This window comes from Mya arenaria, chromosome 2 (genome assembly GCF_026914265.1).
Source record: "Mya arenaria isolate MELC-2E11 chromosome 2, ASM2691426v1".
Taxonomy (NCBI): domain Eukaryota; kingdom Metazoa; phylum Mollusca; class Bivalvia; order Myida; family Myidae; genus Mya; species Mya arenaria.
The window spans coordinates 6,515,953-6,588,041 of record NC_069123.1 but is presented as its reverse complement, the minus strand read 5'-3'; the positions used below and the strand labels follow the sequence as shown (position 1 = coordinate 6,588,041).

Sequence of the window (72,089 nt, the reverse complement as noted above, 5' to 3'; positions counted from 1 at the left end):
TTTGTTTGGCTCTGAATGTACTTTATTGTAGGCATAGTGAAAATAATGGAGAACTGGACTGGCTTACGTTTAGACCCTCTGAAGTTTGTTTATCTATGAAAATGCTTGACTGTATCTACAAAAGGGTTCGTGTAGAAGCCTTATGTGGTTAAGAATACCGATTGTTATGCTACTTAGGTGTTTGCTTGACACATGATGGACTTAAATGTAGCTGCATTTGTGATTATTTTGAACTGAGTTGTATATAGAAGAGCCTTACTGTGGTATGTTTGACACTAGATAAACTTCATTGCAACATAATTAAGATTTACATGGCACTGAATTGACTTGATTTCTTTACACTTAATGGTTTTTTGGGGTTTTACCGCCATCTTAACTCGTTTTGAGTCCAAAGAAAAATGTGTGTCCAGTAAACCAGCAAGCTGATAGTGTTAACGTAGTGGTAGGTCTCGTTTCAATTCCTTGATTAAGAGGTTATAGTGTATACATAATCAACCGACACACTTTGTATGTGTTTTTTTTTAAATTGCGACCAATGGTTTATTGTGAACTTGACATTGGGGATACATTCAAAGTAAGTGTACCTTTTTATAAAAAAGGTAACGCATCTTACCGTTCAAAGATTGAAAGAAAAGATAGCTAATGAAACGCAGTTACCAGTGTTACTTTTAAAGGCCTAGTTTAAGGAATGTTTGGCATGACAATCCCCTGCTGTGCATTTCATGCTAATTGCACTGATGTCACTGTAGGGGCCAATATCCTGTTTATTTGTGTATTGGCTCAGGGTCATTAAGGGTCCAATTCTATAATAAAACCTCCAAATTGCACAACAGGATATTCAGATCAGATATCTGATAAGACAATTAGGCATTTAGATAAGATCAATACACAGACATTGTTTTTTTTGTGTGTGAGTGTGTTGTTGTTGTTGTTTTTTTTTTTTTTTTTTTTTTTTTTTTTTGGGGGGGGGGGGGGGTCACTTATAGAAGGATGAAACCAGGCCTTTAAACAATACTTTCCTAAATCACTTTGATATCCATGCATTGTATTTGCATAAACAATAACGCATATTATTTCCATGTAAATATTTATTTACCCATTTGCTTTCTTTTGTCAAAAAAACGTAATCAGAAGTTAATAGTTGACTGATCCAAATCGTACATATGAAGTCTGCAATAATGTTGCCTTTCTTATTCATAACAACAGCAAACCATTTAAAAAAAATAACACAAGGTGAATGTTCTCATATGAAGAGCGTTGATTTCAAGTTGACTTGTACAAACTAATTTTGACGAACTTTTGCGCATCAATACAGTTGAACCCTGTTGGCTCGAACTCGGTTGGCTCGAATTCCACGTTGGCTCGAATTGAATGTTAAGGACCGATCTCTTTACACTGAGCGTAAGTTTTCCCGCTTGTCTCGAATTTTCCGAGGCTCGAGGTACTTTCGCCGGTATACCGTTTTTAAAATCACCGTGATCATGTGGGATTTGGGCCAAGCAGCAATGCTATATCTTTTCACAACGTTTAGTCTCACGTACTAGTATTACAAAAACCAATTTGGGCAATTTATATATAGAGCCTCATAGAGCCCCTTTATTGTTTGTTTGGCACAAAATGATTATTCGACACACAGTGGACTTGAGAACAATCTGTCTGTGTAGACTGTGATGGGTTGATGGTAGCCATAATGGGGATAAATGAGCCCTGGCTTGACTTTTTAGAGCCCGTCTGGGGCTTGTTTGATAATGAGTCAGCTTGTCTGTAACCACAATAAGGATGCAGAGTGCTGCTGGAGACCTGTTTTGTCTACAAGACACAATTTGAAATTGCGTCCTAATGGGGTTTGAGGAATTCAGTGGACTTATAGAAATACGTTTCTGCTTTCTAAATACTGTTTCGACCTGGGGAAAGATGTTTATTGGGTTGTTTGGTACTAGAATATTAACATATGTAGCTTGTTTTGCACTGGATGCATGGTTGACTTCACTTTTAATATGGGAAAAGAGATAAAATATATTTATTAGCTGTTTTGTGATTGTATTTATGTTATGACTTCAAATAAAACGAAGATTTTATCAAAACAGCGCTGTCTATATTGATCATATTTGCATTTTCACATTCAAATGATGATTTTGATCTGCATTTTGAAACGCGTAGTATTTTATGTCCGTATGAAGTACATCAAGAAACAGTTATGTCATCTATTCGTTACGATATGTTGCGTTTTTATGCCACCCGTTGTATGTTTTGAACGCCTTTATACGGTAATTGATAACATTGACTTGTTAATAAAATGCCATTAGCTTGTGTTGAAAAGAACATGAGACATAATGATGAAGCTCATTTTAATCAAGTCATATACTAATATCAATATTCATTACACAAATATTATGTTGCAGTAATTCAAGAGAAATAAAAAATGTTATCTTGTCAGAAAACATTTAAACTGCACGTATTTACGATTTTTTTCCAAAGTATCAGCTGAAATAAGAGTGTGCGGGCTTTTCATGATAATTTAATGTATTTGAAATTTTAGCAATCCATGATGATAGCATATGAGTCTCAAACAAGGTACAAATTATTAACTAAACTTAAAAAGAAAAAACGAATATTGAAAAAATGGGGTATTTTTCATGCTCTGGCCTTGAAATGATCATTCCATGTACTTTCAAGTGTTCAATGTTGTATTTTAAGTGTCTTATTATAAAGAAATGCATTAAAATAAATTATTCAATATTAAAAAATATACTTAATCGGTTTGGAAATGTTCTGAACGACAAAAACATGTCAAGTGAAAATACGATGTACAGCTCGGTTCTCAGAAACATGTGTTAGAAATTTAATACCAGCTGGGCTGTCAGTATTTATAACTCTGTGGCTTGCTTTAGATCATTATCACAGAGGTGTTAATAAACACTGACCCTGGGTAACCTTTATCAAAATGATAAGTTTTGAGGGCAAAAGCTCTGGGCTGGATAATTGAAGGGTTACATGTCGGAATATATGTCATTTATTTCCGGAGCAGGGAGCGACCGGTTGATGAACACCGAATCAATACAGACTGAATTCTTCCGTTGGCTTCTTTTAAATCTCCGACTGAAGGAAATAAAGTTTTATTGACAACAAGCGAATTTTGAATAACAGAATATTTATGAAAACGTATGTTATGCAAAGCAAGTTTTTATGGAAATCGAGGAGACTTAACGGACCAACTCGGAGAAGTTTGTCATTTGTTCAGGAATAAGGTCTCACTTTTCCGCCGTTTCTTAGTTTGATACCTCACACAATTTTAGAGAGAGTGTTTTGAATGTCAATTCAGGTTTCTACAGAAATGGAAAATGTCATCCTTGCAATAATTTACTGTATTGATATTTTATTAGAAGTTTTCATCAAGCTTGTACATAATAATATGTTCTTTGCCAACTTGGGGCTGAGAGTTTATTTCCGATAATAACGTTTCGGGAGAAAAGTCTCATACTTTAATGTACATTGCAGTATTGAATATGTATTTCAATAGTAAAGAACATTATGAAAGCCTAAACTTGGAGACATGTTTAACAGTTTGAAGAATATGTCCCTGGTCGCAAATTTATTATTTTAGTATTTGATAAAAGAGTAGTTTCATTTTTAAACTATGTGTTTTCAACTTTGAAATTGGATATGTGGAACCAAATATACGTTTCCATTTATTGTGATTCAGTACAGGCATATCGGTTCAATCAGATAAGATAGGAAAAAAGTGAAATCAAATATAAACCAATATTAAAATACACCTGTTTTTAGTAAATATTTATCCAATATGAACTACTTAGCAAACAGATCGTTTAAATGAGTTTTCTAGCCAAAAGAAAACCTGTTGACAACTTTTGAAGTTTTGAATAAGTGGTTGCATGGATTGTGTTAAGGTAACTTCCTATGAGTAAACGGCTGGCCATAAGGGCTGCTTCGTTTGAGTTTAAGCAACACCATTGCCCAGAGGCACTTTTGTTTCGACTTCGCACAATGACGATCTTCTTACCATTTAAAACATAACTATCATCCTTTCTCAAATATCTGCAACTGTGTTTCAGGTATATACTTCAAAATGGTGCAGTTATTTTACTACGAGACACGAGGGAAATGTTGCAAGAAGTTTTTGAACCATGAAGGGGTTCCGACAAAGATTCATTTGTTCCCATATGAAGGTAAGTGTTTTGGTTTATACACATGAGAATCTGTCTTAATTACTACCTCTGTGTTCCCAATCATATTTTTGTGTTTCGCTTACAATTCTAATCCAAAAATTCTAACATCACGGATATTTGTCCAAAAGTTTAAAGCGTTGATTTGAAAAAGAAAATCCATTGGCCATTCGCTAAAAACCTGCGGTTTAAGGTTATGAAAATCGTTAAAATTCATATCTGTTTTACAACAGCGTGATGCAACAAATGCTGCTGTTCAAATTTTTACATTATTGCAAATGAATTTAAAAATATTTCAATAACTTTGATATTATAGTATGGAAATGTTATAATCTTAATATAGTCAGACCATTTGCTTTATCGATATATTAAAATAAACGATGATAACAACAAGGAAACGCGTCCAATACAAACCTATTACACTGATCTGTAGACCGTATTTTCTAGAACAATCTAAAATACCGTAAAAAAGGTTCGATCTTGAAAATGTTTAATGTATATCAGGGTGTTCAAACACTAAACGAATGACACCCAACGCAACAAAACAAATTACACATTGAACAAATATTGAGATATCATTATTGGAAAATGATGGGGTAAAATCTTGGCACAAGCACTGAACAGGAAACGCTGAGGGATAAAGCAGTTTATCAGCACTCTTACTCTTACTTGTTGGAACATTTATCAATATAGTAAAAACTCACGACGAAGCCAAAACAACTGCTTTATTGTATTATAGGGTTTAGGCGCCTTACTAGGTCATTAAATACTTTAAGAAAGTTATTTTAGGGGTTAAACTTGTTACTGCACGGTTTATTATTCAATGAACATACACCTTTCATATTAAAACAATACAAACAAATCCGGTGCATATCATGATCCCCGGTTTTTCATTTTGACATTTAAGATATATTTCAGAAATGCACACGTCTTCAAAATATAGTTGATCATGGCAAAGACAATATCAATCTAGTTGAATGAAATTAATAAATTGGATTTGAAATCCATTTCTTAAAGTGATAGAGCCGACAACAACAAATCAGTGTCTAGGAAATATGTTCATAATTCACTTTGTAATCGAATTGCTTTTGCAATGCAAATGTTCGTGCAAAAAGTTAGTAAAAAATTCAAATATAAAATTGCAGTACTAGGCAAAATCATCCATTAAGCATGCATTAAGACAATTATGAATAATGGATTGGCATAGCATTCCATCTTTACGGAATCGTTCCACGCATATATGCTGTGGCAGAAATAAAATAATGTGATAACTAAATAAAGTCTCTTTTGTCATCCTTCTTGGCATTTGATCTAAAGCATTGATATCAGTTGTTTTTCAAGTTGAAGCAATTTAGAAAAAAAATATGTTTCTAGTTTCAATCTCGAATACCCACACATGATACTTATGTTTAACCTCACGACATTTAGTTAAGATATTTATTAATTTATGCGTAAAATTGATTGCTTGTTTCCGTTAACGCAAATTACCCAGATTCCATGATATCATCTTTGTTTTTTTATATAGAGTTTAGCTCAGGAATGTGAATGGAGGTGGTCGGTTTTGTTTAAGGGGACTTCTATTTCCATACACACTATGTTTTGAACAGGAGTATTTTTTAGCAATTGATCATGCTCATGTAAGAACGTTTGTTCAATACACATATATTAAGATTTGTTTTATTTCAGGGACATTATATATGGAACTGAAAAGCGTTGAAAATTGTCGTTTTGAAATGTACAACTTTCGAGTATTTTGCAAGTGACGTCAAATGACCATTTGGTTTTAAGTACATCACGTGATAAGTTATGTATATGTTCAGGATATATTTAATATACTGTGCATGAACCAATCTACAAAACCTCCTTATGCTGCGGTTTAAGACACGAAATGACAACAGCAGTATGCATAATGATGGTTCATCGTATTTAACCCAACCCTGTGAAGTGTTATAGTACATTAAAAGGGTATATTATGACGCTCTAAGTTATGCCGAAACAAACCAATGATATCATATAACAAGCAATAATTTAACAAGTCTCTAAACATACCCATAATATTAATATTTTCTATAAGGTAATAACTACATGTAGATCTTCTAATCATTCTCGTTTACGTATATTTTTCCCTAATAAATGTCTCTCTATATTTTGGCCTGAACTATTCATGTATACATTTGTAACTTGAAAATACTATCCAGGGGATATATCAGACATCAAAATATCACATTTTGTGTATTTAATACGTGATAACCTTACCCTGGCCATTTTTCCTTTGGTTTATACAGAAATGTGACTATATGTTGCTGTAATGAATATATATTGATGACTTTGACTGCAGTTTTATTATCTATATACAGTAGTTAAATATTGATGAAGTTAATATGATCTTGCACCAAATGAAGGCATCGTACGAAGAGCGTTTATACAAGTTTATATTATAGTTATATTCTTAAATGTAAATAACTTGCCTAAATATATAGAATAAAAGCATGTGCTCCTAAGGAATACTAAATGTATTCGATACATTTATATTTTGAGACTAAATTTGTCTTTTTCAGGTTGGGCACAACCAGCAATGACGTCATATTGGTTGCTGAAAACCTATTGGTGGAGTAGGTCACGTGTAAAAATTACAGAAGTCACTGGCTCGCAAAGGCATGAAGTAAAGGGCAAGGTTCAGTGTATCAAAAATGGTTCTATCGTTATTTCTGGTAAAATAAAAGACAGAACGAACAGCGATTACAGAATGTATCTCACATCGAATGTTGATAGTGCTGATTTCCAACTTGGCTATTGTGTGACAGGAACGCTTGAAAGGGGACGTAAGAAGTCAGAAAAGGGACTTAGTCTGACACATTATGCCATGATTAAACGAAGAGGGTACTAAATTTGTAACCCAAATGGTGTATGACTATGTCAGAATATTTGCTTGAATGTTTTAAATTGGCATAATTGTTGAAATTGGTAAATGCCATATATGTAACAATCGAATGTTACACATTATATATATGTAAATATTTATAAGTGTGTTAATTGTTGATGGTAAATGTTAATACTATTTGTTATCAATATTGTACGTTGAAAACTGCCATATATTGAGATTGCTTTCAAATTTCTGTGAATAGTTGTTGGTTTTGTTATCGATAAATATATTTATGTTTGTTTGGAAATTTATTGATGCCATAACAGGTTAACATTTGTTTAAAACTATTGCTGTTCATACATTGTTTTGTTTTGATATGACAGTTTGTTTTGTTGGTTCATACTGGGATTATATAGTATTACTTAAGAATTATCTTTTTTAAATCTTAATTAACTTGTTTGTTAAAACAGAAATTAGGAACTAACTTTCAATGGAAGTAAACTATTTCAATCCCTCTAAACCACGTATAGCTACTTAATTCAAACAAGCCCTTACAAATTTGGTTAAAAAAGCCATATTTTCAAAAACTAAAATAACACAGATGCATTCAAAGACAAACTTTCGATAGATAAGAAATGGATTCTTTAGAGTGTAGAATATGGCCATTTATTTATAAATCAATGAAAATGATTTTTGACCTACTGGTCAGATTTCGCAAATTTGCTCTTTCCAAGACAAAAATAAAAAATGTGAAAATGGTATATCTCTGAGAGTGCAGATTAAAGGGTGAAAGTTAGAGTGGTTACGAAGTAATTAAGGACGACAAACATAAAGCGATCAGGAAAGTTCACGGGTTGACAACTTCGTGGTCAAGTGTGTTACACAACGAACGTGAGTTGGCATTTTCTGAGCTCTCATATTTGAAACAAAACACATTTTTCTTGGTCCAAAACATGTCAGTAAGCTCTGTTTAAAATTCATATATGTTGGTTTAATATAACCGCTTGAGCTTACAGACTCTTTATTGGATAATACACAACGTGAACTGGACTCGCAAATGTTTTGAACACAGGCCGAAATATCTTCGAAAAAAAGAGAAGATGAGGTTTTATATAAAGTAATCAGCGAATGTACTCTGTAGCCAGTAAAACACTGTGGAAGTGAGCTAAACCGGTTTACCAGGATCATATCGCATATAAATCTCGAAGTGGGCTAAACCGGTTTACCAGGATCATATCGCATATAAATCTCAACATTTGTAACGCACAAATATAAATTTAAAAAATAGTCCTGTACATAACTTTACAATATAAAAATAAATATATAAAATGATGATTCGAAGCTGAAATATCCGGTGCCAAGATGTTTTCGTTTGGGATTATTCAAGTTAAGCATATGTCTGCAAATCATGGTCAAACAAGCAAATGAAATTCTGTATATTCAAAGGATGAATATTTCAATACACCTGTATTTGACATTGCAGTGTTTGGGAAATTAGTCATCCAGTCTACGTGAATTAAATTAATTATCAACGGTCTTAAAATCGATCTTTTAAATAGTTATCACACACATGATTTTGCAGAATGGATATCATTATTTTTGCATGGATTGCTTCTACGCGCTCGCCGTCTGTCTTGTCCTTTGATCCTAAACATTTATATAAAATATTTATGTTGTTTGAGCGTTAGCATTCACTAGACACAACACTAAAACTCGGATGTCCACGCACGATAGTTACGTTTCAATGAACGAAAAGTATCAGCATGGCATAGGTGATGTTTTGATAACAGCAGCATTACCAAATGAACCCAGTAAATTTTAGATCAAAACGCGTTTGTTCGTCAAATTTTATCTTGGGGATTGTGTTGGGATAGGTATTTAAAGCATCAACCGCATGAAACGCTATGCGGCTTTCGTCTGATTAACAAGCTCTTTATTCATCCTTTGATTTCGGTGTGGGGTTATCATTTCACCATGGAAATGACAAACATTGGATATAAAATGCTTGAAATATGCAGTAAACAGTGACGACTTTAAACCGGGATAACTTTTGCAGTATCTGCTGTTTTTTATGATGGATAAGCAAAACTATCATTCTAACCTGGTGCAAAAAAGAAGTAAATTTGAGTGACAGTCTCTATTTTGAAACACAATATTCTGTTGTTGTACGCAAGATTATATCTAAAATATATAGAAAGTAGCCTCATGTAACCCCATGTTTCGCTAAGTAATTGAATCGATTTCCCGATGCAAATGCGCATGCAAAAAATATAAAATTGCAACGGAAGGGAAACAGTCACGCAGCATGCAGCATGCTTAAAGTATCGTCACACAATTCGATCTTTATGCAAACGTTACACGTTGATATGCTGTCAAAGAAATTAAGATAGGAATCATTAACTTTGCCTATTTTGTTACAAGCGTTCATATTTCTTGCACACCGTATAAGCGTTTCCGGTGAATATTTACATACTGGAAAAATCCGTCTGGCACCTATTCCCAGTATAAACTCGTGCTTATCAGAATTATCATTGTGTGAAGGGTAGCATTAGCTATAATATATGGTAATTAATTATTTGGATAAATTGCTCATCACTTCAACTGCTACAAAAACCAGATCACTTCAAAATTGTCTTTTAGTTACAATGCATTTTGAAAACGAGAGCACGTTACAAATCAAACTAAAATAAACAAAAGACCATCTAGTGAAGACCATCTACTGAAAACAAATCCAAATAACTGTTCATATTGTACTCCAATTTTAACGTCAATCCTTTACCTAATACGAGTTGTAAATATTGTTCAAGTGATGTAGTGAATGCCAAGAATGTATATAATTTTTTAAAACCAAAACCGATTTTTCCACCAGCAGCCAATTGTATAAAAATGGTAAATAATTACCTCGGTAAGTAAAACCACCGGTAAATTCCGTGGTAATATAACCATGGCGGAAAATACGTTGTATAAAAGAAATTACTAAGGCGGTAAATTTACCAGGGTAAATTTTACCAAAATGTCCCATAATGCAATAGAGTGACGTCATTTTCCCGCACAACTGTCAGATTGGAGGTATCTCATTTATAAAAAAAAGTACGTCCACATTCCATTTTTATAAAAACAAATCTAAAAGGCAGGTTTAATGACAAAATCCATTAAATCGGTCCAACAAGTTACATGGTAATTATTCAACAAAACAGTACAAAGTATTTAAAAGCTACCCCCGTGTCTGATTAATAAAACACATACAACACTTCAAGGGGTAGGTTTATTCTGAATTCAGGGGTGTTACTCTTTACTTAATAAAAAACGGTCAACGAATAACGCAGGAAAATGCGAATATTATTGCAATGATATACAATTCATAATGACACAATGTATCTGAAAAATTTAAAAACAGAAATTAACTGACAAGAAATTATACATGCTTGCTTACACAAAATACAAAAAATATCTTTGAATAAAATTTAATGGTATCGTCCGTTTTTCTCACGCTGACACTTTTATGGTGTTTATAGAATTTATGGTCAGTTTCAACTTACCATAGAAATGATGCACAGAGTTTCATAGAATTTATTCTCCTTTAAGAATAATTCATATTTTTAATCTAATATGTACCATTGATTCAGTATTCCATGTATTTGTTAATTAAAGCTTGGGATCCATTGTTATATTTTTAACTGAATTATTGCTGAAATTAAAAATATATGTAAGCAAACACCACTGATTCTTTAAGTGTCAATACAGACACATATTATAAGTGTACTTGATTTTATATTTCCTATGTGAAATGTCATTTCTTGAAGAATTCCATTTAATTGTTGCATGCAACCACTTTGCAAATTCATAAGATTATTAAACTACAAGCGACATTTGTAAAATATATCAGTTATGTTTATTATTACCAAATGATCTTTTTCTTTGATCTTGTTTGTAACATATATATATCTTTATATAATTATGTTACTACCCATAGGTTTGCATTAACCTCAACATGTATAATTAACTTAATGGAATTATTTTTAGTGTCTGCTTATTTATGTCATCATTGAAACATGATCTCTTCAGTTATTGTCACCACTATTTAAGAATATTATAAACTATGTAAAAACTAAGCTGTCCCATTGTGGATGTCAAATTTAAGTGTTAGAAGTACTTACTCATATTGTCACCATATTTCCATTTTACAGGAGCATAAAGTCAATATACATGGAGTGTAACATTCATTTTATATTTTCATTAAACTATAAATGGTCTTAAATTCAAATTCAAAGTCAAGTCTTATGTAGATACCAATAACCAGAATCAGCAATGATAGCATATAAAACAGCTCCATGAAGTTCATTTTGTGATGTTTTCTTGAAGGAACATTTGTCATATAACCTTGGTCCTCCACTGGTAGCAATCGAAAGAAAAGTAAAATTATTTTGTAATTATTAAAATTATATGTTGTCTGTAAAAATCAGCTTCATATCTTAAATGGCTGATTAATGAATATTGGGCGCGTTTATGGAAATATGCCTTTGGGGGTGGGGGGACGTCGTTCTCTAGAGGCCAAGGTTTCTATAAATTTGAAAGATAAGTTAACAAGAGCGTCGGGTAAGAGATGATGGCTTTCCAAATAAACAAACCAGTTATTAATATCTTGCTTTCACTCAAATGACAGTATACTGTTAATTTACAGAAGAAAAAAACATATTATTATTACCTCACTGCTCTTGGTAGTGTCTTTAATCATGTGTCTGTTATATGTTCTAACATCACACTGGCTCTGCTGGCTTTTGCTGATGAAAAGCCTAAAATGATTATTTATATTCATTTTCACAATAATGAAATGGTTGTGTACAATTGAACATAAATGTGTTTATCACAAAACTGTACTGTATATGTAACAGTATAATTTATAAACTTTTTAACAAACCAAAAAATCATACTTGGGTATGTTGTCATACTACAGCTGTTGTTTTTATCGAATACTCAACTGTACACTGAACTTTTATATTATTAAGGCACTCTACAATATTTGTTAACAATCACCCCATTGTGTGCCTCTATATAAAAGAATACTGTAGAAATAGACTATAGACTGAGGTTTTTGTCATAGAAAATGACGTCACAGCTGTCATTAATATATATTGTTCAATGTTCACAGGCGGTTCAATTTATTTGTAAATATTTATGTGCAAAATACTCAAAATATGTGCAAAGTGGGATACATTTCAACAAAGTAAGGTCGAAACCTGCAATCAAGTGTTGGTTTCGAACCATTGCATTGAATTTTGAAAGATTTTGGAATTATTTAAACGCGAAACAAGGTAAATACATTCTTAAACTTCAGATTTCTTGTGTCACTGTTTCTGTACATGAAATTTATTCGTGGGAATATTTTTAATGCATTAATTTGTTCACACAGTAGTTATTGGCGATTTCTTACCTCTGAATTCCTGTCTTCTATTGATATGGATGTAATGGAATAGTTTTCTATTCACGAAGTTTCAATAAGTTTTTAAAATCGTTAAAAAAGTTGTTAGACGATCCGACTTAGTTGGTAACATATTTAGATAAATTGATAAAACAATAACAAATAGAGGTTATTTCAAACTATACATACATTGTCTGACATATCTATTTGAAAGCATAACATACATACAGAATGCGACAATGGCGATTCCGTTTTGATTAAGATTGTTTATCGACGCCAATGGTAGCTGAGACCATCCATGCAATGCTGAGTTACGTACAGTTGTAAATATATGAAACGGTGTAAATGAGAAACGTCTTCACATCACTCTACAGAAAAGAACCTCCTGTAGACCATATTTTTTATCAACATACCAATGGTAAGTATCACATTCATGGTCATTTTTCAAGACCAGTCTTCTAAGAAAAATACAATGAAGGATAACTTAATTAATTTGCTGGTGGGTTATTGCAGTCGAGGTTTCATATTGCAGGATTGACAGAACAGTAAGGTGGGCTCGCTAATTGATTTGCCATTGTCATCATAGCGTCTTTTTTTTGAATTGACAGCACTGCTCTTTTTACTATAATTAGGGTCGACATTGACTTTTTCTTATAATATTCATGATTACTTTTATCTCTGAATATATGATTATAAAGACGGCCAAAGGATATTTTTGTGAGAAGCTTTGTTGTTAATGACGTGATTGAAACTAATAAACGCTTGATCTCAAAAACCCTAATATGATATTGTTAAGTTAATAAACAATACAAACAAAACGACCGGAAAGTCGAAGGCAATAATTAGAAAAAGTTCCAATTATAATCGCAAGTTGTTTTTTTCATAATAGCTATGACATCAGCTGGTGTGAACTATGCTTGTGTTTTATTGTTTGGTGATTAATTCTGTTTTGTCTTGAGCTGATATGATCGTGTTCATCGCTGCAAGTACAGTTAATACATTTGTGCACTTGGTTAAACAATTATAAATATACCTATGTTTCAAGTCTGTTTTAAAAAAAATGAATTGTATTTAATTGGCCAGTTTATTTCGAGCTATTTGATGGTAGATTAGACACGTGTGTAACTTACTTAACTTATAGTATTTATTGTTGTCCTTATGTAAACTTATTTGCTTAAATGTTGTCTGAGAGCAGGTTTGTATATGTAACATGGTTTACCATTCTTAGATAAATAGTTTTGTGTATGAATACTGCTGCGCAATTTCGCAGTACAATTATGTTTGCCCTTAAAACATTAAAATATATAATGTATAAGCAAGTCACCCAGGCTACATATGTATTTACAAATGGCAGTATTTTGACATTAGTTGTCCTGAAGCGTTGTTTTCTGTGTAGTGTTAATTTTACCTTAAATCGTAATATGCTCTTGAACATTGATTTTGACATAAGGCTAGGCAGCTGACGTCCCTGTGGTAACTACGGTTTATATGTTAAGGTGTGTACCTCACACGAGAAGTACGTATACATTTTCATGGCCTTCTCAAAATAAACATCAGTGCAAATCGGTTTCTTCCAATGTTTTATACCCGAGCATTGTTAACATTCGATTACAGTTTTTTTTACAATCGAGCCGACATACACTTAAGCATTTTAGAATGGTATAAATATGAAGATTCCATTCGACGTAAAAAGTGGTCATAAGGCATTCACCAAGACAAAATCAAAGATCAATTCAAAAACTAAATTTCAGTAAACTTACATTTTGAAAACGTTTGAGGACGTTATAAAATATTAATTTGAATAAGATTACAACAAACGGAACACAATCTGGTTTTTAAACAAATCCAAATAACTAAATGAATAGTTCAGACAGTACTTAATTTTAACGTAAATCCATTACATTTAGACGAAGTTTATTAATTGCTTGATTGATGTAGCGAGTGCCAAACATGGTTTGTTTTCCAATACCCAAACTGATATTCCCACCAGAAAAAAATGAGCTCGTACATACTCAGAGAAATTCAGTGAAGAGTGAAAGATCGATCGCAAGTGGAATCTTATCCGTTAACAAGACAAGTGCCGGCACAGCTAGTGGAAATATAGTATATATTAGATATATATTGGTACAATACCAAAAGAGAATCAAACACTGCAAATGTGTCGAGAATATTTCCTTACAATTCTATGTTGATCAGATAAGGAAACTCTTCTTATGTAGAATAATTCTAAGTTATGTCTTTCTATGGCAACAAATTAGTCACCTCATTTGTCCCCTCTGATGTTGCTCCAGTGCTGAGTTTTACTCCCTGTAATTCGTCAGGCTTTAAAGACATCAGCGGATAATTGACTTACAAGTGCCTCTGATTGAAGTGACGTTTCCTATTTAGGTATTACTTTTGTCAGCATCTGCAATGTTTAGAACTTAATGATTATTGTTTGTAGCATATCCAGGCCGTAAATAATAAACATCTAGCTCAAGGTTTTAACAACTTTTTAAGAAGGTTACCCATATGCATCTCTCCTGTTGTTTTTGTGTTTATTTAATATTTTACACGGCTACGGATATGCCCGTTGATAATTATCTTTAAGCTGAAGTCCATTTTTTGTTGACGGATTTAAATTGTTTTAATTTGAATTTCTGGTGTATCATTTTTTCACCAAAGCTTATTCAGATTAAAATGTCAATGAGATTATTTCTTGGTTTAAATAATTTATATATTCTAAAATAAAAATGGAACAAGAATCTTATATTTTCATAACAAGAAGAAAGAAAAATGGCCTTCGGTCCTTACAAGTGCAACAAAACTTGATGTCACAATGGGCAGATTGTTCAGAACTTTGTTAAAGTTTCAAAAGTTATAAACGACATCGTTGCAGCTGATCAGTGTATCCATTACACTTCCAGAGCAGTAAGTATTTGAAAGTGAGTTGTTTGTGACAGCATTATGCAAGGAGATAACTCACTATGGAAATAATTATATAATGTCTGCAAAGCTAAACAAGAGGTCTGCAGCTGGATGATAATTATGTTATTTGTTCGTTATACGAGCAAGGCAAATGACAGACCAAACTTTGTTGTGAATGCGTTCTGCAGGGAGATTTACCATCATGGAAATTGTTATATACTGTCTTAAAAGACGCTGCAGTATAACGCAGTTCATCACAGGATTATAAAGAAAGTATAAGCCCAGTGATTTTCAGAAATAAAGAGACAAACTTAATTTTCAATTGTTCTTGGTAGTCTATTAAGATCTTTCTTGTCTTCGTGTTTTTATATATGAGTCACATATTCAGTCAGAGAATATCTATGTATAGGCTTTCTTCTCTTTACTGGTAAATTGAAAAAAGGAACTGAACTCGCTTATGCTATGCGCTTGTTTGGCTTTTCATTTATGGCTCTGGCGAGAAACTCCACGAGAATCGTTAGCCGATAATTTGGAACCCTAGACAATGGCGCCGATGTATGTGTATATTTGGCACATAATGGAAGAAACGCCATTTTCTAAACATTCCATGAACTATTATTGCCTAGCCATTGCCAAGTACTGACCATACATAATTGGGACTGTTTATCTACCTATTCTAGGTATGTACAGCTATAATAAATCATAAATATGGCAAAGAGCTGTTTCATTATTTAACCATTTACGAACAACATTTACAAATAGAAAATAAAAATGATCGAATCTCAAACCGTTACTTTAATACTGATATACCAAATACTCTTATTTGTAAACCCTTTCTGAAATACGATTTAAGGAGCTTGAGCTAACACAATTCACAAAATATGAGATCAAATCCAAAAGCAATCTGCGGGAATGAACTGCAGATCATTTCAGATTAACAACCAAAATGATTGAACTTAAGTTGGCATATCTCTCTTTCTTGATTTAATGTATGGTCTGTAATTGTTTAAATACCGTTAAAATAACGTTTAATTATTCACATTTTGTTTGTCAGTGATGCTGATAATTCAAGGGTTACATGTCAGAATAAATGTAATTGTTTTTCCGAAGCAGGAAGCGACCGGCTGATGAACACTAAATCAATACTGACTGAATTTTTCCGGTGACCTCTTTTTAAGAATTTTAGAGATGTATGTTACAGTTTGAGAAAATGTCCCTGGTCAGACATAAATAAATTTAGAAATTGATAAACGACTAGTTCACTTTTTTAACTATTTGTCTCAAACTTCGATATTGGATATTTGAATCCGAGTCGACGTTTCCATTTATTGCTGGAAAAATGTGAGATTTAAAACAAGCATACCGGGTTAATCAGTTAAGATTGGAAACATTGACATCAAATGTGAACATTTGTTTAATTGAAACGCATAGATGATTTACATGACCATGGCCCGATTGTTCAGAAAGTCGCTAAATAGTTAACGACGAAAATCGTTGTTAAATTTAGCGATAAACAGATAGCGATCGTTAGGATATTCGCTAATTTGTTTTCGATTGTTCAGAAGTTTTTAGCAATAGCGATCGTCAACATTTTCGTTAAACTAACAACAAATTTAAATCACCTCTTACCCTGATATCAAAAATTTAGCGACGGTTAACGACGACAAACAAAATGGCCGCAATAATTGGTGCTCAGAATGTAAACATCAGGAAAAAACGTGTTTATCGGCCAAATTTTGTATATAAAACTCTCACAGACAAGGAACTGCGTGCAAAGTACAGATTTGGTAAGGAAGGGTTGCAATTTATGACTGACCAGCTTGAAGAAAGGCTCCGTAGACCTACCGGTAAAGGTTGTGCCATGGATCCCGCAGAGCAGGTAAATATTTATACCATTTTTTTTTTCATTTTGGGTAAAAATTTCAATTAATCAGAGGAATTATAATTGGACTTATGTGTATATATATATATATACCTTTCAATCATTAATATTAACATGGACCTTTAATCAGTTAAAAGACCCGTGATATTAATTGTTAATTTTATACTTATGCCAGAATGACAAAGCAAAATTTACCTTCCACTGTTGAAATTGAATAGTAGGTTTGTGTCATCTACAGGTAGATACAAGTTATCTACGATAAGATTCAAACAATGATTAATTAATGCATTGAATCAAATCGTAAAGTACCTTATGTGTCTTGCAATTTGAGTGTAATCCACAAATGTATACACGGTTTTCCTGGTGTTTTTATTTCTGTATCCAATTTTATAATAGCATTGATTATTTTTTTTTATTGCTAAACCGGTTTCGTAGTGTTTAAGAGAGGCCCGTCTTCAAATATTCTCAATACAAAAATCGGTGGAAAACAGAATCTCAAGAAATGAACAAAAAGTAAAGCTAAGGAGCGTTATAATTATTTAAATAATAGTACAGTTAGTAATATTGAGAACTGTATAATAAATTCGTAGAAAACATAAATGTATTATCAATGAAACAAAAACTTACGTGAAAACATACGTATGTTTTCTTACCCTCAGGTTTGCATTGCTCTACGTTATTATGCCACTGGGGCATTTTTCGATGTGGTAGGGGACACCATGGGGCGCGACAAGGCGACAGTTTGTCGCGTGGTAAAACATGTAACAGAAGGTCTTGTAGAGATGAAAGATCGCTTTATACGTTGGCCGACTAGAATGGACACCCGTCGCAACATTATGGCAGGTTTTGCGGATGTAGCTGGGATTCCAAATGTGATTGGTGCGAAATCATCCATATGTATTAAAAAATATAAAAATTATGAGTGTAACCAACATCACATTATCACTGATACGTTCATATGTTGCATTAATTTTGGTTCAATTCATTCATTTTTTTTAAAGCTGTTGTTAAATTTATCATTAATCTTAAAAACAAATATTTGTAGATGGATTAAAGAATTTCCATTCCGTTTCATAGTGATCAATTTATATTAATTATGCTCATTTGTAATAAAATGTGTTTCGACAACAGGTGCCATTGATGGATCACATGTTGAAATTACGAAGCCAGGCCCAACAGAAGAAAGGCCGTTCATTAACAGGAAGGGAAGGGCATCCATAAATGTAATGGCAGTTTGTGATAATAAAGGTACATACTATTGCAATACATTATTCAGGTGAATCCTGTTTTAATTGTTCACGTATGTGTTTATCATAAACTATCGTGTGTATTGCATATTAACTGAGTATTCCGCCCGATTTTGAAAAGTAAAAGTCTGAATCTGAATTTTCGCCTATTGGAAAGGATTAATATCATTTAGTGATTTGGTCAGAAGGACACTGACCTCAAAATCATGTTTTGTGTATTAACATCAGTATTTGAATTTATATTTGAAGATGTAGGATGAGCTGGGTCTTATGTTTATCAAGGTGAAATCCTTTTTTAAAAGATAACAATTAACTTGGTCATTTGACCTTATGATCCCATAATCAATCGTCTGTTGATAAAGGTCAGTGAATTAACCTTATTTTCAGGAAGATTTACTTTCATAAACGCAGAATGGCCGGGCTCTGCGCATGACAGTTTTGTTTTTCGAGCGTCTTCGCTACAGGACTTTCTGGAGGAAAATATTCATACACTTGAAGATGGTGTTCTACTTGCTGACAGCGGGTAGGTCCACATTAAAACTTTTGGGCAACACTCAATATACACAAACATTTGAAAGATAAAAAAAAATTGAATCTAATTATTATTACAACAGTATATCACACTGTTATAATGTATATTTCAAACCTTTGAATTCAATATGTTTATCACATGAGATCAATTAAAACATTATTAATACTCAGAATGAATAGTGTCATCTTTTAACACAGTATTATTTTCAGAACTGATGATCTCCCCCTGTTTTTTATCTGCTATGGTCCAATCTGAAACAACAAATTATAACATTATTAACAGCCACAAGATTAAAGTATTTCTCTCTCTTGTCTTTTTTAAGATATGCTTGTTCGCGTTACATGTTGACGCCATACAGAGTCTCTGATACACCGGTGAAAACCAGATTCAACAGAGCCCACTGCCGTTCGAGGGTTGTTATAGAAAGAACATTTGGTAGATGGAAGAGAAGATTCTCCGTCATGTGCAAGAAGGTCTGTTTGATAGATTAATTTAGGTTATGTAATAATGCTATATATCTTAAAAAAGGATATAAAAAAGGATATATATATAAGCTCGAAGCTTTGCCTATATTTGTTAAGTTATTCAATTTGTTTTATATACTATACTCTAGGTAAGGAAGACACCCGCTCAAGCATGTAGAGAGATTGTCGCTTGCGCAGTATTGCATAACATTGCCATGTTGTTTGGTGAACCTGACGTTGATGACGGCGATGTGGATGAACTTCCACTTATACCCTATGTTGGTGGTGAAAATGGATTTGCCATCCGTGACCATATTGCGCAGGCCTATTTTGGATAGGAACATTTCCTATTGGAAGGAAGCATGCAGCTGGTGCTATGTTGTTGTTTTGATGTAACAAAGTAAAGTTTATGTTACGTGTTCTATGCATTTCTGTTAACTGATCCACTTACCCTATTCGTCACAAACTAATGGAATTATGTCCATGTCATCCTTCCCCTTCAACTCTATTTGCAAAGCTTTAAACAGCTTCCTTTTCTCCCTAGACGTTGCGATCTTTTCCCTCAAAAGCTCCATCTCCAGCTCAACTTTTTTATTTTGTCCTTCGAACCATTCCAGTTGAGCTGTCTGCACCTTTTCCTGCAGAGATGTTCTGCAAGGATAACATGTTAATGAAAAAAAAACATTAATTAAAATTTAAAATTATTGTATCTAATAACTAAATAAAACAACATTTGCAGCGTTGCCCATCTATTGCTTATTCAGCTTGTATTTGAAACCAAGGTTATTGAAGGTAGTATCATCTTCATATCTAGACGAAAACATTCAATGCGATAAATACAATATTATTATGTCTATTCACGTCTTGTTGCATAAATATACAGCTACATATTTCATTCCAGAGTTCAAATAAGTTAGTATTCCATTTTAAAGTTAACAATTCCTTATATGTATAAAATTGCTTACTTCATTTTTTTCACTTGCTGATTACTCGAGGATTGCATTCTACTTTGGAATTCCTTGCCGGTGGACTGGCTTCCTCTGTCTAATTCTATCGTCTGATATGAGAAAGCAAATTAAGATATAGAATTAATACACATTGGATAGAATTATTGTTTTGTTTTACAAGTCATGATTTTGGCTTCGTATGTGTGTACCTTACTTTCAATGTAATAAAATATATATCTTGCAGCTGAGTTTGACAGTAAGTTATAACCCTAAATAACACCCATTTAATTATATATTTTATTTCAGAATTTGTTTCCTCCTTCAGCCTCTAAATCCATTAACATTTTTAATACAGCCTAGAAAATAATTTTAAATTTCTTACGTCCAAATCGAACACTGCACGTCTCTCTGCTTCTGACTGTAAATGTGTAAAGCATACATCGAAGTGTACTATTTAAGAATAGGGTGTGATTACATGTTCACTCTTTAATAATGATCAATTGTTGATATATAATTCAATTTTAATTGCTAAAAATTAAGGTATTTAATTCATAAATGTATACATTATATCAACATGATAATTTACAATTGAATAAAATAAACATACATCTGATTCTGGTATGACTTGAATAACCACATCACCATTTGGCAGCTCATCGACCTTTAATTCTGAAAATATATGTTATGTTTATTTTTTAAAGTTACATCGATGATAGATGAAACAAAGTTAAATTGAAAGGATAAAATAAAATCCATTGCATCTAATGTGCTGTATCGAAGCAGTTCAATACTAATAACCGTCTCAAAATTTGGATTTTATTTATACAATGGGTTATGGTGACCCCATGTCAGGGCCTCAAATATCAAGGGAAGGCACTGTCATTAAATATAGAATTGCTTGATTATAATTTTAAATAAATAAATTAATAGATCTAAACAAAATGATATAAATGCTTGCAAAAGATACATTTAACATGTATCACATTTATTTGTTTACAACTGTTTGTGATTTAATGATTATTTCATCGTGTTAAAAGTTTGTGACATTCGAATTTTAATAACATAAACCGGTTAAACCATTCTACAATCAAGTGGCACATGAATCATGACAGAAGTTGGCAAGCGCTGGAAGAAAAAATCGCTTTACTGGATAATATTTAAAGCTGCGACACGTAGCATGTATTTGCAAAGGTATGAACTTATGTCATGGACAATTGACTATGGTAAATTATCATGACATCTTTTCATTATTCAAGGATTTGTCATATTCACACTCCACATGGAAACAAAATGGAGGTAGGAATTCCATTTTCTATTTTTAGAACATGTCGAGTTCATTTGTGTATCTTTTTAGCAGACGGAAATATTTTAATAAGCATTTGATAGTGTAGAAATATATCTGTAAATAAACATGATACTTAATGAATTAAGTAGTACTTGATGATTAAATCTATAAATAAACACTGAATTAAGAAGTCTTATACCCTTCTCTGCTGCAATTGTGGTTTCTAGCCCACCAGGAATCCCACTGAAGCCTGGGTCTGCCTTATTGATGTTAATAAGGCGGAGCACCTCCTCGGGCGGTTTTTCAGATGGTGGTCCACCCCCTGTTCCCTTCAAATGCTTTCTTTGTTGCATTTCTGTTGACTTTGCAACCCGGTTCAAGTTGTGAAATTTGTTTCTCACATCTTTTCCTGTTCTTATCCCAACTCCAGCAAGTGAAACAGCACTTCCAATACAATCCCACATCTTTTGTTTCGCATCTTGTGATACCTTTGCGTTATTTAATTTGTCCTTTACTTTTTCATATTCAGTTATGAGAATTTCCCTCTCATATGCACTAAAGTTGCAACCTCTTTTCTTATTTTTTTCTGACAATGACAAAGTGTTGTCTGCTTGGGCAGCCATTATGTTTTTTTCAATGCATTGTGGGTAATACTTTATGCATTTAAATGCATTGTGGGAAAAAGCAAATGCATTATGGGTCAACCCCATTATACATTTGTCGCTTAAAATTTAGCGATATCGCTAAACTTCCTAGCGATATCGTTAAATAGTTTAACGATTATTAGTTAGCGATAGCGATAACAATAGTCTGAACAATCGGAATTTTAACAATTTGTTAGCAAGCGATACATAAAAAATGTAGCGATTGTTAATTTGACGATTCGCTAACTTTTAGCGACTTTCTGAACAATCGGGCCCATATCTTGTTTGATTAGTTAAAAAACAACAACAAAAACATGTTAATACATGTTCAGTGAAGTTTCAATGAATAAACCTGAATATTTTTGCTTTTTTATCCAAATGTTAATTGATTGGTCAATATTTATCCCAAAATAACTATTAACCAAACAGATTTAAATTTAAATGAGCCAACTCGCCGAACGAAAACCTGTGGGTAACTTAGTTTTGCATACCTTGATGCACGGATAGGGTTAAGAAGCTCAGGGGCTGTATGATACACTTCAACGAAGTAAAAATATCCAAAAAGATTAACAAAACATTTCCAGTTTCATTTACATGTTACGCCATTCATTCATGTAATTTTTATTCACCAAAAAGATCATATTAAAAAAATCATCTTTGCAAATATGAACATAAAAACCATAAACATGACCGTTTCCAGTGTCCTTGGCTTGGTTAATGATCCCGACATTCTTTTGTTGTTATATTTCTAAATTCATTTTAAAAGTAGTTCCTTATATGGAGGACTTCCTCAATTTAAATTGAAAACATTTTGCTCAAGGTGTAATGGCAAATTGCTTTTTCTTTTAAAACTCCTCTTATATTAAATATTTTGAAGAAATATACCAGAAGAATAAAAATAAATGTTTTATAAGCATTGTTCATGCCTTAAAGGATTTTGAGACGTATTTTTAATTTTCGTTACATTAAAGTTAAATGAGAAAACATTCATTTGTACCGGTCATACTGACAACGAAAACGTGATAAGACCGTCAGATTTAACAAGATATTACAAATATATTAAAGGCAAATACATAGGCTTATCAATGTTTTACTGGCTATTTAAAGTTCAACCCATACAAGAGATGACAACATGCATTTCATTAGAAGACTATAATTTGCGTTTGGTTGTTTCGAAACATATTATCATGAACTCGATTTCTAATATTTATACAAAAAAAACTAAAAAACAAGCTCAGTAGCAAACAGTTAAAACATAAACCCGGTTTAATGGCACTGGGTAAACGCCAAAGAAATAGAACATAAAAACAAAAAATCACAAACAAGAAACGTGGAAGAAGAGCACAAAACTCCACAAACAGCACATTGCATACATACTTTATATAAAAATAGGTATGTTTATCAAGGATTGTTAGGTACCGCCTTGGAACGGTCAGTAAAATTTAAATTTACTGGGGGTTTACAAACAAACCTCACTTTTATCCCAACAATCCTAAATAAAGAAAACACGCAAAAGGTAAATCTTATCAAAGTATACATTAACTTGAGAAAACTTAACAATAAAAAAAATAATGATAAACTTACAGGAAAACCCCAAGTACTTTTATGATTAGAGATCCCAACTCTATATGCAGACGGAGGAATACAATTCAGAGCACCGAATGTAAAAACATTTCAAAGATATGATGCAGTCCTTGTTTGAAACTATGATCATCACACACAGTCTGCATTATAAATTAAAAGGTCTAAAACTGTGTGATCATAGTATTTCATAATAAAAAGCATCATTGTACTAAAACTGGGAACAGATAAAGAAAACATTATTAAAAATAAAAGCGACATGTGTAAGCTAATATTTCCTTCCAAATGTTTTGAAAAGGTAAACTATTTGAAGAAAATAAAGTTACATGCCAAACACTCCGAGTCAGCCAAAAAAAGGTTTTAAAGATCACATGTATTAGCAAAATCTTCATAAAATCAAAGGTCTGAAAGCTTAAGTATGTAAGGATGCTATATTCAACCCTATATTTTGTTTCAGGAATTCATCTTTATAAACAAGAAGGCAAGTTTTCTTCAAAATATTGCCATTATGTTTTATGGTTTAGAAAAAATTCAAGTAATACATTTAGCCTATCTGCCCAACTACCTGCTGGAAACATATTTAAATATTACGAATTTTCTTTAAAACATCACCATAAAAATCGGGATGAGCAATATTATTAGCAAGATTTAAACTAAGATTCAATGATGACATTTACTTACAAAAACACACAATGGACCGATTGTTCAGAACTGTGTTGAATTCAAGTTTAAAAGTTAAACGACGTTAACAGCGTTGTTTACCTTCACAAAGGTCTGAACATGAGGCCTAATATTGAAGTGGTTAATTGATTAGTTGATTAGAATTTTTTAGAAATAAAATTCTACAACCAATTTCATTAGTGGACTTTTAACTGAATGATTCACTAGGTTATTATTGTGTCGTCACGTTCCTTCGTTGAAATGACTGTTGAAATCATAACCTAGATATGACGTTTTACATGCACATTGATTGATAAAACTGTTGAAACGAGAGAACATGTACTTAGACGTATACATCATAATAACTAAACACTCCAGAAGAAACACTAGCAGATAAATTGAAAGCGCAGACAATGGCGCCGATATATGTGAATATTTGGCATATTATGAAAGACAACTTTCCGTTAACGATTATTTCCTAAACATTGCCAAGTACGACCTTACAATTGAAGACTGTTTATCTACACTCCCTTTTTTTCAAACGTCGGCTAAATTGTATGCATCTTCTAGATATTTACAGCTGTAATAGACCATCAAAAATGCAGAAGAGCTGTTTCATTGTTAAACCTTTTATGCAATTCATTAACACACAGAAAATGATAAAAATCGAAATGATAGATTCTCTAACGCTGGCGTCAACATTACTTATATACCTAAATACGATAATATTCAATACAGTTATTTAAAAACGCTTTTCTAAAACAAGACTAAAGAAATTTCATAGAAGAAAGCATATACATTTCTCCCTTTTTCTTGTCAATAAATGGATCTCCATAGCCGATAACCGTCCTCAGGAATGAACCGCTTACCATTTCAATTTCAAACACGTATGATTGAACTTTGCGTATCTCTATTTCGTGACTATATGTATGATCCGTTATTAGGCAAATACTATTAAAATCAAGTTTAATTATTCACATACTGTTTATCAGAAATGCTGATAATTCATGGGTTACATGTCAAAATATATGTAAATTCCTTGTTGAAATCGAGGACACTCAAAGGAAGTTATAGTGGAATTTTGTCATTTATTCGGGGAAAAGGTCTCACTTTTCTGGCGTTTCTAAGTTTTATATCTTTTCTATTTATTACATTTCTTTTTTTACTTATTCAAGTGATTAATTTAAAACTAGACACATAATATTTAAAAGTAAACACCCATTGTTTAAGAGAGATGGCGTCTGTGTTTAGAAAGATAATTAAGGTTTCTATGGAAATGGAAAATTTGCTACTCACAATATTGTAATGTATATATATTTTGTCAATGGCGAGAGGAATGATAGCCAAATGTTGACAGACACGTAATCAGATAAACAATACGCAACAAACACAACCTTTATATAAATACTGTATAACCGTTTGATATTAAATGTTTGGGTTGCTAGATATATCTCTAAGTACAATTTCTTACAGGCAGTTTTGAGATTGAATCTACTTAAATGTATCTTCCAGGCCCAAAATTTCCAAGGCCACTAGCATCATATTCCACAGAACAGAAGGAGGTTGCAGGCAACAGATGCAAAATCCATTGTTGAAGGCGCAAACTATATCTCTCACTTGTCAATATACTTGTTTTTCTCAGAATGCTCCCGTATTTGGGAGAAGCTAGCAAGTTTCCCGCTTTTGCAAGAGGCTTAATACAATCTGACAGTCTTGTATTGATCGCTGCTTAAGGCGAATGGGGAGAAGCGTTTGAAGACAAACCAGTTATTATGTTTTGGGTCGCAGAAGCTGTAATACTATTGACCCGTGACTTTATTTGCTGTTTTGTCAGATGAGCATCGTTAGCGAAAGCGGAACCGACACTTGAAACGTCTCGGTCTGAATCGTATTGACTGGGATGGACTTGTAGGAATGTACAGGATTTCTTAGATAACATGGAGATATCGGCTGAGAAGGAGTAAAACATTTGCTTCCGATGTTTGATAAATGCAAGTGTGACAAAAGGACTTATAAAAGGCAAATAACGGTGAGGTTGATGTTAGCTAAATTTATATATTAATTTTTAATCTGAAAATAAGTTTTTGTAACATGTTTTTAAATTAAATTTTATGTATATGACCGTCAATAATATTTCTTTTAATTGATTTATCCTCCGTGAATTATGACGATTGTATGTTTTGATATACACTTTGATTGGCATTTGCTTTTTACATATGCCTGATATAGCAATTAATTTTATAGTACAAATATAATTATTTCAAACATGCAATTTAGTGTCACCGTTGTTTATCTGCGCATTTATTCTATATCTGAAGAGAAAAAGATGTAAAACGTGCATCGTGTGAAGCGACTTAATTGCAACTTAATTCAAAGCACTTTATTCCGTTTAATTAAATCTGTGCCTTTTCCGTTCAATCAAAGACCATGAAAGTACATTTAAAAGATGCTGCGGTATTAAGCAGTACATCAAAGAATTATAAAGAACGCATAAACCCAGTCACTACTTGAAATAAAGAGACAGACATAAAATCACTTGTCATCTGTAGACTACTTAAGGTCTATCTTGTCTTCATTTTCTCATGTATGAGGCACATAGTTTACTATAAGTCTTTTTAAGCTTTCTTTGTTATACTGGTGATTTAATAAAGCTAATAGACTAGATTATAATTTGGATTTGTTTGGCATTTTATACATGACTATGTAACGTGAAGCTCCAGGAAAAACGTTAGCATATAAATTGAAAACGAAGACAATAGCTCCGATATATGTGTATATTTTGGCATATGATTGAAGAAACGCAATTTGTGACAAATTTCTTTAAACGAGTATTTTCTTAACGTTGCAGAATACGGACCTTTAAAATTTGAGACTGTTTATCTACAATACCCTTTTTCCAACATCTTGTTTATTGTGTATATGTTCTAGATATTTATATACCGTAACAAGATTATATCAATTACACATATTTGCAAACCCTTTGTAAATAAGATTTAAGTAAGCTATCACGAACATGGCTCTTTTTTCTAGTGAATTGGTGGACTTCAATAGACAGCTAAAATATGTCACAAAATATGCGATCAAATCAGATAGCTGTCTTCCGGGATGAACTGCCAATCATTTCACATTACCAACCCCAATGATTGACCTTAAGTTTGCGTATATTTATGCCTTGATTAGATATTGGTCCGTATCTGGTTAAACACCATTAAAATCGCTTTTAATTATTCATGTTGTTTCTCAGTAATGCTGATAATTCAAGGGTTACATGTCGGAATATATGTAAATGTTTTCCGAAGCAGGGAACGACCGGTTGATGAACACCAAATCAATACAGACTGAATTATTTCAGTGGCTTCCTTTAAATCTCCGATCGAAGGAAATAAAGTTTTATTGACAAGATGCGAATTAGATAAACAAATTTTTTATGTAAACTTTTGTTATGCAAACCAAGTTTTTTATGGAAACACTCAAAAAACGTTATCGGAGCATTTTTTCATTTGTTAAGGAATAAAGTCTCAGTTTTCCGCCGTTTCTTAGTTTGATATCTTATATCATTTCATTTCTTTTTTATGCATTTTATTAGATAAGTTTTAAACCAGACATGCAAAAGGTAAATCACAATTATTTTAGAGAGATGGTGTCTGTGTTTTGAATGTTAGTTCAGGTTTCTATGGAAATGGAAAATGTCATTCTTGCAATAATGTAATGTATGGATATTTTTATCAGGAGTTTTCATCAACCTGGTACGTTAAAACATGTTCTTTGCCGCCTTGAGGCTGAGGGTTTATTTCCGATAATTACGTTTCGAGAGAAAATTCTCATATTTTAAAGAGCATGGCAGTATTGAATATGTATTTCATTAGTAAAGAACATTATGAAAGCCCAAACTGGGAGATATGTTTAACAAATTGAAGAATATGTCCCTGCCTGCAAACATATTATTTTAGAAGTTGATAAACGACTTGTTTAATTTTTAAATTATTTGTCTTCAACCTTTATAATGGATCCGAGTTAACGTTTCCATTAATTGAGATTTAGTACATGCATAACGGTTTAATCAGAGAAGATTGGAACAATTGAAATCAAATATAATCCCATATTGTATGTATTAAGGATAACCCGTGAAAGTGCAAGCACTTGTTTTCAACGGGGTCCTTTGTTTTTGCTGGAGGGACAGCACGCTGAAGAGACAGTTGTGGGTACAACGAAGTCCGGGTGCGATACCCTACCTCTTTTTCGAAGAGACCCCTTGGTTCTTTTACGTGCTCGGTATAAAGCACCGATACACGGGATACAACTTTCCTGGGTTGAACCAGTACTGAATACACCACTTTTCCAACCAATACCCTTTAAATGCCGAGCGCCAGGCAAGGGAGATACTTGTACCAACTTTTAAGGTCTTTTGGTATGACGCGGCCAGGGATCGAACCCACGACCTCCCGCTCCGTAGGCGTACGCTTAACCACTAGGCCACGGAGAATAATCCCATATTAATACACATGTTACTATATATAGTAACATTTTAACGTTGTCAGAATAGTCATTATCGGAGCGGCGGGACCATAATCATCAAAATTGATAATAGCCCCGGGGCTATTATCAGTCACGTGACCGATAATGACCCTGCGATTGTCCGCACGTGCAACGTGACGCAATTTCACGTTGTTGAAGATGGCTGACGGAGTAGACATGGGTGAACGTACGCTCGAAAATTTAGCCAACAGGCTACTTCAACTGGATTCTGCCATCGAAAAAAATGAACATTTCACTGAGGCACAAGCCCGGCAATTCATTGAAGCAAAGAAAAACAAGGCTACGGTAACAAAAACTAGGAGTGACATGAAAAAGGTGAAAGATTGGCTGAATGATGACGGCGAGACCCGGCAGATCAAAGACATTCCACCAAAGGAGCTAGATATTCTTCTATCCAGATTCCTGCTCAGTGTCAAGAAGACCAAGCTTTCGGCAGAGGCGAATGGCCCCGCTGCAACCAACTTCGAGCCATCTACCCTGCGTGGCATCTTGTCAAGTGTAAAGAGACACCTGTCCGAGAATGGTAGGCGTATTTCTGTTTGTTATTATTATCTAAAACAACTAAAGTTAATATATAAACACCTTAATAGTTATATATTTTATAGTTGCCTATAATTTTATGCACAGACTTTGATTATTTTAATCATAATCAACTCGTTTTGCAGAGTACGAAGGCGATGTCATGGGCGGAAAAGAGTTCAAACTCACACGGGACACGCTAAAAGCGAAATGCGTGGACTTGAAAGAAAAGGGACTTGGCAACAAAAAACAGAGAGCCGATCCCTTCACTTCCACAGAGATTCAACAACTCTACGAAAAGGAACTTCTTGGAGCCTGTAAGTTTGGCAGTTAATTGATTGTTTACATATCACTAACCAAAAAAGACAAGGGAGACAACTAAAGCATAAAGAGAACGATATAAGCCGGTTCCCGTTATTCAAAAAAGCCTACCTTTATAATATGTATTGCGTGGTAATAATGAATAATGGGTAATTATTATTGTATGACGAAATTCATGGATTTTATGTCTGTTATTTTATATTTCTTTAACCTAATATATATTTTATAAACATTCATTACTATATTAAGGTAGAAAAAAAAAATCTATATGCATTTAGAGTGAGTTTACAGTGCAGTACATTGTTAAACAGTAGAGAACATTATACAACATAATAATCAAGCACATTTTAATTGAGTAATTGTTTCAAATGGTATAAATTTCGAATTAATTACAGCCTCTCCAATTTCCCTCACAAATACCATTTGGCTTAACAACACCATGCACCTTGGATTGCGAGGAAGACAGGAGCACTTGACCATGTTGTGGGGGGACTTGGAATTAAGCCAGACCTCCGATGGTGTGAGTTACTTGGCCTTCACGGAGAGGGCGACAAAAACAAGAAACGGAGTTACTGGTGACCACAGGCAATATGTACCTAAGCTCTTTGAACAGCCAGGTAACCAAGTAAAAATAGCATTGTTACAAAAAGGTTATTTTTTCTATTGTTAACAGATGATGTTCATTTATTGCAGTTATTAGCAAAACTTTTTAAACTAAAATCCATTTAAAATAAGAATTCAAATGTTGATTTTGTAAAAAAGAAATAAATATGTGATTGAGTACTCTAAATGTGTTTTAAAATTATTTGCAGGAGACCCAAACTGCCCTGTAAGGTTATATCAGCTTTACAAGGAAAAGAGACCACCTCAGATGTCCGCCCCAGAAACAAGGTTTTATGTAGCCCTGAATCCAAATTTGGAAAGGGAACAGAATCAAATGATCTCTGGTTCATCAACCAAAACCTGGGAAAAAATAAATTGGGACAACTGGCCAAAACCATGAGTGAGCAGGCTGGATTTCAGGCTAGGCATGTTAATCACTCTGCAAGAAAAACATGCATTACAAATTTGCTGGATGCCGGTTGTTTCCCCACTTAGGTGGCACAGCTGACTGGTCACAAAAATCTGATGTCTCTAAATCATTACCATACAAACAATATAGAAAAGCAGCAAAACATGTCCAATATTCTTCACATGTGTAAGAGAAAAGAACCAGTGACAAATCCAGAACCAGAACCAGTTACTAACATGGAGGAATTTGATGATGATGACAATCAGGAACTTGTAGCAGCATCCCAGGAAATTGAGCAAGCGCTATCCTCCATCCAAACATACGAAGAGATTTCTGTAAGAAAACCAACACATGATGAAGCTGAACAAGTTTTAGACCTTCCCATTAAACAAAGCCCAGGTGGAACACTGACCCTGCAAAAAATATGAAGGACACTCAGTCACTGTTTAATGGCTGCACCTTTAATTGGCCTATCAGCATTAATTTGAGAAATTAGGAACCATACAGTATGCATGCATAACTGGTACTGCCTCCTTAAGTTGTAGGCACTGGAATGAGTGAACAAAGTTATTCTGCATACATGTTTTATTCCATTCATCCACTGTTATTATTATATTGTTCTTATTTCACATGTTTTTGGGTTGAAAAATGTTCTTTTATCTTCACTTCCCGTGAAATAAATGTGTGCTACATGTATTTTATTTCAATTTGCTTTTCCAGTATCGGCATATCGACAGACTACTGAATACTTGAGTCAAAACATGTGTATTAAACAGTTCAATATATGGCCGCGCGCCACGGCATATCGATAATGGCCCTCGGGCTAAAGCCCTCGGGCCATTATCAACATGCCGGGGCTATTATCACTCATTGGCCCCGCGCGGCCATATATTAATCTCTAATTAAAATACACCTGTTCCCGTACCTTGTTTGATTAGTTTATGTAAATACATGTTCAGTAAAGTTTCAAGCTTAAATATTTCAGCTTTTGTTCAAAATTAGTATTCCTTTTTGATTGATTGGTCAATATAAATCTAATAATAACTTCTTACAACAAATCGTTTTAATGAGTTCTCTAACAAAAAGAAAACCGGTTGACAACTTAGTTTTGTATAAATTGGTGCATGAATTGTGTTAAAGTCAGGGGCTGTATGGGACATTTCAACTAAGTGAAAATATCCAAAAAAAAGTTTACAAAGTTTATTTCCTGTAACAACTACATCTAACGCCATATTCATTTGCATTATTTTTTTTTATTATAAAAGCTCATGGAACTATCAATCATTTAAATTAGACGATTATTTGGTATTCAAAATTTATATCCTTTTCATGTTTATATTGAAAATATTGATATCATTTCAGAACTTCTTACAAACATACATTGTTGTTTTTCAGGAATGCTTATATTTCTTTGCTTTAACACTGCAGCTTTCGGGCCATTTTGTCATTAAAGTGGATGCTTTTTTTTATTTAACAAAAAAGATAATAGTGAGAAAGTCCTCTTAGCAAATATAAATGAACACAAATAACATAAAACACAACAGTTTCGAGTTTATTGCCTTGGTTTAAACAATTTTTGTTTCGATATAATATTTACAATTAGTTTAGTTCTACATATTTGAGCATAATCAAAATAAACAAAGACCAAATATGTAATGCATCGAAACAAAGAAACAAAGAACATGTAAATTATGCACAAAACAATAGTGTACACAGAATTGAGAAGAAAGCCTTTAGGCTTATACTATGTCTCTCTTCTGTAAGTCATTCACGCTGCTTGGTTGGTGCGCAAGTTGCAGAAACTCGAATAAATATAATATTATAGTCGTATGGTGTAAACTATGTTAATATGTAAAAAAAGTTGTTTTAGTCTGGTATTATTAATTAGAAGGAAGAAATGATAAAGGTAGAAGAAAAGGAATATGTAGTGAGGAAGGTGGTACAGGGACTGGTCAGATCGGGTTTGTGGGAATGTGTACTCAAAAACGTTTAGATAAACAATGTATATAGTTCTGGACGTTGTCAAAGATAAGTTTGTTCGTTTGATGTGAAGTTTCCTTCGATCCAAAGAGTAATATTTGAAGAGACAAATGACAAACGGTGGATAACTGACCAATGAAATGATTTCTTTGGACATTATATAATGGACAGGTGAAGACCATTGCCTTGGTTAGTTATCCCGACATTCCTTTGTTTAAACTTTCTAAATACATTTCCAAATATTTCCTATCAATAAAACTATTTGTTTTAGACATCGTATACTATTTGGAACTACAAGAAGAAAGTAAACGATTAATTTAACATATAAATTTCCTTCATTCTTAGGACGGAAAAAAGTATTTCTCGAGACAGACTTATCGACAACTTATGAAACAATAGAGCTATAAAGGACTTCCTAAATTCAAATAAGGTGTAATAGCGAATTGTTTTGTTTTTGAAAACTCATATTTTATTAAATCTGAAGATATATACCAACAATATAAAATAATTGTTTTATAAGTGCCTTAAAATATTTTAAGACGTAATTATCATTTCCAGGATATTAAAGATAAATAAGAAAACATAAATGTGTACAAAACATAAGACAAATACAATTGCTAATCAATCTCTTACTGGCTTTTTAAAACTCAACCCATAAAAGAAATGACACAATCATCAGTTTTCAGTTTGCGTTTGGTCCTTTCGAAAGCATTCTAAAATGTCGTCCAATAAACGTAACATAATCATCATAAACTCGCTTTGTAAGATCCAATGATGAGGTTTACTTACATAAATACACAAAGTACCGATTGTTCAGACATTTGTTAAAGAAAACAACGTCATCGTTGTAAACTTTCAAATCCTTACTGCTCTGAAAAATTAATGGATTATTTTTTGCTGTATTTCTGACCAGACTTGAGACACACGAGCCTGGGTATTTTAAAATATATGAGCATATCACCCAATATTTCACATGTTAACAGGGATATAAAACAAGAGAATTCTGATTTTTCTCTGCAATATCATTAATGTACTCAACGATACCATATATATTATTATTTTTTCCATTTATCTGATATACCATAGCCTAAATTACTTTATTGGTGAACACAATTTACCTTTAATAACCATAACAGTGTAATTTGTTCTTTGAATAATTTCTGATGAATACGAATGGTCCACTTATGTGTTGGTGAGATGGTCTAGAGGTTATAGTGATATAATTTATAAACGAGTGAACGGCTCCCCATAAAGGCTGCTTCCATCTTTTCTAAAACATCTGAAACTGTGTTTCAGGTATATACTTCAAAATGGTGCAGTTATTTTACTACGAGACAAGAGGGAAATGTTGCAAAAAGTTTTTGAACCACGAAGGGGTTCCGACAAAGATTCATTTGTTCCCATATGAAGGTAAGTGTCTTTGTTTTGGTTGAACCATACATAATAGAATCTGGTTTAATTTTTAACTTCGTGTTGTGAATCGTAATTTCGTGTTTCGCTTACCATGCTTATCCAAACATTAACATCACGGATTTTTGTCCCAAAGTTTAAAGCATTGATTTGGAAAAAATATCTATTGGTCATTTGTTAAAATCCAACGGTTTAAGACTATGAAAATCGGTCGAATTTACTTCTGTTCTTTAAACAGCGTGATACAACAAATGCTGTTGTTCGAATTATTACATTTTTCAAATGAATTTCAAAATATTTCAATGAATTCGATATTATAGCATGGAATGGTGTGTTTCTCATGTTGATAGACCCTTTGCTTAACTGATATGTTACAAAAAACGATGGAAACAAAGGGAAACCCGTCCAATACATACCTTTAACTGATCTTCAGACCTTATTTTCTGGAAAAATATAAAATACCGTATAATATAAGTCTTTTTAATATATCAGGGTAATCATACACTGAACGTAGACATATAACGTCACAAAAGAAATAACGCATTGCAAACTATAAAAATATCATTATTAGAAAATGATGGAATAACAACCTTGACACAGGCACTGAAAATGTTGTAAGAAAACTCTGAGGGATAAACCAGTTCATGAGTACTTAAACTCTCACTTGTCAGATTACTGATCATATACGGTATAAACTCACGACGAAACAACTTCTGTATTGAATTATAGGGGTTAAACATATTGCACAGTCAGTAAATACTTTAAGAAAATCCTTTTAGGGGTTTAACTTGTTACCGCGCGGTTGTAAACCAAATGAACTTTATTACACCATCTTAATAATAAATGAAAATATTACAAAACAATATGTAAAAGTCAAGGTCATCAATATTTTTCAGTCCAAGTTATATTCTAGAGAGCTTAATACTTTTTTTAATTTGATGTTTAACACTATTGGGAATTCAAATGCTCAAATTAAAATTGCTCGATCTGCTTGTTCGTGATGATGATGTAAAATCTAGATATTTTGACTTAATTTTTGTTTTGACTTAATTTTGACATAAGCAAGTGTGTGTCTAAATGTGTTTGTTTTTGGTATATTTTAAGTTCGTCGATATTCATTGCATTTTCAATCCGATTTCGTCCTTTTTTATCATTCTGGTGATAGGTATGTAACAAACCTTTTTTTTAAAAGTATCCGTAGTTTGGCACATACGCCTGTATGATTCCTGGATATATAATAAGACCTCGTTAGAAAACCTTTTGCAGGAGATCGCTTGCAGCTTTCAATAAAAACTCTTGACTTGTAACGTGTTATGTACCATTTAAAAATGTATGAAAAGCCGGTGTATATCATGATCCGCCGTTTTTCATTTGACATTTAAGGTTTGTTTTCAGAAATGCACACGAATGCAAAATATAATGGATCACAAGAAGCACCATATCAATCTGATTGAATGAAATAAATTAATCGGATATGAATTCCGTACTGAAAGTGACAGAGCCGATAGCTCCGATTCAATGTGTATGAAATCATAATTCACATAGAAATCGAAATGCTTTTTTCAATGTAAATGTAGGTGCAGAAAATGAATAAAAAATCCAAATATAGAATTGCAGTACTGGGGAAATCATCAATCAAGGATGGTAAAAATTCATTATGAATAATTAATTGTCATAACATTCGATATTTACGGAGTCGTTGCTCACTTACATGCTGTCGCAGAAATTAAGACTGCGATAATTAACCTTACATGGCTGGTTTAAACGTCTCATTTGTTGTTCTTTTTGGTATTTGATATAAAGCATTCATATGAGTAATATTTCTAGTCTTCTAAATTTACGAAGAGAATGTTTCTAGTTTCAATCTCGAATACCCACACATGATACTGATGTTTAACATCACGACATTAAGTAAAAAAATATATATTTAGCAATGCTTAAAATCAATTTCTTGCTTCCGTAACGCAAATTACCTACATACCATTATATCAGCTAACTTACAACAAAACCAAGGAGAAGTAGAGAAGGAGATGTTAACGCATTTATGTATTAATTCCAGAGAGACCATTTGTTCTCAGGAATATTTATCCTAACATAGATGAGAGCAGTTTCACTATGTTTCTTCATTTAATGCAACATAGTTTAACTTAATATATGAGATCGAAATGTATTACACCTTACCAGAGTACCTTTCATTCACGTTAAGTAACCCTTCATTTATATAGACAAGCAAAAAAGGAGGAAAGTACCGTGTTTGTGTTAAAACCTACCCTGCTATCCCAAATACTACAAACATTTGACCTCCGACTTGACAAAAAATTGTATTACAATTATGACTCTCTTTATCCAGATAATTAGTAAATATCAGCTACTTTTTCAATTTCTGAGAGATTTTGCAAACTGCAAAGATAGTTACATATAAATGTTGTATCTTTATTTCTCTCATCTCTTTTTCTAAGAAAGACTTCCAAATCCATAAACATTATGTTTTGAACAGAAGTATTTTTTGATCAAACATGTGCAAGGAAGGTTGTTCAATACACACATTTTAAGATTTTTTTTTATTTCAGGGACATTTGATAAAGGACCGAAAGTCGTTGAAAAAGTTCATGTTGAAATGTACAATTTTCGAATATTTTGCAAGTGACGTCAAATGAACATTAAATTTTAAAATGCATCGCATGATTAGTATTGTTTACGTTCAGGATACATTTACTATATTCTGCATCAACCAATCTACAAAATATCTTTAGGCAGAAGTATAAGTCACGAAATGACAACAGCACCATACACAATGATGGTCCATCATATTTTTCAAAGTTTGTTTTAAGACGCTCTAAGTTATGCCGATGATACCATATAATTAACAAAAACTTATCGAGTCTCTAAACATACCCAATTTATTGATATTTTCTATAAGGGATTTGGTACATGTAGATCTTATAATCATTCTCGTTTACGTACATCTTTCCCTAAAAGATGTTTGTCGATTGTTTTGGCCTGAACTATTCATAGATAGATTTGCAACTTGAAAATACCATCCAGGGGAGCCTGTTCCTTTAGTGCACTGATGGAAGAAGACTCCACAAGTCAATTATTGCTAGCCGGAGCATAACTGATTTAGTACAAGAAAACATCAATAATTTCTATAGATTCCTTAACACAGCAGGGTTTAAGAAAAACAGCAATAAATAGTCTGCACTTGGAATGATGACAGTTGATATTTTTAGGGTTTTATGTTAATAATTTTAAGTCTCTTCTGTTTTTTCCTTGCTCTTGTTTACTTACATGTTAACACGGTTTCTTGTACATGTAATTGGGATAGTGTACATTGTCAGGACTTCCGTAACGTTGCGTAATAACAATATGAGCCTAGTCCAACCAAAAGCCTCGCCAATATATACTAATTATGCACGTGTATATCAATTCATACACAGATAGGAGCTGGTGTTGTTATATATTGGTGATTGTCACACTTGATAAGCTACGCTGCAATTTGTATGCAGGAGCATTACTACTTATTAGGTAGGACAACTTTCAGTGTCTGATTGTGATCTCTTTTAAAAGAATCTTATATCAGAGTTTCCAAACAATGTCATTGCTTTACATCTTTAATGACTATATGTTTGTGATTGCAAAAGTTGTAGAGTCGGCTTTTACTACAATTGAATGGCTTATAATTACTATGTGTGTTCATTGATAACTCTGAGCACCTAGTTTTGACTGTGTCATTTAATGAAATGTTCTCGTGTTTAACCGTTTCTCAGAGTAATGTAGTTATTGTATAGTCTCATATGCATGAATGTTCAGTTTTGATAATCTATGACCAATATGATATGGGTTTTTTTTGCCGTTTAAGAATGCGTTAACCATATTAGCAAAGCTAACATCTACAAGGCCGAACAACTAAATTGTAAACATTTGTTGAAAATTGATTGATAATTGATAACATGGTCTGCATCTTATGTTCATCCGGTTTAAAATGGTTCTGAATTTGTTTGGTGTAGAACAGATTTAAAAATATCATCTTTTGTGTATTTAATACTTGAAAACCTTATTCTGACCACACATTATTTGTTATTAACAGAAACAGGACTATATGCTGTTGTAGTGGATGTATATTTATGACTTTGACTGCAGTGTTGTATCTATATATACAGCAGTTAAATATTGATTAAGGGGAACACGAGAAACGTGGCTAATTTTATTCATATTCTCTTGTACCCGATGAGGGCATCGTTCGAAAAAACGTTAATACCTTACATATATATATAGATTAAAAGCATGTCATTCTAACGAATACTACAAAGATTCGATACAATTACATTTTGAAACTACACTGTCTTTTTCAGGATGGGCTCAACCAGCGATGACGTCATATTGGCTGCTGAAAACCTATTGGTGGAGTAGGTCACGTATAAAAATTACAGAAGTCACTGGCTCGCAAACGCATGAAGTTAAGGGCAAAGTTCAGTGCATCAAAAACGGTTCTATCGTTATTTCCGGTAAAATAAAAGACAAAACAAACAGCGACTACAGAATGTATCTCACATCGAATGTTGATAGTGATGATTTCCAACTTGGCTATTGTGTGACAGGAACGCTTGAAAGGGGACGTAAGAAGTCAGAAAAGGGACTAAGTCTGACACATTATGCCATGATTAAACGAAGAGGGTACTAATTTTGTAACCCAATGGTGTATGACTTTGTCAGAATATTTGCTTGAATGTTTTAAATAGGCATGATTGTTAAAATTTAATGGTAAATGCCATATATGTTACAATCGAATGTTACACATTATAAATCTATTAAATATTTATTATTGTGTTAATTGTTGATGGTAAATATTTATACTATTTGTTATAAATATTGCATCTAGAAATCTGCCATACATTGAGATTGCTTTCAAATTTCTGTGAATTGTTGTTGGTTTTGTTATTAATAAATATTCTTTATGTTTGTTTGTTAATTTATTGATGCCATAACAGTTTGAACATTTGTTTTAACCATTGCTGTTCATACATCGTTTTGTTTTGATATGACAGTTTGTTTTGTTTGTTCATGCTGGGTTTATGATTGTTTCCATTAGCTGAAATTCGGCAATTATGCATTGACAAAAATACAAATGGAAATCAGACTAGAAAACTACTTTATTTTTTTATTGTCCTCTAAGTATTGTTGGGAAGGGCATATTCTTTTATTAGATGTTCAAACATATATTTTGAAAAATGTAAACTGTATTGAAAAAAAACTTATCATGAAATGTTGAATAAAGATTTGCTACTAGTCTGTTAATTTTATAAATATTATAAAATACAATATTATTATACATTTGTTATAAAACACGATTGGTATACTTCAGGATAATAATATCATTTCAAATCTGAATTATCTTGGTTTTGAAAACAGAAATGTGGAACTAAATTTAAATGGAAAATTTCAATCCCACCAAACCACACATAGCTACTTTGCACTTTACTTCGAACACATTTGGTTAAAAAAGCCATATTTTCAAAACACTAAAAAACATAGATGCATTCAGAGTCAAACTATCGACACAACTTTTACTAAGTAAGTACTACAGTTTCCATTTTGTAAAATATGGCATGTTTATGATAAATAAATGAAAAGGACTCATGACATGCTGGTTAGATTATGCCCATAATCACACTTGCGGTCAATATCTTATGATTGAACATTTGAATTTTAAATACGATTAAGATTGGTAAAGAGATGAATGAGAAAAAAGTGGTAACAAAAATATGGTAATTTGTGATAAATCAAAAACAATAAATCTTGACCTACTGGTCTGATCTTGTCGCATACGCATTATGTTTAAATGTAAACACAATTGATTAAAATGGGGAATGCTAGAATGGTTATGAACTGATTAAGGACGACAAACAAAAAGCGATCCCAAAAGCTCACGGTTGATCACTCCGTGGGTTACACAACAAACGAGAGTTGGCATTTGCTTGCTGAGCTCTCATTTTTAAAAAAAATGTACTTATTTTTCTTGCTCGAAATATGTTTAAAAATCATTTTTGTTGGTTTTATATACAGGCTTGAGCTTATGCGCACTCTCTTGATACACAGCGAGGACTGGACGAGCATATCGTTTTTCTACATTACACTAAAATGTTTTGAATACGTCCAAAAATATCTTCGAAAAATGGGGTGAAATATTAATTAACCAGCGAATGTACTCTGAATAGATAGTAAAACACTGTGGAAGTGGGCTAAACCGGTTTAACAGGATAATATCAATCTCAACGTTTGTAACGCACAAATAGAAATTAAGAAAAAAAAATCCTACACATTAATTTTAACACATAACTTTTCAATGTAACATGTACATAGATAAAATGATGATTCGAATCAGAAACATCCAGTGCCGTGTTGTTTTCGTTTGGAATTATACAATATTCCAGCTAATCATATGTCTGCAAAGGATTGTCAGACAAGCAAAAAAAGAATGGAATTATTCTAAGCCTGCATGGCTCTATAAAAATAGTCTGATATAACCTCGTAATTGACTAAGTAATTGGTTTGCATCCTCGATATAATAGTACGTTGAAACTTTCATTTTTACACCTGTTTATAATATTTGGAAAATCAGCCATATGGTCTGCGTGAAGCCAATTAATTATTAAGAATTAACGGTCTAAAAAGCTCTTTTTAAAGAGTTGTCACAAACATATATGATTTTGCAGAAACTTAAATTGATTAAATGATTATGTCTGGAAAATCAGTCGGTCTTGAAATCGATCTTTAAAGAGCTGTCACACACATTATTTTGCAGACATTTTGATGGATATCATTAGTCTTGCATGGGTTGCTTCTACGCGCTCACCGTCTGTCTTTGTCTTTGATCCTAAACGTTCGTATAAAATATTTATTTTTAACATTTGAACGTTAGCATTTACTAGACATTACATTTATAATGGGATATCCACGAATGAAGGTTACGTTTCAATGAACGAAATGTTTCAGATCGATCGATTGTAGATTTTGGCTGACCTTTTTTCAATACTTTAAATACAATTATTGTGTTTCGATTAATCAACAATCGTGTAGGCAGGTAGAATCTTTTGTGTTTAAAAGTTAATATATATATTTATTCTACTAACATTTTTTTCTTGATATTACATGACTTTTTATTAAGTTAGTAAGACCCTACTGGGCAACATTTCTGACTATGATCTGCTTGATAATATCTTAATGTGCGTCATTTTCCTGAATTATGATTTTAAAGAAATAAATGTCGAAAACAATTTTATTTTTAATTTGAATTACCCCTTCAGAGTTTTTGTAAAAAACAAAATCACCAGAGAGTCAAGAAAAAATCCTTATTTCATTATTTCATTCATTTTAACATCTTAGCAGAAAAACAAGAACATATGTGCTTTCAGCAATAATGCATTATTGATCACATTATCAACAAATGTAATTAAACTTTATTGAAGTGGTATGGTATTACAATTTAAACATACTGTTTCGAACGCAAACAAATTGGATCATCGACGTTTTTAAGCAAAATCAACAAGTGCTAGAAATATTCCTGCTTTTATATATAAAAAACTTCAGCCTTGGAAACATTATGCCAAAAATTCAAAATATTTACCGACTCGTTTATAAAACAATAGAGTTTGCAATTCTCAATCACCTATTTCAGCTGAATCCAAAGAAAAAAGTGTTTGTGCTTTAGGATGGATTCGAAACTCTTCCTTGAAACCCTCCAAATATTTCTAGTACAATGCTTTAATAGTAGCATAATTTAAAACATTAACAATTGAAGAGTTCTAAGTGGAGGTTTTTATTAGCGGTGTGCTATCTTAAGTGGCAACTCTTATTTTTTTTTACCCTTTTAATGTCAGAAGCAATTGTGCATTTTGAGTCTTTATTTGGTCAACAAACATCCTTACATTTATATAGCAAACGATGAATACTGTTTGGAAAAAAATGCTACCCTAAAGTGAATAATTCGCATCATCAGATTATTTTGAAGTTGCAGGCTTCAAATGTACTAGAAACAATGTATTCTACTACCATAACATGCGAAAAGGACGAAAATTAGTTTTTGTTAGATACCTTCTGCTTGAATTAATGATAATAGTTTGTGTTTCAGTTCAGGCATTGAGACTGAATGGTGTTACATGTATCGTTTTGTTAAGAACGCATGACCTGTCTCAAAGGACACGTGGTATTTGGGCTCACAGTAAGTGGAAATATTACATGGTGAGTATATTTATTTAGCAATCCTTTAAGAGTTTTTATAGCATTTAGACATAAATCGATCTCCTAGACAACTACGAAAGCGGCAACATAAGTGCCACAGTGATGGTCCTTCATAGTATATATACCATACATGTCATACTAGTTGTAAAGCCATTTACATAGGTCTTAGATATTCTCGTATATGTAAATAGCAATGCACAGGTAGTTAATTGATAACCGCAGCATTACCGAATAATTCCCAGAATTTTTCAAACATAGTGCGTTGGCACAAAGTCTGTCTAAGTTTATCTGAGGTGGGTAAGGGAAGGGTATTTAAAGCACCAACTATGTGAAACACTATGTGGTTATCTTCTGGTTTACAAGCTCTTTACACATCCTTTGATTTCACCGTTTAGGAAGAAACCTAAAATGGTCAATGACATGACATTTAAAATGCTTAAAATATAATGTAAACTGTGATGGCTTCAAATCGTGATAGCTGTTGCAGAACGGTATCTGCGTGATGGATAAGCAAGCAGATAATTCCAACCTAGTGCAAAAAGATGTAAATTTGATTGACAGTCTCCATTTTGTTAGTATGCAGAATTATATCTAATCCGCTAAGTAATTTAATTGATTTACCGAAAATATAAAATTGCAACGGAAGGGAAACAGTCATGCAGCGTGAGCATGCCTATAGTCCATTATGAATAATAAAAGTGTCACACAATTCGATCTTTATGGAAACGTAATATGTCGCAAATATTAAGATAGGAATCATAATTTTGCACTGGTTTCAATCGTTCACTTTTCTTGCACATCGGATATGCATTTCCGGTAAATATGGACATGCTGGGGAAATCTGTCTGGCACCTATGCATGATGAGTCATGCAACAACAGGCCTCTTCTTACTTTTTATTATAAAGATCGTGAAAGCTATATTATGACATTGAGATAGCGCAAAACTGAAAACATGATTTTTAACAGCAAATGCAATTACAAAACGAAATAAATCTCTTAAAAGCGCTATTTTAGAGGATTTTTGGAAGTCAGTAACTTTTGCACGCTCTATTTGGTGAAACAAGGCGATTTCAACGTCGATCATTTTACAAATTGAAAAATGAAGGTACGCAAGAAAAAACAACAACATGTGTTTTCTTTTTGTCGTTTAAACAATTCTACCCTCGGCACGCAACATTATATATATTTTGATATTTTGATTCGAACCAGATACACATGGGCCATATTATTAGTCTTTTTTGGCATTTGATCTACAACATTCAAAAACAAAACCTGTCCGGTTTCAGAGTTTACTGTTTAGCAAAAATATGATTAGCGTAATTTTCGTGGCAAACGTAACTGAATCAGTCGCTGTATCGGTTAAAGTCAGAACAAAACAGATGGTTCTCAAAGCTACAATCTTTCTGATACTTATTTGAATAGACTATCCAATAATCACCATTTCTATGATATAGGTATTCCTTGAATGAATTAACGCTAATCCTGATATTGACAATGTTGTGATGCCATTTGAAAAAAATGACGTTTGCTTGAACATATGCATATATGCATTGTCCCTGAATTACAAAAAAACAACAGCAAACACGTTCGCTAAGCTCACATTGTGCCGAAAATCATGACCTTGGCGAAAAGAGCAACTGAACTTTGAACAGACATCACTTTAAGGATGGTTACTCTAAGAAGCAGAGATGAGGTGACCAACCTCTAAAATTACTCGTTCAAAATACTTTGGCTGCATGAGCAATGCTTTACAGAATAAATTCATAGGGGTCGGGTGACCATCCTAAGCGTACGAGGGTTGTCAGTGTTGCATTCTAAAGCGACGCGGACAGACCCCTGAACTGTTTACGCACAACAATTCTGGCTGCATGAGCAATGTAATCCGGAATAAAACATTGGAGTCGGGTGGACATCCTCAATGTGTTAGGGGTATTGTTGATTATTCGAGGTCATTGCTGTGTGTAAAATGTTTAGAAGATGCAACTCTGGCTGTATGACCAATGTAATCCTGAATAAAAACATTGGGGTCGGGTGGACATCCACAGCGTGTTGGGGTTGTTGTTCATTATTCGAGTTCATTGCTGTGTGTAAAATGTTCAGTGGACTGTTTGCGTTGCTTTAGAATGCAAATCTGACTGCATGAGGTTCGGGTGACCATCCTTAGCGTATTAGGGGTGGTCTTCATTTTTCGGGGTTATTGCTGTGCGTAAACTGTTCATGGGACTGTCCGTGTTAATTTAGAATGCAACTTTGGCTGTATGAGAAATGCTATAAGGAATAAACAAAATGGGGGTCGGGTAACTATCCTTAAGATTTTAGGAGTGTTATTCAATTTTCAGGGTCACTGCTGTGGGTTAACTATTTAGAGAATTGTCCGCGTTGCTTTAGAATGCAACTCCGGCTGCATGAGCAATGTAATCCTAACTAAAAATAGGGTTTAGGTGACCATCCAGATAGTGTTAGGGGTGTAATTCTGTACTCGGGGTTATTGTTGTGCGTAAACTGTTCCAAGGACTGTCCGCGTTGCTTTAGAATGCAACTTTGGCTGCATGAGCAATGTTATCTGAAATAAATATTAAGGGTCGGGTGACTATCCTAAGCGTATTAGATGTATAATTCAATTTTTGGGGTCATTATTGTGCGTAAACTGTCCACGTTGCTCTAGAATGCAACTCTGGATGTTTGAGCAAATATAATCCGGAATAAACAAATTGGGGGTCGGTTGACCATCCTCAGCGTATTATGGGTGAGATTCAGCATTCGGGGTCATTGCTGTGCGTAAACTGGTCAAGGGAATGTCCACGTTGCTCTAGAATGCAAATCTGGCTGCATGAGCACTGTAATCCTGAATAAAAACATGGGGGTCGGGTGGACATCCTTGGCGTACTAGGGTGTTGTTCATTATTCGAGTCATTGTTTTGCGTAAAATTTTCAGTACAGTGTCCGCGTTGCTTTAGAATGCAGCTCTGGCTGCATGAGCAATGTTATTCGGAATACAAAACTTGGTGGTCGGGTGACCATCTTCAGCGTGTTAGTGGTGTAATTAAGTATTCGGGGCCTTTGCTGTGCGTAAAATGACCGCGTTGCTTTAGAAAAAGACTCTCGCTCTATAAGCAATGTAATCTGAAATAACATTTGATCTTTTGCTGTGAATATCAATATTTTGGCCCGTTGACCTCGGTGAATCTTTGAAATAAAATAATTATTGCGTTTTACAAGTCTGCAGAAGATAACAGTTGCAGTATTACAATTGTCATTGCCAATGCTGTTTATAATCACGGTCTCAATCAAATTATATTTTGGAGTTATTTTGCGATGTTATATGTCTGCTATTCAGAATGCATTTAACTTTTCAGGAAAAACTGTCAAAGCCTGAGTGATTAAGTTAGGCCAGACCGAATGTTTTGCGTAATATGGCAATACCCTAGGCAGATCAAGATCCGCTGTGTTCCATTGGGCATTTCAAATTTTACTCCAGAAATGCATATGTCTGCAGAATATAATGGATCATATTAAACGCAATATCACTCTGATGAAAAGATATCAGTGAATTGGATTGGAATTTCGTTTTTCAAAATGATAGAACCTTTAGCAACGATTATATCTCTTTGAAATAATAGGATAAATTCAATAAGTAATTAAAATACTTTTAAGATGCAAGCATACGTGTAGAAAAATAATTAAAACAAATATTAATGTAAACTTGCTATTCAATGAAATATCACATCAAACATGCTTTAAGTTCATTATTAATAGTAAACGGCCGTAGTATTCGATCCTTACGGAATCGATGCACGCATATACGCTGTCGCAGAAAATTTATATCGGGATAAAAATATGTCCAAAACTGCTATGAACATTCATTTCTCTTCTTGGTCTTTGGTACATCATTTTTACTTAGATTGAGGCGTTTGAAATGTCCTTCTTGAATACCCAGGCATGATAGTGATATTTAATCTCATTTTAAAGCTACATATTTAGCAAAGTTGGTAAACATAAAATTGATTGATGTGTATAGCCAATATGAAGTCTGAGCGCTGGATGTTTCAGCAATTATGTTGTATATTATGAAAGTGTTTCTGTTGCTTTTGCCATGAAGACAATCGAAGTGATTTTGCAAAAGAAATATAATATAGAAGGTAGTGAAGAAGGAATTAATGCATATATGTAGTCATTGAAGAGGTGCCATTTGTTTTAATGGAAATTTATCGCTTCATAGATGAGAGCTGCTTCAAGCTCTCATTTTACTTGTAAGGTAAAGCAGTTCGAATAATATGAGATGTAATTAACAATTCCAAAGAACAACTCTTTAACCAATTTGTTTCCTTCAGCAACATGCTATAAGTAACCATTCCTTTTCTTGAATCATGTTTTGCCAAGAAATGACGAGGACTTTACTTTATATAGAATATAGAATCTCAAATTCAAAATAATACGCTAGGAGCCATATTCTCTACAACATTTGTTTTAGGCTATTTTTACTTGGTCAATGGCTACTGCAATCGCTAGGCCGATTGAAGTGTCCAACAAAATATTAAATACTTTCGAAGAGAGTTGTAAGACTTTATTGTACAGCATAAAAGGATGAGTTCTAAGTAAAGGGGCAAACCTAACATTATATGAAGAAATACACATTTATTCATCAACCCTCGTATATTTTTACTAAAAAATGTGTACAAAATTTCAGATTTATTTATTATATGTTTCCGGTGATTATTCGAGGTATATCGGTGAAATAAAAATGATATTCCAATGTTTCAGTTAAATGACAATGTTATAATTTCAATGGTTTAAATTGTATAGCACTTTCTCACTTCCAAATCAAACATCAGGGCGCAAAGCTCTGAGACAATATTTTAACGACGTGTGCTTTTCTTAACGAAACGTTCGCATACAAGTTGGCGCCCTATTTTGAAACAGTACAATGTTATATGTATGTTTAACCTTGTGAACGACAAAAGAAAATCTTCAATGAGCTTTTTTGATTCTTATTTGATGAAATGTATTCCGGATTTACACTGAAAAAAACCCCAATAGTTCTCTATATCGTTAATGGTTCTGTAAGTTATTGAAAACAACAACTACATCTATGACAATACCAAGACTTTTTTCTTTGAAAACTTCTTGAGCTTAAAATTGTATTTAAATCAACAAATAATTATTTTTTTGTGAATGTATGTCATTGATTACGAAATTCAGTGGTATTGAATTAAATATCTATATATAAGTATAGTGCGTGTTGGAAAAATAAAAAAAAAACATACCCATATACATTTAGAAGACTAAGTTATTTAAGGTATCCTTCAAACAAATATGTGAAGCTTTGTTACATAGTATCCTATATAAGTGAGATATCAACTGAAAGCAGTTATATGACTGAAGAACAGATATTCAATAAGTATACGGAAACAAATATTAAAAACACATTTATTTTAGATTTGAGGTACAAAACACATGACCTTCATTCGATATTATGTTGACTTTCTGAAATTTCAAATTCAATGACATATTTGCTTGAAATATACTCAGGGTCCACCATTCATAATAAATTTGTCTGTGCAACAACCAGTATTGAGCATCGTACAAATAAAATACAAACAAAATAATATGCAACTGGTTGCAAAAGTTTCAAAATCGATTGTGTACAAGGATGGAGAAAGCTGAGTTTTAAGAAAAAAAGGATCCAATTAATGCATTGTAAACTGTGATTGTTTAACCTTATCCAAGAGGTCATGGGTCTGACCCCACCATAACTATTATTTTGGCCTCTGAAAATGGGAAACTGTTTTTTTGCCTGTGGAAGGGAACCGAGAATCATTCATTCCAGCTTACAGTTGTATTCTCATTAAACAAATACTGGTACAAACTTACCTGACCACCTCGTGCTTTGTTCATCGTCTGTTTCCAAACAGTAACAAGAGTGGCAGAGTGTCGATAGGTTTTATTAAGGGGAGATAACTAGATTAATCCCGCTGCTTGAAGAAGGAATTTCTTGAGAAAAAGTGTTGATATCTAGGTATTCTCACAGCAATTAATAATCTGAAAATAGTTGAATGAGAACTGAAAGAAAGGGTGTCATGAATCTTGTACGCTAGTGCTATGTCAAAACAAACTTCGTTTTGCAGAGACTACTAGCTAGATTATGTGGAAAACATTTATTTTGATATGCCCATCACCTTAACAACAAGACAAGCCATATTAAAATTACCTTAAGAAGTTTCCGTGCATTTTGAGAACAAGAGAACGTTACATATTTTTAGGCTCAGATGAATCCGTGATAAAAAATAGACCATCAATGATCCAATAATCAAATTTAAAGTTCAGACTGTAGTCCAATTCAAACGTCAATGAATTATATGATATGATGGTTGAATACAATAAAATATATACTTTACAGATCAGGAAAAATATGTATGAATGCCAGCACGCACTACGGTACAAGAACATAAACAAGGTTATTTAACGAGCTGTATTGGGCCAATATATTTAGAGTCCATGTAAATTTTAAAAAAGGGAATAAATATCATGTCATCAAGGAGCACATGCAGTTTACAATGAGTTTTAAATCTATCCCTTCAGGACAAGTCGTATTGTTTTGTAGACAAAGAACTATAATCATTAAATTTCTTATTGAAATAGGACGCTGGAATAATACCCGTTATGAAGGATATTGTTCGGATATCGTTCACTTGTCTGTAGCTACTTTATTGACCAACGATTAAACATTATTAAGTGTTTCAGTACGCATAAATATATTTAGATATCTGGATCTATTTAATCAAATAATCCTATAATTCTAAAACAATGACTGCATTTGCCAAGCAATTATTAAAACTTTCAAATTGCACTTTTTTATCCGTATATCCATTATATCTTATATCTTGATATTCCATGCATTAAAAAACAACAAACGAACAATATTATAATCACAACAAAAACAGAGATATGCTTATTTATTTGTCCGTAAAAAAACTAATTGATTGATCTAACCCAACAAAAAGTCGTCAATGTATATACTTTCTCAACTATAATTCTGTTTATTTCTTCTTTTTAATTATTATTTTTTAATCTTAAAAAATCTGTGGCTTTGTACAAAGATTTAGTTTATCATAATCCTACACTGTCAAGTCACTGTGTCCTATTCAGAAATTTCATTCATAAACCATTAATGTTAACTCGTGGTCCTCGTGCTTGGTTTGTTACGCTTCACTTTTTAACAAACATTGAGGCCAAACAAGTACAGAGACTTGTTTTGCTATATGCAGTTTTATTTGTTTTGATTTATGAATAAAACATGGTGTATGTCTATAATATATTCTGTAGGATGTCCTTTCCGTTTTGTTTAATTTAAATAACCATGATTTATTGTAAAATTATGCGCTATATAAGGCGCTATATAATGCCGTCTATTGTCTACTTATTTATATCAAATACGAATCCTAACAATAACGCAAAAATGTTACTGTTTTCTTTTTCAATTTATGTAAAACGTAACACCTGTGTGCCGTCTTTTATTTAATACTTTTATTTATAATTAACACTTAATAAAAGTAATTCTAATTATTCACGTCGGGATTTTACATTATAACCGTCATGTGTTTATAAAATGTAGTTAATAAGTTTTTTTATTTTGCATCTGTACATGTTTGTTTTGATACCTCAAGCCATTATTTGTGCTGTAGCAATCAATAATCAATCTGTGCTGTTGCACATTTTTGGTCGTCTATGCAATAACGGTTATTTTTGCTGTTGCTGTTGTAAGAATTGGTCGAAAAGCAAACAATGTTTTTTTTTCAAGTAAACAAACTGTTTTTCCACCAGAACAAAACTTAGCTCATATTTGCTCAGAAAGCTGATCTACAGAGAGGTCAAGCCACACAAACCAATGATAGCAATTGGGAAGAACCTAAAAGATGGATTTCAGAAAGAATTGTCCCCGTGAAAAAGATAAGTACCGGCCAAACTAGTGGTAAAATACTTCTTTAAGGGTATTCTTTGTTATTTTAAGTATTTTAAGTATGCTGTTAGGATTCTAAATATGTTTGAAGAGGAATTTGTTGAATTGAGGTACCAATCCGTTTCTAACAATTCTTATTCTCAGAAGAAAAATCACTAAAAGTGCACTACTAAAAAAACAAACTCTAATTAAAAGCAATTGCGAACGAATCGAGGTCCAATTTAGATAAATCTCTTCAAATAAAGACGATTGCAAAAACTGTTTTCCATGGCAACAAATCGGTCACCTCATTGTCAAAATTTATTTGGCGTCAATGTGAAATAAGTACAATTTTCCTGTCATTTCCTAGGATCTTATTATTATAATAAGTCATCAGCGGAGACAAACACGCCACTCTGATTGAAGTGAAGTCGTTTAAAATTGCACACAACCTATTGTTGGTAACTGCAATGTCCAGGAAATTATTCGTGTTTACCCTGTTTCTGCAAGTAAAGTAACACGTTGTTTGCTGGATTATATTTTATTCCGTAACCACCTGTGCCTGCTAAATAAACGAACTCTGTTTTACTAAGCGTTTGTTTTTCAAATAAGAAGTTGATGTTCATTATCTACTGCAAACACACAATGATGTAACACAAACAGATAAACATTGACAGACATAATTGTTTGGAAGCATTAAATACATTTAGAATGCGACAATGGCGAACAAGGTTTGAATAATTATTGAAGAAAAATGGTAGTTGATGCTTTCCACGATTTTTTGAAATACGTACATTCGTTAATATCTCCAGCATTGTAAATGAGAAACGCTTCAACAACTATCCTCAGAAGAGCATATGTTTGAGCTCGTGTGCGGAAACAAAATTGAAAATTGTGATAAGAGCTTCTTTTATGTGTGTGCAGAATCATCGTTTCGTTCACTTTGAGTAAAAAAAAACAATTAAGATATAATTCGAAACGAATTGTACAACTGATTTCAGTGTTTAAGTTGCGATTCTGTTAAATGTTTGCAAATATATTATTTAATCTTGTTGGACATTCAATTCCTTGTTTGCAAATGCATCAACCTATTTTCACTTTAATATATTAACTCTCCATATTTTACATTTAGATATACAAAATATTTTTATTGAGCCATTACTCTTAATAACATTTATGCAAAGGGTCTTTTTTATTTAATTGTTTTTAAAATGCACAGTTTATTTCATGCTTTTTTATGTAAATACAGTTAAAACAAGTGTTTGACTAACATTGTTTGAGAGTTCATAAAGCATATAATTGTAAATAATGTCAACTTTATGTAGACCAAATCACTGAAGTAATCCAATGGTATTTGTGCAACAAATTTCGTTCTCCATTCTGTAAGAATGCTCTTTGCCATTGAAAAATAAAAATGGGTGATTCATAAGCAAAACACTCAGATTACCCTGATATTTACAAATGGCGTTTTTTTGGCGTGTTATCTTCAAGCCTTGTTTCTCTTGTTTGGTGTTTGTTTTGCCCCAAATGCCTTGTTTTTTTAGCAAGAATCTTGGTACAAGATCAGGCGACTGGGTTGTCCCTGTATTAACAAATGTTTTTTTCTTCCTAATATATCAGAACGATGAAGATATATAATTGCATTTCATGTAAAAAGCTCCCATTCGGATAAAGGTCATTTTCTTAATGCCTTGGATTTATTTTGTTTCCAGTAAACATCTTTGTCTATTCTTCCTATGAAATCTATATAAGAATATGTCAGTAGAAAAGGGATTTAATTGCCTCTAATTGGCCTTAAAGGAACTGTACTCCGTATGATAAAACAGCTAAAAAAAAAGAAAATTGTCGAAAACTGGTATAAACTTGGTATAGATGTGTACAATGCGTTTAAACTTACTTACTGATGTACCACATAGCTAACAATTAATTCGTTTTTCGCAGTTTTTTCGTATGTTTCCATTAAAAAATAATACTAGGTATGTCTACCTAGTTGAATTCATTCCTTATTCGTGATAGGCTAGTCGATGTTATCACGTGATATGACCATGTTAGGTATATAACTTAAATATTCCAACTGTGTAGAGTACGCCTTCGTAGAACAGTGTAAACAGCACTGGACTGCAATTTTGGCGACATCGGTTCAAACCCGGTCTCCGACTTGATTTGTTTTTACATTTTGGTATGTTTTTTACAATTATGACATCAAAGAGTAAAACATTTCATTAAATAATTCGCTACAGAAAAACCCTCCACACTTTTTGTTGGTGCAAATCTGGTGTACAGTCCCTTTAAATTAAGACAACTGAACATTCATGTACGGTCTACGGATGGTGGAAACATGCGACTGGGTAACAACAGTTTCTTCCATCCTATGGTTTTGCAGAACATATTTGGAAGTAAAATATCTATATAAAGTTAACTGAAGTTTCTTTTGATCATTATTATTATTATTATTAGTAGTAGTAGTAGTAGTAGTAGTAGTAGTAGTAGTAGTAGTAGTAGTAGCAGCAGCAGCAGCAGCAGCAGCAGCAGCAGCAGCAGCAGCAGAAGCAGCAGTATCAGTAGCAGTAGCAGTAGCAGTAGCAGTAGCAGTAGTAGTAGCAGCAGCAGCAGCAGTAGTAGTAGTCGTAGTAGTAGTAGCAGCGGCAGCGGCAGCGGTAGTGGTAGTGGTAGTGGTAGTAGTTGTAGTATTTGTATTAGTTGTAGTTGTAGTAGTGGTAGTAGTAGTAGTAGTACTTGTTTTATTTAAAAGATTAGAAACATCATGTAACAAATAACAAAGGCTATTTGAGGAATTAATGGTGGGGTTGATGTCATCATCAGGGTATGAACGTAATTGAGCTTGTACTTTGACCAGCCCGAATGACTGAACACTTCAATAAATGGCGTCGTGACAAAAATGCAACTGCCGAGTTATGTTATGGCCCTTTTCGAGCTTTATGTAAAATGTTTCCAATGACATCTGTTTTTGTATTTTCGTGACATTTAACAGCTTTTTTAGACACAAAATTTACTCATGGGGTGTATTTGATGCAATCAAAGATTTGATACAGACTATGAAAGAGTTGAAATCCAATTGCAGGGCTATATAATTAATTAGTAGTTAGAAGAACGAGACGCATCATTTTAATATAGTTATGCCATTATTGTTGAATACAGTATATAAAGTAGCAATACATTTTGAAAATTGTTAAGATCTATGAAATAACAATTTACACCTTAAACAAACCCGAATAATTAAATGAATATTTCAGACAGAACACCAAATGCAATGTAAAAAAATAATATATTTCTTTAAATATATCGTTATTATTTTCGTTGTTTGTCTTTCAATGTCCCCGGAGAATATACTTTCATCCCTGATTATGTATTACCGAGACGGGAAAACAAAATAGCGGAGGGCGGCGAACCCTGTCCGATATCTTAAAATTGACAAACGCTTGTTTACGGTCCAAACACGTGGTTGATCCCCGGACACATATTTTGCTGTCTTTCTAATGAAAATATTTTGAATTACAGTTCGCGGTGTTATTTATCCATATCCATGTCCAAAATAAAACTTGCTTTTTACGATTAGGCTTTGCGTATATCATGCAGGCTTCTTACGATTAGGCTTTGCGAATTCATGCAGGCTAACTGCCAGGTTCCAATACACATTTCATTAATCGTTATATTTATTTATCCGCAATTATCAATGGTTATTTATTTCGCCTTATTTAAATCCCATCAACTGAAATCCAAACACAAACCTGCGAAAGCTAATAACACATTTATTGGAATGTGTCGGCTGCAGATCAAACGGTACAATTTGTGACGTCAGAGCACGAGCGGTGATAAGATCAAAGGCGCGTGGCTATGGTTTGTATCTAATTTGGTCAGTCGGATACCGTATGATCCCATTTGATTGCCTGGGCTTGTACGAAAATACCAGACGATCGGAAAAATAATAATCAATAATCGTCGTCTAGGAATCTTAAAACAATGACCGAAATGTTTGAATTCACTATTAATATAAATGAAACTTTGATTGTAGTAATGTACGAAAATAAGATACGTAAAATTAATCCATATCCGCATTTTCTTGTTCTTAATAACCTACCTCCACTTGAAGGCCTAGTTAAAGGAGCTCACAGTTGACAAGAAATTCGCGATTTTCCTCAAGCAAATTAAAAATTTAGTTGATAATGACTGTTTGGCTAGAACATTATCACAGATTTGTTGAAATTGAAGTGTTGGATTTTTCCTAAAAAACAATCACGACTTATAAACGATAGATATAGATTTAGATAAACACGAACAGATCCCTTCAGCGAAAAGCATGCTCGATTGTATACAAAAAAACACCAGATTTCACGGGCAAAATTGACGGAAAATAGGGTAGTCGAAGGTAAGGGAATGATTTCAGACATTAAACAATGCTGTTTTATCAGACCTTTTGTAAATTAGGAAACACGTAGATATAACATAATTGATCAGATACAACAGAAAATTGCATGATATGGAAAGTGTAAAAAAAATAAAAAAAAATAAAAAAAATCCCGACCTACCGACCCTATTTTTTTCGCCATGTTACCGAAAACACATGTATTTTGTTTTTGCCTAGTATATATGCACTGGAATGTTTGTGTTTAGACCTTTGGCTACTGAGCTTGTTTCTGTGATATAGCTAATGCCAGATAATGTTTATATTCCAATATTCGAACTTATTTTGCAGCAAGAAAATAAGAAGATAGTATATGATCAGAAAGGTGATCTACAGAGAGATCTAGCCACACAAACCAATGACAGTAATTCAGTTGAGCGTGAAAGATCAATCAGATCGCGGATCTTATGCGTGGAAAAGTCAACTTAGAGGACATAAACGTACGCTACCAATGGGGCAATCAAACGCTGCAAATAATTACAGAATTATTCGTGTTATTCCTAAATTAATCAGACATGAACTGTCTTCAAATGTAGATGAATTCTATTAAACGTTTTTGATGGCAACAAATTTGACACCTCATTAGTCCCCTCTGATTTGGCTTCAGTGCTGATTTCTCTTTCATTCCAGGTCATTTGTCAGGCCTTAGAGTCATTAGCGGATAATTGACAAACAAACACCACTGCTTGAAGTGGCGTCGTTACCAATTTATGAGTTACTTTTGTCGGCATCTGCAATGTCCAAGACTTAACCATTATTGTTCGTTGCAAGTACATGGGTATATTAGGAACAACATTAAGCACAATTTTTCGAACAACCTCATAACAAAGACATCCCTCCCTTCACCCCTCATTTTCTTGTGTTGATTTAATAGTTACATGGCTACTGAAACGCAAACTGATATGTTTAAACAAATGGTATGCCCAATGTTGTGAAAAGGGATTTGCTGTACTTTAATCTTGATTTTCTAGTATGTTATTATTGTTTCATCAAAGACAAAACTTATTGAAGCGTAATTTGTACAATTATTTGGTTAAAAGTAATTTAAATAATTATCCTAAATACAAAAAGGAAACATCAATTGTTCTGAATAAATATTTACGAGTGTGTATCATTAACAAGTTTGGACACGCTATAACTTAAAAAAACATTGTTTTCCAATATTAGAAGAAGCAGACATGATTTTCGATCCTTACATCTGCAATGCAACTTAAAAACTCATTAACTTAATGGGCTGATCAAACTTAGCAACGTTATATAAACAAGTAAAGCTGAAACGGTTGTCTTTGAATAACTGCAGATTAGTGTATATATTATCCTCCAGAGCAGTAACTATTTGAAAGTGACATAAAATACGTTAACAACGTCTGAACAATTGGCCCAATGTGGCTGCTATGGTTGTCTCTGTAAATTTCATTGCATAATTATAGTTTCCGAGACATATCACATTAGACATTATGCCAAATATGCATTTTTTAGGCATATGCAGCACTAGTCAGGGAGATTGTTATATAACGTCTGCAGAGCTAATAAGAGGTCTGCAGCTGGAGATATTATGTTATTTGTTCGTTATACGAGCAATAGAGTTGACAGAGCTATACCTGTTGACTAAGTTAGCCGGCAAAATGAGCAAAATTGTACAACAGCGCATTTAAATGAGCGATTGACTTTGTGTTCAGGGCTTTTGTCTGCTGACAGAACTACTCTTTTTTAATTGAATGAGAAGGATCTTAAAAGGGGATACACTTACGTTCAACTACATTTGTATTAATTAAACCACGACTGGACATCTTTTGAAAACGATCTTATATTCTTGTTCATGTGTATTCTAACATAACAAATATGTGGTAGAATCCAATGTCGGAAGGTTTCCATTATGACAAGTATTTAAGCATCTAGTGTGTACTGGGCGTGTTTAGATATATTACGTTGTTTTTATTTCATTTTATATTTTGTTTAAGTCATTTCATATGGTTCTTTCTCATCGTTTCTCATCTCATTTCTGTTTTCGGTACTGTTAGATTCGTTACCGGGTTTGAAATAGAACCAAAAGGAGACAAAGTACTCTAAGCCCATCTTATAAGAAAGTAAAGAAGTAAAACCCAAAACAAGTGTCAGACACGCATCAAGATAAACAATACGCAGCAAAAACAAAGTTTATATAAATATTATTAAATCTTTCGTCAATAAATGTTACTTCCATGGAATGCTAGATACCACTCCCAGTCAAATTTTATATGAACATTTACAAGTTGTTTTGCGACTGAATCTCCTTAAATGTATCTTTTTGACCCCCAATTGTCAAGGCCAATAGTCTCCAGTTCGACATACAGGAGGAATATGCAGGCAACAGATGCAACATCAATTGTTGGAGGCGCAAACTATATCTCCCACTGGACATTTAACGCGTTCTCATCTACCAACATCAGTTGTTTCAGATTGTTCCTTATTTGGGAGAGAGGAGGAAGCTTCCCCGGTTTGCAAGAAGTTCAATACAATCCGACAAACTTGTATTGATCTCTTTTTAAAGTCGAAGGAGAATAAGCGTTTGAACACATACTAGATATTGTGTTTTCTGTCGCAGAAACTGTATTGTTATTTATCCGTTACTTTATGTGCTTGGCTTATACACGAGCATCGCTGGCGAAAGCGGAAACGACACCTTATTGTATTGGCTGGGATGGACTTGTAGTAATGTACACGATTTCTTAGATGACATGGATATATTGGCTGAGGAGGAATAAATCATTTGCTCCTAAAATCAATTGGATGATGACTTTTGCACGTGCGGCAATAATCAAAAAGAAAATGATCAATTAAAAGGACAAATACAAGACTTAAAACGGTGAGATTGATGTTAGTAAAATATTTTTCTCTTTTTTATTTTGAACAAAAACAAAATTAAGTCGACGTTTTTGGAAAATCATTTTAAGACTTATCATTTATGAACGTCAGAACAATTTACATTAAGTCATTCATATTACATTTAGTATGACGTTGGTATGTTTTGTGTATTATTCATTTCATGTGGTTGATACATATGCCTCGGTACAAACATAATTTTCTCAAACATGAAGTTTTTGTCAAATCTTTGCTTCTGAGCTTTAAATCCTGAAAAGAAAATGATGTAATAAGTGTATCGTGTGGAGCGACTTTAAGTTAATTGAATCTTGATTCACTCCCTTTATTTCCGTTTAATTTAATTTGTGCCCTTTCCGTTCAAACAAAGACCATTATGGTACTTTTAAGACGCTGCGGTATAAAGCGATGCATCAAAGGATTATAAAGAATGAAAAAGCGCAATGATTACCAGAAAAAAAAGAGACATACATAAGAAATATTGTCGTCTGTAGACTACTTAAGGTTTATTTTGTCTTATTGTTCTCATGTATGAGTCACATATCAAGTCTGAGAAAAATCTTGTATAAGTTTGTTTTTTTTGGAAAAAAGCAACTGGATTCGCTTTTGCTATGCGCTTGTTTGGCTTTTTATTTATGACTCTGGCGTAAAACTGCATGAAGAATGTTAGAATATAAATTGAAACCGTATACAATGGCGCCGGTATATGTGTATATTTGAACTATTATTTCATAAACATTGACAATTACGTAGCTTAAACAATGATATGTTTATCTACACTAACTTATCGACTAAATTGTTTGAAGCTTCCAGATATTTACAGCTATAATAACAAATATAAAATGCCGTACACCTATTTTATTTGTTTAACCATATGATTTGTTTATTTATTTTAAAATCGATGCCTATAAGTCGATAACGATCGAACCTTTACGCTTACGGCAAAACTACCTACCCTAAATGCCCAGCTATTTGAATCTTTTTTTAAAAGAGATTAAAAAATTTCAGAGAATTAAATATGTCTCTTTCGTCTAGTCAATGATAAATGGATTTCTATCCAGAGCTAAAACAATTCACAAAACATGTTATCTAATGTAATTTTCGTGAATCAATTGCCAATCATTTCAGATTACCAACCCGAATGGTTGACCTTTACTTGGCGTATCACTTTATCTTGATTTAATATATGGTAAGTAATTGGATAAATTCCGTTAATATAGCGTTTTAACTATTCACATGTTGTTTCTAAGTAATTCTAATAAATCAAGGGTTACATGTCGGAATAAATGTTATTTTCTGCCGTAGCAAAGAGCGACCGATTGATAAACACCAAATCAATACAGACTGTATTATTCCGGTGGCTTCCTTAAAATCTCCGACAGAGAGAAATTACGTTTTATTGACGGCACGAAAAAGACAAATTTGAATAACAAAATATTGATGAATATGTATGTTATGCAAAGCAAGTTTTTTTTATGGAAATCGACGACATTTGAAAAACGTAATAGAAGAACTAAGTCATTCAGCCCAGTATAAGGTCTCACTTTTTCCGGTGGTTTATTTCTTTGCTATTCATTACATTCTTTTTTATTCATTCAGGAGATTACTTTCAATTTGGACATGCAATGTCAAAAGGTAAAAAGAAATCAATATTTAAGATATATGGAGTCTGTTTTTAAGGTAAATGTCCTTCTTGCAAACGTGTAATGTATGGACAATTAATAAGTAGTGTCTTATCAAGCTGGTGTAGAATAACGCGTTCTGGGGACGTGTTTTTGCAAGACAAAATTTCCGACACTTTCAACAATCGCTACCCTACATTCGAAGTTAAAGCTCATGGGAACCTGAATATATGGTGACAAGTTATGTTCAATGCACCTTCCTTTGGTCTGTCCTCCATCTGGAGGGCATAAGTCACTTTCAGTGACTCATCTTGTTTTAATTGACGATTTTGCACCGGGTGCATCGGTAAATTGTTGTGAATGTTGAAAGCATATGGTTGAGACAATGAAGTAAGCAGTATTAAATGTTGTTTTTTACCGTTTTTAACATTGTTTCAAGTATTAAAAGTCCTACTTCCTTTATAGTTTTCAATATAAAACAACGCTTTGCCTTTTCTTGGAAAATAATTGGCAATCAAAAAATGTCCCGAAGTTTTGATATAATATCAATACTTCTTACCACAATTTTTTATATTTGTTTGCCTCATCCCTGTGGCTGAAGGTCCCTTTTGTCATTGTATTTGATGCTTATAGCTTTTATTAAATGAAGTAGGACAATTCATCTTGGCAAATATGAACACAAATAAGATAATTCACAACCGTTTCGAGTTTCCTTGACTTAGTTTATTATTCTACTATTTCTTTGATTTATTTACTAAATACATTTCCAATACATTTCCTATTTATAACGATGATTATTTTATATATCTGATACTGATGGGAACGTCAAAAAAAACAAACGATTTTTCTTACATGGACATTTATCTATATTTTAAGACAGAAAAGAAATGAGGCTTCCTCGAACCGTTTAAAATTCAAATTGAAAACATTTAGCTCAATGGCTTTTGGCCAATTGTTTTGTCGTTGAAAACTCATCTAATATTAAATATTCTCATGAAAATACGTGCAATAAAAAAGTAATTGTTTCTTAAGCGCTGTTATTGGCATATATAATTTTGAGACGTATATATTTCGTGTCTAAGACAAACTATTGAAAAGGGAAAACATACATTCGTTCAAACATATTGACAATGTACATATCTGGTTAAGACACTATTATCCAGAAGCACTTTTGCTGTGACCTCACAACGAAAACCCGCTCAACATTTAAAACATACCTTTCATATTTTCTTAAACATCTGCAACTGTGTTTCAGGTATATTCTTCGAAATGGTGCAGTTATTTTACTTCGAGACACGAGGGAAATGTTGCAAGAAGATTTTAAACCATGAAGGGGTCCCGACAAAGGTTCATTTGTTCCCATACGAAGGTAATTGTTTCGGTTTGACCTATACCATACGTATGGAATCTGGTTTAGTTCCTATCTCTGTTTCTTTCTATCGTACTTCTGTGTTTCGCTTACCATTCGGGCCTGGTTATCCTAACAGCACGGATGTTTGTTCCAACGTTTAAAATATCTATTCGGAAAAATCCTTCGGTTTACAATTATTTTAATAATTTACTTGACTTTCGTCTTAAAGTAGCGTGATGCGACACACGCTATAAATTGAATAATGGCGAATGAAATTTCAAAATAGTTCAATTAACTTGAAAGTATGGTATAATATAGTGTTTTTCTAATGTTGTTTGACCCTTTGTTTTATTCAAATGTCTTAAAATAACGATGGAACAACGAAATAAATAAATATTTATTTGAATACACATACATGAGAGAGTTCATATATTTTACGAAACATTTCTTATTTTTGATGTAGTCAAACACCTAGACATAACCGAAACTTACCGTATGCTGGCCCATTGATTCATTGTAAAATAACATTACAAAGGTTTTCAACTCGCTGCAGCCGAATATTTCCATTATTACACTGAACATTGACACTTATTTTAATAAACAGTGAACGTCATTATGTGACATTGTATGTCTCTCGCCAACATGTATGGAACTTAAATGAAAAAGAGTCAACATTTATATAAAAAACTACTGAAAAAAGCTCAGTAGCCAAAATTCTAAACATAAACCAAAACCTTGGAGAGAAAATTAAGCCGAACCGGACGGTTTTGACTATCATTGGGAGATCCGGTGCAGGTTATGATCCGCTGTTTTGTTTTTGTTTGTTTTTTACATGAAAAAAGAACATAAGGGACCAAGCAAATTTTCGCATTATGTTTTTTTTTTAAATCTTAATTTTATAGTTAATAAAATAATAAAACCTTGCGCAACGATTATATTTTTCTTATATCTTTAATATCATGATTCACTTAGCAATCGAATCTCTCTTGCAATGCAAATGTAAGTGCAGAAAACAAATAAAATCCCAAAAATGAAATTGCAGTACTAGGGAAATCATCCATCAAGCATGCGTTAAGTTCATTGTAAATAATTAATGGCCATAACATTCGATCTTGATGGAGTCGTTGCATGCAAATATGCTGTCGCAGAAATAAGGATTGTGATAATTATGCTTGCATGGCTGGTTTAATCGTCGCATATGCCTATTCTATATCTCGGATATGCACGCACGATACTGATGCTTTACCACACGATATTAAGTAAAGTTACTAAATAAAATTTAACATGATTACTTGTTTCCTTTAACGCCATATTACCTCATTCAACTATATCAATAGTTTGTATAACCACATGTTCCATGGTGTTTTGTATCATATAATATTTGTTTGTTTTTTTAAAAAAGTGGGTTTTGGGTGCAATCCTACTCAAAAATGTAGCAGTTATGAGATTCTAGGGCTTGGTGTTTTATTGTATTTGTACAGAAAGTGTGTCCGTAAGTATTTATAAAAAAATAAAAACAATGGTGTAATGGAGGAGGCCATTAGTTATCAGGGATATTTATCCGATCATAGCTCTCCATATCTATATTATTTTTTAATGTAACAAAGTGCAACTAATACGAACTTGAGATGTATTTAAGGATTCCAAAGGACCAACTTTGCAACATTTTCGTTCTCTTTTAACAACACCCATTTAGAAACCACTCATATTATTTTATCATGTATAGCTAAGAACAATCACTGTTAATCTGAGAAACGATCCGTATTCAAGCGGTTCAGACCAATCTATAACAATGAGTGGTACTTTAATATTCATGTCACATCAATCAAACTTAGAAAATTGTTTTAAATCCAATGCTTATCTATATATGTTTTATTTATGCGTAATCAGCTATCAAACTTTTCGTGAGGTCGTCCCAATGTAGCGCCGAAATAAAATAGCAAACAGGTGTTGTTTAAAGAATTAATAACACTATCAATAGAAATCCAAAAATAGGCATAAAAGAAAAAGATGATCAAATATTTATTTGGCAATTAAAGAGTGTATTTAATTTCAAATGTTATCAAAGAAAGACTATATAGCAAATTAGTAAAATAACATTATCGACACTCGCGAGTATTTTTATTTATCTAGGACACTCGTGAAATAAAAAAAATACACTGAATTCAACCAAAATCCTCTATATATATCAAGCATCAACTTCATCTGCAATACCACTTTAAGCAGCAGAGCACGACACTAAATGACAATAATAATATCCACAATGACGGTCCATTACATATATATCGAAACACATTGAAGTTAATGATTGTGGTATATTTAACGGTAAATTTAAGTAACCGACAGTTTTTAATGCCGCTCTTAGTCATGCCAAAACAAACCAATGATATCATAAAACATCAAAAACAAAAACATATCAAGTATACCAAATCATTGATATTGTCTATATCACCATACAAGAAGATGTTCTAATCATTCTTGTTTACAAATCTTTTCCCTAATAAATGCTTATAAATTGCCTTAAGTCTAGGAGTGTACTATTCAAAGGTACAATTGCATTTTTTGAAAAACATCAAAGGAAGCCTTTTTCTATGGCTTGCTGATGACAGAAGCATAGCTGGAGCATAACTGATATAGAACAAGAACACATAAATACTTTCTATGAATTCCTGAACATTGAAGAGTTCAAGAAAAACAACCATAAGCAGTTTGCGATTGAAAGATGACAGTAGATATTACATAGGCTTCATGTTAATAATTTGAGCTGTTGTCTGTAACCGTTTGACCTTCGATTTAACTTACACGGTATAACGGTATATTGTACATGTTATTGGAATATTTTCATACATTGCCAGGACCTCAAAAAAATTGCGCATTAACAATATGACAAAGGTCAATGACAAGCCGCTATTTCATACCGGTTAATGAGCTCATGTTGTTTTGTATCACTATTTTGTTATTCATTGGCAATTGTAAACTGATTAACTGCCCTTCAAAGCACTTGATCCTTAAAAGGTAAACCTAAATTATTTGATACAATTTCAGTTTGAAAATACATTGTTTGATCATGAGGTGGTGGTGTTTTGTCTTTTTTCAGGGTGGGCCCAATCAGCAATGACGTCATATTGGCTGCTGAAAACCTATTGGTGGAGTAGGTCACGTGTTAAAATCACAGAAGTTACAGGGTCGCAAACGCATGAAGTAAAGGGGAAAATTCGGTGCATCAAAAATGGTTCTATTGTCATTTCCGGTAAAATCAAAGACAAGACAAACAGCGACTACAGAATGTATCTCACATCGAATGTTGATAGTGCTGATTTCCAGCTTGGCTATTGTGTGACAGGAACACTAGAAAGGGGACGGAAGAAGTCAGAAAAGGGACTAAGTCTGACACATTATGCCATGATTAAACGAATAGGGTACTAATATGATAATTTCAATAGTGTAGGATCGTGTCGGACTTTGCTTTAGTTCTTAATGGTATAATTGTTAAAACTGAATGTTAGATAATAAATACCATATTTGTTTATAAATAAATTGAACGTTAAACGGCATACATATATATTTATGTTTGTTAAACATATATTATTGTGTTAATTGTTGTTAAATGTTTACACTATTTATTATCAATATTGTACTTTGAAATACTGCCATACATTGAGATTGCTTCCGTATTTATTCGATTAGTGTTGGTTTTGCATTCGATACATATACTTTATGTTTGAGAGGCAATTTATTGGAGCCATATAAAAAAACATTTATTGATTTGAAATTTACTGTTCCAACATTGTTTTGTTTTGCTTTTACTTTTTTTTGTTGGTACATGCGGTAAATATGCGTTTATAAACACAGCAATGAAAATCAGACTAGAAACAACTTCACTTGCTATTGCCAACTGAGGTTTATATGATAGATCAATGACCTTTATTGCACGTTCGAATATGTTCTTGAAATTGTTAATTTGTATCTAAAAAACTGTTCATGAAAAGTTGAATGAATACTTGCTTATAGTCTGTTTTATTTTGAAAAACATACAATAAAATATTATTATACATTTCTATTAAACAAAAATAGTTTACTTAAAGATTATGACAGCTGTTGAAATCGGAACTAACTTTTAAAAATAGAAATGGGGAACTAACATTCAATGGAAGTGATCTATTTCAATCTCTTAAAGCCAAACATAGCTTCTCTGCACTTCAAACAAGATCCTTACCAATTTCGATTATAACATACCATATCTTCTGATCACTAAATTCAAACGGATGAATTTAGAGACAACCCATTGACAAAGCTATCACTGTATAAGAAATAGACTAATTACATTGTTAAATGTGGCATTTTGTGATAAATAAAGAACAATAACTCATGCCTTATTTGTCTGATATTGCGGCCATATGCAATGCATCTAAATGTGAATAAGAATGATTCAGAAGTATGGATGCTAGAGTGGTAACGAACCAATTCAGGGCGACGGAAAAAAGGCGAGAACACGAGCTCTTCGTGGAACACTTCGTGGTCAAGTGAAATGCAAAAGCAAAAAAACAAAAAACAAATACGACCGAGATTTTGAACCCGCTTGCTTAGCTCTCGCTTTTGATACAAAACATACTTATCTTTCACAAAAAATTTCCATGATCTCTGTCAAAAAATCATTTTAATGGTTTTATATTCGTGCTTGAGCTGTTATGTACACAATGTGAACCCGTATATCGTTTTATTTTTTAAACTGAAATGATTTTAAAAACGTACAAACAAATATTCGAACAATATAGTAAATGAGGTTTGATATTGATTAACCAGCGAATGTACTCTTTAACACCAGGGAATACTGTGGACGGGCGATTAACCCGGTTTCAAAGCATCCTAACTCACATTAATCTCAACACTCGATACGCACAACTAGAAATAAAGAAACTCATAAGGAAACAAGACCTTGACTCTTTCCAATTGTAAAGAAAACAATTAAAGATGATTTCTAGCCGGTATATCCGGTGACGAGTGGTATTTAGTCGCTTTCCGTTTGATGAAAAAGATTATCACAGTAAAGCAGATATCGTCAAGATGGCTGGACGAGCAAAATTCAATTTGATATCTTGAAATTGAAATCTTCTAAACACGAATAACTTTCTTTTCTAGAAAAAGGTCCCAAATAACCCGTTATTGACAGTTAGTAATTGAATTGAACTGCTTTCTCTATGGAATAGTATGCTGAAAACATAACAGCTGTTTATAAGACTGGAGTGTTGGGCAAATCAGTTATCCAGCCGACGTTTAGTTCATTATAAATAGGCAGTGATTAGTTTCGATCCATGTTACACATATGATACTTGCAGAGATTTAGATGGTGATAAAAAGCTTTGCATGGGCATTTTTAACGTTAACGCTGTCTGTCCTGGCCTTTGATCTTAAACATTTATATTAATTATTTATCTTGTTTGAGCATTAGCATTTACCAGACGCAAACTAAATAATCGGATATTCACACCCGATAGCTACGTTTCAGTGCATTAAACGTATCAGATTCGACCGATTTTAGATTTTCTTCGTTGACCTAAGGAACATAATAGCAATGCATAAACTTTTTTGTTACGATTACCACATCTACAAATAATGTTGGCAGGTAGACTCTGTTTTTTTCTATCTTTAATTTACCATTTCGACGATCTACATATTCTCAGACTAAAATACATTACCCAGATTTACTTGCCGTTAGCAGTAAAACGTTGAAAAAAACAGCAACTTAGTACGCCAAGCTTGACGTTTGATGTAGTAAATAGTTACATAATAAGTACCAAACTTTAACGTATTGATTTTAAGCAAAAATATATATTGAACATATACGCATTTCCGTTTGTTGTTATTTAAAGTTCACATCATGTCGTAAGAGAAGTTGGGCCGAAATGTTTATCATTACATTATGTTTATACTAGATCAGTGGTAGCAACCATACATTGCACGATATCATTTGTAGACAGCACCTTAAAGCCAAAAAGTGAGACTGATGCAGTAATTGTGTTATTTTAATCATTGTTATTTACAATCACAGATCTGTTTGCTTTCCGACAAAAGAGAAATTTGGTTAAAAAAATAAAATCAACCAGACTCTACTGCTGCATATCCGTAGTATTAAAACATCAAATATGAAAATATATTTAATATTGATGCATTGACATGTTTAATACATTGTCGCCCCGTCAGAATGATTGTGAAATAAAAATAATAAAAAAAACGCTTAAACCATGTTTTTGCAAATTTCATTACAAAACACGATGATCTTTTTCAGTGGCTTTGAATATTTCAGTACTATAATAAACAATTAAAACTGGTAAAGTATTTATTTAGGACATTATGAGTTATAAAAAAATACTAGGCTAGTGTCCTAAAATGATCAGTAGTAATGCACTATGAGGGAACCGGTTAAACAAAATCAAAACGCGTTGGCGCAATGTTCGTTAAAAAATCTTAGGGTTTATGGTGAGCTAAACGGGCCGCGTAAAACAATTTGTGGGTATATTCTGGTGTAAAAGCTTCGAACACAACAATTTATTGGAGATGTTGGGGGATGGAATCATTTCACTATTTGAGAGAAACACATAATTAAAAAAGTAGGACTTTTAGTCATCAGTGATAATTTAATACCGGGGTATCCATGGCAGTGCAGCATATACTGTTGTTTTTTTTGTTCGGAGGTTTAGAAGATTGATCACTCAAGAAAAGACCATTTCAAGCAGGAGTTAAAAGAAAATGGACTGACGGTCTGTATCTCAAAACTAGTGGAAATATTGTAAGCATGCAGGATCCTATCTCAAACCCATAGAAAATAGTCTAGAACCTCATAATTCATTTTGTAGTTGAATTGATTTTCGGATGCAAATGTGCGTGCAGAAAATAAACATAACGATATATAAAATTGCAACGGACGAGAAACAGTCATGCAGCATGCGTTAAGTCAATAATGAATGATTAAAGCCCAACACAATACAAGTGTTTAGCGAATGTACCACGTATATATGCTGTCGCAGGAATTACGATCGGGATCATTAACTTTGCATTGATAGTTTCAAGCGTTAATGTACCTTGCACAACGAATAGGCATTTCCGGGGAACATGGCCGTGCACACTCAACCCTTGCTAGATGAGTCATGTAGTAGTCTGTCACTTCTTGTTTATGATTATATAGTTTAATAAATCTGAATTATGACATTTAAATCGAGTGCAACTTAGTGTTTTAACAGCAAATAATATTACATGATTATATCAATTATCTTATGAAATCGCCGTTTAAAGGGGTATATTGGTCAACATTTAACTAAATTAATATGCATCATTACGTCAGTAAATTCTGCACGCGGTTTTTAGTGAATTGTACAAAAAAGCGTTTCCAACGTCAATTCTTTCACATTCAATTGTTTCACAATTTTGAGTATGCAAGGAAAAAGATCAGTTACGTGTTTCCGGTCTGAATCGGTAACAAATCTTACCCCGTCACGCTGCGGGCACACTGCGTGGCCTGACTCAGCAGGCCTGGCTTCCGCACTAGATTTCGTCGGACATACGTTACATATTATTAGTTTGTCTTTTTGGGATTTGATCTTAAGCATTTAAATACATTTTTCGAAGATTAAAGATATTAAGGTCTGAGTCTTTCTATACTTATTATCACGTGGTTTATTCTAAAATCGGAGACTGTTTTGTCTTGATATTTCACTTTAATCCCTCTTGCTGTGCATTTGTATTAATTTCTTTAATCAAAAAAAGTTTCATCTGTATTCCTAAAGGATTCATATTAATCAAGAATTCTGAAACATTAGTGTGATTTTTTTTGTTTCATTAAAGTGCAAATGAATTGAATAACACAAATGAAATGCAGATGAACGTATTTTTGTATTTGCAGGATTTCAATTCAATCTATTGAATCTAGTACAAACTACGTGCTGGACAATTCAAGCACAAAGGATATTTAAAAAAATGTTTTTATATGTTTAAACGCAAAAAAAATAAAAAGAAATATGTTACATATCAATGAACATGCTTTTGTTGCAACCATTATCACGTGGCCTGCTTATATGATGACCATAATTTCACCATATTTCTCCTTTAATGACATTGCTTTTAGGGCGTTGTAATTTCGTTAATCAGCAAAGCCACTTGGACTGTTCCAACAAAGGAATCGTTAATTTCTGAAACATTGCTAGTGCTCCATTATATTTCAAGTAAAATGAAACAATATTGATGAAGGAGATTTTTTGTATCTGCAGGCAAAACGTTTTATAGAAACAAAGTATTGAACAAACACGTGCAAGGTGCAACTGATCATCAATCGTGTTTTTCTGCTTGAGCTACTGCTTAGAATGATAAAACAAAACGTAACGAGACCATAGAAATAAAAACAAAGATGATTTTGCAATATGTGTGTTAATTGCAAGTCAACCTGATCTTTGTAAAAAGTAGTTCTTCTCAAGTCTGAGTGATAAAGAGCAAATATTATTATTTAACACTAGCCTGAATGAAATTATCAAGTAATAATTACATGAAGTGAACATTTACCTATGCCCAAACCAGCAGAAATAAATCGTTAACAAGCATAGTTGTATAATTAGTTACTATTTGTTTTAACCTTTGTCAAAAACTTTAAGATTGCCTTGCATAAAAATATTCTATAAACGTTACCTGCGATGTTATTAAAAGGGAAATCACAAATACTCTAAATAGCATCTTCAACATCCATTGTATTGAAACAAAAGCAATACCTGTGTTTTTTTCCTAGCGTTTCGGAAGGGTGAATACAAAGTGGATGTATAAAAAGTCGTAATGTTAGTAATTGTTTTATTTTAACAATATACCAATTATATAAATAACTTTCGTATTCTTCATTGGTCTAATATAAATCTAAAAAATCATTTTGTTAACTCGTCTTAATTTTGTTTTTACGATTAAATTCTTATGACGGCCATGATGACATTTGCTTAAACCACACACAAACAACAATACAAAAACACATTTTAAATGTGGATTTTCAATGAATTTATTCCTCACATGGTCACTATTGCGCCGTTCATAAGCGTTCGGTGATGCTATTGACTTGAGCATAAACGTATACTTTGTAATCATAATGAAATAGGTAAGTATTGGTAAGTAATGGTGATGTTTTTAAATACAATATTAATGTGTTTTACAAGCTAGTAGAGGCTATCATTTGCCGTTTTACAATAGTTATTCCAATATTGTTTATCAACGGTGTCATTCAATTTCTGATTGAAGTTGTTTGTGACGTTTTATGTAATGTATTCAGAGTGCATTAAACGTATAAAAAACGTTAAAGCCTAAGTGAGTAAGCAAATCCGGAGGCTTTCATTAGCATGGGAATATCCTGTGCATATCGAGATCCGCTGTTTCCCATTTGGGATTTGAAGTTTTATTCCAGTAATGCATATGTCTGCAAAACTTAATGGATCTCTCAAAATCACCATATCAATCTGATTTAAAGAAATTAGTAATTGGATCGGAATTCCGTATTTCAAAATAATAAATCTGTAGGCAACGATTATAAATCAAGGAAATAAAAAATAAACTGATTGAATTGCTTTCCTATGCAAAGGTAGTTCCATAAAATATAACATTGCAATACTATGGACACCCATCAGAAAGCATGCGTTTAGTCAATCATCAACAATAACGGGCGTATCATTCGACCTTAAGTTTACGGAATCGTTCCATCCACATAAATAATTTACTGTCGCAGAAATTAGTTCGGATTATTTAAGTGCTGCTTTCAATCATACAATTGTCTTTCTTTTTGTTTTCATTCATTCATAATTATTCTTTCAGTGGTTTTTTTTTGCATTTTAGCAAAAATGTGCCTATTTTAAATCTCGAGTACCCAAGTATGATAATATATTTTCCCCGGCGACATTTAGTAAGGTAACATAACTAGTCATGCGTTAAATTGGTCACTTATTTCCGTTCACGTCTCCAAAAAGTTGGATACAAACACATTTGCAATAACCTTTAAATTCTTATTGGCAGGGCCCCAGGTAACAGTTTCTCAGAAAAAAGTGTCCAGCCTGCTATACAAAATCTGTGTTACTGATAATGTAGGAGGATGTCTACCATCTACGAAAAGTGTTGTTGGCAAAAAAAAATATTTTGCGAAAAGCCAAAATCCAATAATACCTTAAAATTGTCTTTGTTGAATTTGTATCTATATTTTTCAAACTATTAGCCTTTTTCACATTGAAATGACCAAAAAAACTCCATTTTTTGGCCATATACCTAATACCTTAATTTCTGTTTAATTGAATAATAATCACCAAATTATGCTTACAATAAGCCTTTGTCATAATACAAGCCACAATGATGTTGTTTAGAAAATAGCTTGTTATTATTTATGTTTTTTTTTCTAATAGCAGCAGTTTGTTTAAAGTGGGTGGGGTAATTGAAACCCCTGTAAATTATTTGCCAAAGTGTATGTCTGCACGAATGTTACAATTTTATGTATGAAGTAAATGTTTAATATAAACATGGATGATACTTATATTATACTATGCGTAGAATTTACTTATTTCTTTAGAATCATGAAGGTTAAGGTCAAGGTCATTTGAAGGTCAAAATACAATAAATGTCCAAATAATATATAGTTTGCCCATATAATCTATTTTTTAATTGATGAATATCACTTACTTTGATAACAGAAGTGATAGTGCCATTATCCTTTTTATATGATTTCATAAAAGCCACATTCAATAAAGATTATTCATGTTACGTTACAATTTATTTTATTCATTGTAAACTTAATAAAAATCTATATATAGATAAAAACTTGCATAGATAATATCAACTGCGATAAATGCCATAATGTTAAGCTCTTTTAACCATTCAGTAAATTGCCAAATGATGAAACTGTTGTCATATGGCAATCTACTATTTTCAAGTGACAATTAAAAGAGCAGAAAAGAATACACTGAAACAGAAACAAATTAGTTCTATCTTCTATTTTCCAATACTTGGCTCATATGTATTCATCATAATCAATTTTGGCAGAAATTACATAATTAATTTGAAAAAGTTTGTGTTTTTATATTCCTTCCACGATGCTAGCAGTTCCATAGTGACGTCATTGTGAATCTGAAGCATTTAAAAAACATACATTATTAAATAGTATAATTAATATTCGTAATATGCTTGGTGTGGTTTGTTATGTAAAATGGCCTAAACTAACATAAATTCTGAGCTTCAAATAATGAAAAAAAAATGTTTTTTTAAA

General features: G+C 32.8%; 4 protein-coding genes and 2 long non-coding RNA genes across 6 annotated transcripts; 5 read left to right on the top strand and 1 right to left on the bottom strand.

The window, feature by feature from the left end:
* The first annotated feature begins 4,087 nt into the window (after nt 1–4,087).
* LOC128204675 (uncharacterized) lies at nt 4,088–7,256 on the top strand. Its single transcript, XM_052906077.1, has 2 exons — nt 4,088–4,187; nt 6,743–7,256. The coding sequence occupies exons 1-2, from the start codon at nt 4,088–4,090 to the stop codon at nt 7,069–7,071; spliced, it is 429 nt and encodes a 142-aa protein (XP_052762037.1). The 3' UTR covers nt 7,072–7,256.
* Nucleotides 7,257–18,101: 10,845 nt separating this feature from the next.
* On the top strand, nt 18,102–19,022 carry LOC128224132 (uncharacterized). Its single transcript, XR_008259443.1, has 3 exons — nt 18,102–18,134; nt 18,387–18,503; nt 18,890–19,022. It is a non-coding gene; the product is annotated as an uncharacterized LOC128224132 (long non-coding RNA).
* A 373-nt stretch (nt 19,023–19,395) lies between these two features.
* LOC128224128 (uncharacterized) lies at nt 19,396–19,919 on the top strand. Its single transcript, XR_008259442.1, has 2 exons — nt 19,396–19,507; nt 19,648–19,919. It is a non-coding gene; the product is annotated as an uncharacterized LOC128224128 (long non-coding RNA).
* LOC128224120 (uncharacterized) lies at nt 19,888–22,620 on the bottom strand. The gene is made up of 5 exons (XM_052933807.1): nt 21,930–22,620; nt 21,053–21,114; nt 20,828–20,863; nt 20,464–20,555; nt 19,888–20,149 (listed from the first exon to the last, which is right to left on the bottom strand). The coding sequence occupies exons 1-5, from the start codon at nt 22,438–22,440 to the stop codon at nt 19,951–19,953; spliced, it is 900 nt and encodes a 299-aa protein (XP_052789767.1). The 5' UTR covers nt 22,441–22,620; the 3' UTR covers nt 19,888–19,950.
* A 3,855-nt stretch (nt 22,621–26,475) lies between these two features.
* On the top strand, nt 26,476–39,181 carry LOC128243896 (uncharacterized). Its single transcript, XM_052961900.1, has 3 exons — nt 26,476–26,644; nt 34,280–34,393; nt 38,746–39,181. The coding sequence occupies exons 2-3, from the start codon at nt 34,294–34,296 to the stop codon at nt 39,072–39,074; spliced, it is 429 nt and encodes a 142-aa protein (XP_052817860.1). The 5' UTR covers nt 26,476–26,644; nt 34,280–34,293; the 3' UTR covers nt 39,075–39,181.
* Nucleotides 39,182–57,668: 18,487 nt separating this feature from the next.
* On the top strand, nt 57,669–65,135 carry LOC128242278 (uncharacterized). Its single transcript, XM_052959373.1, has 3 exons — nt 57,669–57,836; nt 60,728–60,841; nt 63,921–65,135. Exons 2-3 carry the CDS (start codon nt 60,742–60,744, stop codon nt 64,247–64,249), a joined length of 429 nt encoding a protein of 142 aa, XP_052815333.1. The 5' UTR covers nt 57,669–57,836; nt 60,728–60,741; the 3' UTR covers nt 64,250–65,135.
* Nucleotides 65,136–72,089: the final 6,954 nt, after the last annotated feature.

What these genes read in the sequence shown, in the direction of transcription:
- LOC128204675 (XM_052906077.1), top strand. Translation starts at nt 4,088, where the DNA reads ATGGTGCAGTTATTTTACTACGAGACACGAGGGAAATGTTGCAAGAAG. An exon ending in TCATTTGTTCCCATATGAAG is followed by an intron (nt 4,188 to 6,742) that starts GTAAGTGTTTTG and finishes TGTCTTTTTCAG; the next exon opens with GTTGGGCACAACCAGCAATG.
- LOC128224120 (XM_052933807.1), bottom strand. Translation starts at nt 22,440, where the DNA reads ATGGGGTTGACCCATAATGCATTTGCTTTTTCCCACAATGCATTTAAA. An exon ending in CACAATTGCAGCAGAGAAGG is followed by an intron (nt 21,115 to 21,929) that starts GTATAAGACTTC and finishes ATATATTTTCAG; the next exon opens with AATTAAAGGTCGATGAGCTG. An exon ending in GTGCAGTGTTCGATTTGGAC is followed by an intron (nt 20,556 to 20,827) that starts GTAAGAAATTTA and finishes TTCTCATATCAG; the next exon opens with ACGATAGAATTAGACAGAGG.
- LOC128243896 (XM_052961900.1), top strand. Translation starts at nt 34,294, where the DNA reads ATGGTGCAGTTATTTTACTACGAGACAAGAGGGAAATGTTGCAAAAAG. An exon ending in TCATTTGTTCCCATATGAAG is followed by an intron (nt 34,394 to 38,745) that starts GTAAGTGTCTTT and finishes TGTCTTTTTCAG; the next exon opens with GATGGGCTCAACCAGCGATG.
- LOC128242278 (XM_052959373.1), top strand. Translation starts at nt 60,742, where the DNA reads ATGGTGCAGTTATTTTACTTCGAGACACGAGGGAAATGTTGCAAGAAG. An exon ending in TCATTTGTTCCCATACGAAG is followed by an intron (nt 60,842 to 63,920) that starts GTAATTGTTTCG and finishes GTCTTTTTTCAG; the next exon opens with GGTGGGCCCAATCAGCAATG.